Source organism: Schistocerca gregaria, unplaced genomic scaffold, assembly GCF_023897955.1.
Source record: "Schistocerca gregaria isolate iqSchGreg1 unplaced genomic scaffold, iqSchGreg1.2 ptg000174l, whole genome shotgun sequence".
Lineage (NCBI taxonomy): Eukaryota > Metazoa > Arthropoda > Insecta > Orthoptera > Acrididae > Schistocerca > Schistocerca gregaria.
In genome coordinates, this window is record NW_026061726.1 from 2,825,345 (window position 1) to 2,897,433 (window position 72,089).

Consider the following 72,089-nt stretch of genomic DNA (forward strand, 5'->3'; position numbering starts at 1 on the left):
CTAAATTAAGTGTAGGCGTGGGAGGAGGGTGCTTCCTGCGCACTAATAACAGCACGCTTGTCAATTGTGGATGCTAATCATTCGCTTGTATCTTCCTAGACACATCTGCTGGTTGTGAATTATTCCACTTGCATGGCAAGGTGCGCATGTAGGTGTTAAAAATTCTGGAAGCACTGGGTATTGATCCCAGTTCCTCTCGCATACTAAACGAGCGCTCTACCATCTGAGCTACGCCCGCCCCCCCCCCCCCCCCAAGACTAATGGTGCTACATACAGCCATATAGACGACACAGACCCTTGCACTCCCATTATTCAGCAGACAAACACTACTCTCTATGTATCCGTTAGGGTGTCTTTCAGGTTTCGTGCATTCTGTATCGAATCGTAGTTGGCCACAATGAAAGTGGCACGTATAACGTCGAAAATAGAATTCAGACACCGCTCTGAGTAAGACCAACGTGTTGTCCACCCTCTAGACTTCAATGAGGTTAAGCCGCGATACCTAAGACAGATCTGCACTCGATGACACCTCGATAACAGCCGGTCCCCACACTTACATCTTGCTCTCCTTACGTCAGTATACATCATATCAGTCTGTGACGCTGGCTTTGCAACATCTTGCGTGCCTTTAGGTTCGCCGCGACCAACACTTACCATGCACTGACAACAAAAAATGTAGGCGCCGCGGCTTGAACACTGGACCTTTCACATGCCAAGCGAACGCTCTACCAACTGAGCTACGCCCCATGCACGAGCAAACTGCGCTATTCCCCATTCTTTGCGACTCAGATGCGCACGGACACGATGGTTGGTTGGTTTGTAGCGGTGAAGGGAGCAGAGTACAAAGGCGCGGACCCGTTCATATACACAAAAGTACCAAGTAGTTTCGATGCTCTGGTATTACAAATGAAAATTCCGTCTGTTTTTAACGTCTTAAATTGAAAGAGCCGTCACAAATTGCTCCGTTTTCACTCCTTGACGACAATCATACAGCACCTGAGGTAACAAACACATCTCGAGCCCCATTGTGCACTCCATTATTCATGCCAACTCAGTGCCTCGCTCTTTACTACTGTGTACCAATCTTGTCGTCCAACTGCAAAACACTGGGCCACAATAAGTTTCCGCGTCTCCATTGCACTGCGCATACTACGAAACGCTCCCCAAACTTGGCACTCACCCTCGCAGCCGACTTTTCCGACTTTCCACGACGCTCACGCTAGTGACAGCATTATTTATAGTTCGACGTCGCGCCAAAGCGAATGAGCACATTTCGCCTACGGCTTAGGCCGCCCTCCTAGTGTGGCTGCTCGGTGTCTGCAGGCAGCGAGGGTCTGCAAGCTTCCTGTGTTCGCACCTATGTCACCTGTGCTTGCTTGTCAGAGACAGACTACCGCAAAACATACAACTCACTCCATGAATTGATTGCTACGGCATCTGTTATCAGCAGTCACAACTAGCAACACCAGTAGCAGCTGACTGCATGCAAAGAATAGGAATGTGCAGTGGAATTTACGTGAACTCAGCGCAAGGCAGATCTTTCCGACATAGGCTTGAGAATCTTACAGGAACACTTGTACTGTTTCTAAATTAAGTGTAGGCGTGGGAGGAGGGTGCTTCCTGCGCACTAATAACAGCACGCTTGTCAATTGTGGATGCTAATCATTCGCTTGTATCTTCCTAGACACATCTGCTGGTTGTGAATTATTCCACTTGCATGGCAAGGTGCGCATGTAGGTGTGTTAAAAATTCTGGAGGCACTGGGTATTAATCCCAGTTCCTCTCGCATATTAAGCGAGCGCTCTACCATCTGAGCTACGCCCGCCCCCCCGAAGACTAATGGTGCTACATACAGCCATATAGACGACACAGACCCTTGCACTCCCATTATTCAGCAGACAAACACTACTCTCTATGTATCCGTTAGGGTGTCTTTCAGGTTTCGTGCATTCTGTATCGAATCGTAGTTGGCCACAATGAAAGTGGCACGTATAACGTCGAAAATAGAATTCGGACACCGCTCTGAGTAAGACCAACGTGTTGTCCACCCTCTAGACTTCAATGAGGTTAAGCCGCGATACCTAAGACAGATCTGCACTCGATGACACCTCGATAACAGCCGGTCCCCACACTTACATCTTGCTCTCCTTACGTCAGTATACATCATATCAGTCTGTGACGCTGGCTTTGCAACATCTTGCGTGCATTTAGGTTCGCCGCGACCAACACTTACCATGCACTGACAACAAAAAATGTAGGCCCCGCGCCTTGAACACTGGACCTTTCACATGCCAAGCGAACGCTCTACCAACTGAGCTACGCCCCATGCACGAGCAAACTGCGCTATTCCCCATTCTTTGCGACTCAGATGCGCACGAACACGATGGTTGGTTGGTTTGTAGCGGTGAAGGGAGCAGAGTACAAAGGCGCGGACCCGTTCATATACACAAAAGTACCAAGTAGTTTCGATGCTCTGGTATTACAAATGAAAATTCCGTCTGTTTTTAACGTCTTAAATTGAAAGAGCCGTCACAAATTGCTCCGTTTTCACTCCTTGACGACAATCATACAGCACCTGAGGTAACAAACACATCTCGAGCCCCATTGTGCACTCCATTATTCATGCCAACTCAGTGCCTCGCTCTTTACTACTGTGTACCAATCTTGTCGTCCAACTGCAAAACACTGGGCCACAATAAGTTTCCGCGTCTCCATTGCACTGCGCATACTACGAAACGCTCCCCAAACTTGGCTCTCACCCTCGCAGCCGTCTTTTCCGACTTTCCACGACGCTCACGCTAGTGACAGCATTATTTATAGTTCGACGTCGCGCCAAAGCGAATGAGCACATTTCGCCTACGGCTTAGGCCGCCCTCCTAGTGTGGCTGCTCGGTGTCTGCAGGCAGCGAGGGTCTGCAAGCTTCCTGTGTTCGCACCTATGTCACCTGTGCTTGCTTGTCAGAGACAGACTACCGCAAAACATACAACTCACTCCATGAATTGATTGCTACGGCATCTGTTATCAGCAGTCACAACTAACAACACCAGTAGCAGCTGACTGCATGCAAAGAATAGGAATGTGCAGTGGAATTTACGTGAACTCAGCGCAAGGCAGATCTTTCCGACATAGGCTTGAGAATCTTACAGGAACACTTGTACTGTTTCTAAATTAAGTGTAGGCGTGGGAGGAGGGTGCTTCCTGCGCACTAATAACAGCACGCTTGTCAATTGTGGATGCTAATCATTCGCTTGTATCTTCCTAGACACATCTGCTGGTTGTGAATTATTCCACTTGCATGGCAAGGTGCGCATGTAGGTGTTAAAAATTCTGGAAGCACTGGGTATTGATCCCAGTTCCTCTCGCATACTAAGCGAGCGCTCTACCATCTGAGCTACGCCCGCCCCCCCGAAGACTAATGGTGCTACATACAGCCATATAGACGACACAGACCCTTGCACTCCCATTATTCAGCAGACAAACACTACTCTCTATGTATCCGTTAGGGTGTCTTTCAGGTTTCGTGCATTCTGTATCGAATCGTAGTTGGCCACAATGAAAGTGGCACGTATAACGTCGAAAATAGAATTCAGACACCGCTCTGAGTAAGACCAACGTGTTGTCCACCCTCTAGACTTCAATGAGGTTAAGCCGCGATACCTAAGACAGATCTGCACTCGATGACACCTCGATAACAGCCGGTCCCCACACTTACATCTTGCTCTCCTTACGTCAGTATACATCATATCAGTCTGTGACGCTGGCTTTGCAACATCTTGCGTGCCTTTAGGTTCGCCGCGACCAACACTTACCATGCACTGACAACAAAAAATGTAGGCGCCGCGGCTTGAACACTGGACCTTTCACATGCCAAGCGAACGCTCTACCAACTGAGCTACGCCCCATGCACGAGCAAACTGCGCTATTCCCCATTCTTTGCGACTCAGATGCGCACGGACACGATGGTTGGTTGGTTTGTAGCGGTGAAGGGAGCAGAGTACAAAGGCGCGGACCCGTTCATATACACAAAAGTACCAAGTAGTTTCGATGCTCTGGTATTACAAATGAAAATTCCGTCTGTTTTTAACGTCTTAAATTGAAAGAGCCGTCACAAATTGCTCCGTTTTCACTCCTTGACGACAATCATACAGCACCTGAGGTAACAAACACATCTCGAGCCCCATTGTGCACTCCATTATTCATGCCAACTCAGTGCCTCGCTCTTTACTACTGTGTACCAATCTTGTCGTCCAACTGCAAAACACTGGGCCACAATAAGTTTCCGCGTCTCCATTGCACTGCGCATACTACGAAACGCTCCCCAAACTTGGCACTCACCCTCGCAGCCGTCTTTTCCGACTTTCCACGACGCTCACGCTAGTGACAGCATTATTTATAGTTCGACGTCGCGCCAAAGCGAATGAGCACATTTCGCCTACGGCTTAGGCCGCCCTCCTAGTGTGGCTGCTCGGTGTCTGCAGGCAGCGAGGGTCTGCAAGCTTCCTGTGTTCGCACCTATGTCACCTGTGCTTGCTTGTCAGAGACAGACTACCGCAAAACATACAACTCACTCCATGAATTGATTGCTACGGCATCTGTTATCAGCAGTCACAACTAACAACACCAGTAGCAGCTGACTGCATGCAAAGAATAGGAATGTGCAGTGGAATTTACGTGAACTCAGCGCAAGGCAGATCTTTCCGACATAGGCTTGAGAATCTTACAGGAACACTTGTACTGTTTCTAAATTAAGTGTAGGCGTGGGAGGAGGGTGCTTCCTGCGCACTAATAACAGCACGCTTGTCAATTGTGGATGCTAATCATTCGCTTGTATCTTCCTAGACACATCTGCTGGTTGTGAATTATTCCACTTGCATGGCAAGGTGCGCATGTAGGTGTTAAAAATTCTGGAAGCACTGGGTATTGATCCCAGTTCCTCTCGCATACTAAGCGAGCGCTCTACCATCTGAGCTACGCCCGCCCCCCCGAAGACTAATGGTGCTACATACAGCCATATAGACGACACAGACCCTTGCACTCCCATTATTCAGCAGACAAACACTACTCTCTATGTATCCGTTAGGGTGTCTTTCAGGTTTCGTGCATTCTGTATCGAATCGTAGTTGGCCACAATGAAAGTGGCACGTATAACGTCGAAAATAGAATTCAGACACCGCTCTGAGTAAGACCAACGTGTTGTCCACCCTCTAGACTTCAATGAGGTTAAGCCGCGATACCTAAGACAGATCTGCACTCGATGACACCTCGATAACAGCCGGTCCCCACACTTACATCTTGCTCTCCTTACGTCAGTATACATCATATCAGTCTGTGACGCTGGCTTTGCAACATCTTGCGTGCCTTTAGGTTCGCCGCGACCAACACTTACCATGCACTGACAACAAAAAATGTAGGCGCCGCGGCTTGAACACTGGACCTTTCACATGCCAAGCGAACGCTCTACCAACTGAGCTACGCCCCATGCACGAGCAAACTGCGCTATTCCCCATTCTTTGCGACTCAGATGCGCACGGACACGATGGTTGGTTGGTTTGTAGCGGTGAAGGGAGCAGAGTACAAAGGCGCGGACCCGTTAATATACACAAAAGTACCAAGTAGTTTCGATGCTCTGGTATTACAAATGAAAATTCCGTCTGTTTTTAACGTCTTAAATTGAAAGAGCCGTCACAAATTGCTCCGTTTTCACTCCTTGACGACAATCATACAGCACCTGAGGTAACAAACACATCTCGAGCCCCATTGTGCACTCCATTATTCATGCCAACTCAGTGCCTCGCTCTTTACTACTGTGTACCAATCTTGTCGTCCAACTGCAAAACACTGGGCCACAATAAGTTTCCGCGTCTCCATTGCACTGCGCATACTACGAAACGCTCCCCAAACTTGGCACTCACCCTCGCAGCCGACTTTTCCGACTTTCCACGACGCTCACGCAACGCTCACGCTAGTGACAGCATTATTTATAGTTCGACGTCGCGCCAAAGCGAATGAGCACATTTCGCCTACGGCTTAGGCCGCCCTCCTAGTGTGGCTGCTCGGTGTCTGCAGGCAGCGAGGGTCTGCAAGCTTCCTGTGTTCGCACCTATGTCACCTGTGCTTGCTTGTCAGAGACAGACTACCGCAAAACATACAACTCACTCCATGAATTGATTGCTACGGCATCTGTTATCAGCAGTCACAACTAACAACACCAGTAGCAGCTGACTGCATGCAAAGAATAGGAATGTGCAGTGGAATTTACGTGAACTCAGCGCAAGGCAGATCTTTCCGACATAGGCTTGAGAATCTTACAGGAACACTTGTACTGTTTCTAAATTAAGTGTAGGCGTGGGAGGAGGGTGCTTCCTGCGCACTAATAACAGCACGCTTGTCAATTGTGGATGCTAATCATTCGCTTGTATCTTCCTAGACACATCTGCTGGTTGTGAATTATTCCACTTGCATGGCAAGGTGCGCATGTAGGTGTTAAAAATTCTGGAAGCACTGGGTATTGATCCCAGTTCCTCTCGCATACTAAGCGAGCGCTCTACCATCTGAGCTACGCCCGCCCCCCCGAAGACTAATGGTGCTACATACAGCCATATAGACGACACAGACCCTTGCACTCCCATTATTCAGCAGACAAACACTACTCTCTATGTATCCGTTAGGGTGTCTTTCAGGTTTCGTGCATTCTGTATCGAATCGTAGTTGGCCACAATGAAAGTGGCACGTATAACGTCGAAAATAGAATTCAGACACCGCTCTGAGTAAGACCAACGTGTTGTCCACCCTCTAGACTTCAATGAGGTTAAGCCGCGATACCTAAGACAGATCTGCACTCGATGACACCTCGATAACAGCCGGTCCCCACACTTACATCTTGCTCTCCTTACGTCAGTATACATCATATCAGTCTGTGACGCTGGCTTTGCAACATCTTGCGTGCCTTTAGGTTCGCCGCGACCAACACTTACCATGCACTGACAACAAAAAATGTAGGCGCCGCGGCTTGAACACTGGACCTTTCACATGCCAAGCGAACGCTCTACCAACTGAGCTACGCCCCATGCACGAGCAAACTGCGCTATTCCCCATTCTTTGCGACTCAGATGCGCACGGACACGATGGTTGGTTGGTTTGTAGCGGTGAAGGGAGCAGAGTACAAAGGCGCGGACCCGTTCATATACACAAAAGTACCAAGTAGTTTCGATGCTCTGGTATTACAAATGAAAATTCCGTCTGTTTTTAACGTCTTAAATTGAAAGAGCCGTCACAAATTGCTCCGTTTTCACTCCTTGACGACAATCATACAGCACCTGAGGTAACAAACACATCTCGAGCCCCATTGTGCACTCCATTATTCATGCCAACTCAGTGCCTCGCTCTTTACTACTGTGTACCAATCTTGTCGTCCAACTGCAAAACACTGGGCCACAATAAGTTTCCGCGTCTCCATTGCACTGCGCATACTACGAAACGCTCCCCAAACTTGGCACTCACCCTCGCAGCCGTCTTTTCCGACTTTCCACGACGCTCACGCTAGTGACAGCATTATTTATAGTTCGACGTCGCGCCAAAGCGAATGAGCACATTTCGCCTACGGCTTAGGCCGCCCTCCTAGTGTGGCTGCTCGGTGTCTGCAGGCAGCGAGGGTCTGCAAGCTTCCTGTGTTCGCACCTATGTCACCTGTGCTTGCTTGTCAGAGACAGACTACCGCAAAACATACAACTCACTCCATGAATTGATTGCTACGGCATCTGTTATCAGCAGTCACAACTAACAACACCAGTAGCAGCTGACTGCATGCAAAGAATAGGAATGTGCAGTGGAATTTACGTGAACTCAGCGCAAGGCAGATCTTTCCGACATAGGCTTGAGAATCTTACAGGAACACTTGTACTGTTTCTAAATTAAGTGTAGGCGTGGGAGGAGGGTGCTTCCTGCGCACTAATAACAGCACGCTTGTCAATTGTGGATGCTAATCATTCGCTTGTATCTTCCTAGACACATCTGCTGGTTGTGAATTATTCCACTTGCATGGCAAGGTGCGCATGTAGGTGTTAAAAATTCTGGAAGCACTGGGTATTGATCCCAGTTCCTCTCGCATACTAAGCGAGCGCTCTACCATCTGAGCTACGCCCGCCCCCCCGAAGACTAATGGTGCTACATACAGCCATATAGACGACACAGACCCTTGCACTCCCATTATTCAGCAGACAAACACTACTCTCTATGTATCCGTTAGGGTGTCTTTCAGGTTTCGTGCATTCTGTATCGAATCGTAGTTGGCCACAATGAAAGTGGCACGTATAACGTCGAAAATAGAATTCAGACACCGCTCTGAGTAAGACCAACGTGTTGTCCACCCTCTAGACTTCAATGAGGTTAAGCCGCGATACCTAAGACAGATCTGCACTCGATGACACCTCGATAACAGCCGGTCCCCACACTTACATCTTGCTCTCCTTACGTCAGTATACATCATATCAGTCTGTGACGCTGGCTTTGCAACATCTTGCGTGCCTTTAGGTTCGCCGCGACCAACACTTACCATGCACTGACAACAAAAAATGTAGGCGCCGCGGCTTGAACACTGGACCTTTCACATGCCAAGCGAACGCTCTACCAACTGAGCTACGCCCCATGCACGAGCAAACTGCGCTATTCCCCATTCTTTGCGACTCAGATGCGCACGGACACGATGGTTGGTTGGTTTGTAGCGGTGAAGGGAGCAGAGTACAAAGGCGCGGACCCGTTCATATACACAAAAGTACCAAGTAGTTTCGATGCTCTGGTATTACAAATGAAAATTCCGTCTGTTTTTAACGTCTTAAATTGAAAGAGCCGTCACAAATTGCTCCGTTTTCACTCCTTGACGACAATCATACAGCACCTGAGGTAACAAACACATCTCGAGCCCCATTGTGCACTCCATTATTCATGCCAACTCAGTGCCTCGCTCTTTACTACTGTGTACCAATCTTGTCGTCCAACTGCAAAACACTGGGCCACAATAAGTTTCCGCGTCTCCATTGCACTGCGCATACTACGAAACGCTCCCCAAACTTGGCACTCACCCTCGCAGCCGACTTTTCCGACTTTCCACGACGATCACGCTAGTGACAGCATTATTTATAGTTCGACGTCGCGCCAAAGCGAATGAGCACATTTCGCCTACGGCTTAGGCCGCCCTCCTAGTGTGGCTGCTCGGTGTCTGCAGGCAGCGAGGGTCTGCAAGCTTCCTGTGTTCGCACCTATGTCACCTGTGCTTGCTTGTCAGAGACAGACTACCGCAAAACATACAACTCACTCCATGAATTGATTGCTACGGCATCTGTTATCAGCAGTCACAACTAGCAACACCAGTAGCAGCTGACTGCATGCAAAGAATAGGAATGTGCAGTGGAATTTACGTGAACTCAGCGCAAGGCAGATCTTTCCGACATAGGCTTGAGAATCTTACAGGAACACTTGTACTGTTTCTAAATTAAGTGTAGGCGTGGGAGGAGGGTGCTTCCTGCGCACTAATAACAGCACGCTTGTCAATTGTGGATGCTAATCATTCGCTTGTATCTTCCTAGACACATCTGCTGGTTGTGAATTATTCCACTTGCATGGCAAGGTGCGCATGTAGGTGTGTTAAAAATTCTGGAGGCACTGGGTATTAATCCCAGTTCCTCTCGCATATTAAGCGAGCGCTCTACCATATGAGCTACGCCCGCCGCCCCGAAGACTAATGGTGCTACATACAGCCATATAGACGACACAGACCCTTGCACTCCCATTATTCAGCAGACAAAACTACTCTCTATGTATCCGTTAGGGTGTCTTTCAGGTTTCGTGCATTCTGTATCGAATCGTAGTTGGCCACAATGAAAGTGGCACGTATAACGTCGAAAATAGAATTCGGACACCGCTCTGAGTAAGACCAACGTGTTGTCCACCCTCTAGACTTCAATGAGGTTAAGCTGCGATACCTAAGACAGATCTGCACTCGATGACACCTCGATAACAGCCGGTCCCCACACTTACATCTTGCTCTCCTTACGTCACTATACATCATATCAGTCTGTGACGCTGGCTTTGCAACATCTTGCGTGCCTTTAGGTTCGCCGCGACCAACACTTACCATGCACTGACAACAAAAAATGTAGGCGCCGCGGCTTGAACACTGGACCTTTCACATGCCAAGCGAACGCTCTACCAACTGAGCTACGCCCCATGCACGAGCAAACTGCGCTATTCCCCATTCTTTGCGACTCAGATGCGCACGGACACGATGGTTGGTTGGTCTGTAGCGGTGAAGGGAGCAGAGTACAAAGGCGCGGACCCGTTCATATACACAAAAGTACCAAGTAGTTTCGATGCTCTGGTATTACAAATGAAAATTCCGTCTGTTTTTAACGTCTTAAATTGAAAGAGCCGTCACAAATTGCTCCGTTTTCACTCCTTGACGACAATCATACAGCACCTGAGGTAACAAACACATCTCGAGCCCCATTGTGCACTCCATTATTCATGCCAACTCAGTGCCTCGCTCTTTACTACTGTGTACCAATCTTGTCGTCCAACTGCAAAACACTGGGCCACAATAAGTTTCCGCGTCTCCATTGCACTGCGCATACTACGAAACGCTCCCCAAACTTGGCACTCACCCTCGCAGCCGACTTTTCCGACTTTCCACGACGCTCACGCTAGTGACAGCATTATTTATAGTTCGACGTCGCGCCAAAGCGAATGAGCACATTTCGCCTACGGCTTAGGCCGCCCTCCTAGTGTGGCTGCTCGGTGTCTGCAGGCAGCGAGGGTCTGCAAGCTTCCTGTGTTCGCACCTATGTCACCTGTGCTTGCTTGTCAGAGACAGACTACCGCAAAATATACAACTCACTCCATGAATTGATTGCTACGGCATCTGTTATCAGCAGTCACAACTAACAACACCAGTAGCAGCTGACTGCATGCAAAGAATAGGAATGTGCAGTGGAATTTACGTGAACTCAGCGCAAGGCAGATCTTTCCGACATAGGCTTGAGAATCTTACAGGAACACTTGTACTGTTTCTAAATTAAGTGTAGGCGTGGGAGGAGGGTGCTTCCTGCGCACTAATAACAGCACGCTTGTCAATTGTGGATGCTAATCATTCGCTTGTATCTTCCTAGACACATCTGCTGGTTGTGAATTATTCCACTTGCATGGCAAGGTGCGCATGTAGGTGTGTTAAAAATTCTGGAAGCACTGGGTATTGATCCCAGTTCCTCTCGCATACTAAGCGAGCGCTCTACCATCTGAGCTACGCCCGCCCCCCCGAAGACTAATGGTGCTAAATACAGCCATATAGACGACACAGACCCTTGCACTCCCATTATTCAGCAGACAAACACTACTCTCTATGTATCCGTTAGGGTGTCTTTCAGGTTTCGTGCATTCTGTATCGAATCGTAGTTGGCCACAATGAAAGTGGCACGTATAACGTCGAAAATAGAATTCGGACACAGCTCTGAGTAAGACCAACGTGTTGTCCACCCTCTAGACTTCAATGAGGTTAAGCCGCGATACCTAAGACAGATCTGCACTCGATGACACCTCGATAACAGCCGGTCCCCACACTTACATCTTGCTCTCCTTACGTCAGTATACATCATATCAGTCTGTGACGCTGGCTTTGCAACATCTTGCGTGCATTTAGGTTCGCCGCGACCAACACTTACCATGCACTGACAACAAAAAATGTAGGCCCCGCGCCTTGAACACTGGACCTTTCACATGCCAAGCGAACGCTCTACCAACTGAGCTACGCCCCATGCACGAGCAAACTGCGCTATTCCCCATTCTTTGCGACTCAGATGCGCACGAACACGATGGTTGGTTGGTTTGTAGCGGTGAAGGGAGCAGAGTACAAAGGCGCGGACCCGTTCATATACACAAAAGTACCAAGTAGTTTCGATGCTCTGGTATTACAAATGCAAATTCCGTCTGTTTTTAACGTCTTAAATTGAAAGAGCCGTCACAAATTGCTCCGTTTTCACTCCTTGACGACAATCATACAGCACCTGAGGTAACAAACACATCTCGAGCCCCATTGTGCACTCCATTATTCATGCCAACTCAGTGCCTCGCTCTTTACTACTGTGTACCAATCTTGTCGTCCAACTGCAAAACACTGGGCCACAATAAGCGTCTCCATTGCACTGCGCATACTACGAAACGCTCCCCAAACTTGGCTCTCACCCTCGCAGCCGTCTTTTCCGACTTTCCACGACGCTCACGCTAGTGACAGCATTATTTATAGTTCGACGTCGCGCCAAAGCGAAGGAGCACATTTCGCCTACGGCTTAGGCCGCCCTCCTAGTGTGGCTGCTCGGTGTCTGCAGGCAGCGAGGGTCTGCAAGCTTCCTGTGTTCGCACCTATGTCACCTGTGCTTGCTTGTCAGAGACAGACTACCGCAAAACATACAACTCACTCCATGAATTGATTGCTACGGCATCTGTTATCAGCAGTCACAACTAACAACACCAGTAGCAGCTGACTGCATGCAAAGAATAGGAATGTGCAGTGGAATTTACGTGAACTCAGCGCAAGGCAGATCTTTCCGACATAGGCTTGAGAATCTTACAGGAACACTTGTACTGTTTCTAAATTAAGTGTAGGCGTGGGAGGAGGGTGCTTCCTGCGCACTAATAACAGCACGCTTGTCAATTGTGGATGCTAATCATTCGCTTGTATCTTCCTAGACACATCTGCTGGTTGTGAATTATTCCACTTGCATGGCAAGGTGCGCATGTAGGTGTTAAAAATTCTGGAAGCACTGGGTATTGATCCCAGTTCCTCTCGCATACTAAGCGAGCGCTCTACCATCTGAGCTACGCCCGCCCCCCCGAAGACTAATGGTGCTACATACAGCCATATAGACGACACAGACTCTTGCACTCCCATTATTCAGCAGACAAACACTACTCTCTATGTATCCGTTAGGGTGTCTTTCAGGTTTCGTGCATTCTGTATCGAATCGTAGTTGGCCACAATGAAAGTGGCACGTATAACGTCGAAAATAGAATTCAGACACCGCTCTGAGTAAGACCAACGTGTTGTCCACCCTCTAGACTTCAATGAGGTTAAGCCGCGATACCTAAGACAGATCTGCACTCGATGACACCTCGATAACAGCCGGTCCCCACACTTACATCTTGCTCTCCTTACGTCAGTATACATCATATCAGTCTGTGACGCTGGCTTTGCAACATCTTGCGTGCCTTTAGGTTCGCCGCGACCAACACTTACCATGCACTGACAACAAAAAATGTAGGCGCCGCGGCTTGAACACTGGACCTTTCACATGCCAAGCGAACGCTCTACCAACTGAGCTACGCCCCATGCACGAGCAAACTGCGCTATTCCCCATTCTTTGCGACTCAGATGCGCACGGACACGATGGTTGGTTGGTTTGTAGCGGTGAAGGGAGCAGAGTACAAAGGCGCGGACCCGTTCATATACACAAAAGTACCAAGTAGTTTCGATGCTCTGGTATTACAAATGAAAATTCCGTCTGTTTTTAACGTCTTAAATTGAAAGAGCCGTCACAAATTGCTCCGTTTTCACTCCTTGACGACAATCATACAGCACCTGAGGTAACAAACACATCTCGAGCCCCATTGTGCACTCCATTATTCATGCCAACTCAGTGCCTCGCTCTTTACTACTGTGTACCAATCTTGTCGTCCAACTGCAAAACACTGGGCCACAATAAGTTTCCGCGTCTCCATTGCACTGCGCATACTACGAAACGCTCCCCAAACTTGGCACTCACCCTCGCAGCCGACTTTTCCGACTTTCCACGACGCTCACGCAACGCTCACGCTAGTGACAGCATTATTTATAGTTCGACGTCGCGCCAAAGCGAATGAGCACATTTCGCCTACGGCTTAGGCCGCCCTCCTAGTGTGGCTGCTCGGTGTCTGCAGGCAGCGAGGGTCTGCAAGCTTCCTGTGTTCGCACCTATGTCACCTGTGCTTGCTTGTCAGAGACAGACTACCGCAAAACATACAACTCACTCCATGAATTGATTGCTACGGCATCTGTTATCAGCAGTCACAACTAACAACACCAGTAGCAGCTGACTGCATGCAAAGAATAGGAATGTGCAGTGGAATTACGTGAACTCAGCGCAAGGCAGATCTTTCCGACATAGGCTTGAGAATCTTACAGGAACACTTGTACTGTTTCTAAATTAAGTGTAGGCGTGGGAGGAGGGTGCTTCCTGCGCACTAATAACAGCACGCTTGTCAATTGTGGATGCTAATCATTCGCTTGTATCTTCCTAGACACATCTGCTGGTTGTGAATTATTCCACTTGCATGGCAAGGTGCGCATGTAGGTGTGTTAAAAATTCTGGAAGCACTGGGTATTGATCCCAGTTCCTCTCGCATACTAAGCGAGCGCTCTACCATCTGAGCTACGCCCGCCCCCCCGAAGACTAATGGTGCTAAATACAGCCATATAGACGACACAGACCCTTGCACTCCCATTATTCAGCAGACAAACACTACTCTCTATGTATCCGTTAGGGTGTCTTTCAGGTTTCGTGCATTCTGTATCGAATCGTAGTTGGCCACAATGAAAGTGGCACGTATAACGTCGAAAATAGAATTCGGACACCGCTCTGAGTAAGACCAACGTGTTGTCCACCCTCTAGACTTCAATGAGGTTAAGCCGCGATACCTAAGACAGATCTGCACTCGATGACACCTCGATAACAGCCGGTCCCCACACTTACATCTTGCTCTCCTTACGTCAGTATACATCATATCAGTCTGTGACGCTGGCTTTGCAACATCTTGCGTGCATTTAGGTTCGCCGCGACCAACACTTACCATGCACTGACAACAAAAAATGTAGGCCCCGCGCCTTGAACACTGGACCTTTCACATGCCAAGCGAACGCTCTACCAACTGAGCTACGCCCCATGCACGAGCAAACTGCGCTATTCCCCATTCTTTGCGACTCAGATGCGCACGAACACGATGGTTGGTTGGTTTGTAGCGGTGAAGGGAGCAGAGTACAAAGGCGCGGACCCGTTCATATACACAAAAGTACCAAGTAGTTTCGATGCTCTGGTATTACAAATGAAAATTCCGTCTGTTTTTAACGTCTTAAATTGAAAGAGCCGTCACAAATTGCTCCGTTTTCACTCCTTGACGACAATCATACAGCACCTGAGGTAACAAACACATCTCGAGCCCCATTGTGCACTCCATTATTCATGCCAACTCAGTGCCTCGCTCTTTACTACTGTGTACCAATCTTGTCGTCCAACTGCAAAACACTGGGCCACAATAAGTTTCCGCGTCTCCATTGCACTGCGCATACTACGAAACGCTCCCCAAACTTGGCACTCACCCTCGCAGCCGTCTTTTCCGACTTTCCACGACGCTCACGCTAGTGACAGCATTATTTATAGTTAGACGTCGCGCCAAAGCGAATGAGCACATTTCGCCTACGGCTTAGGCCGCCCTCCTAGTGTGGCTGCTCGGTGTCTGCAGGCAGCGAGGGTCTGCAAGCTTCCTGTGTTCGCACCTATGTCACCTGTGCTTGCTTGTCAGAGACAGACTACCGCAAAACATACAACTCAGTCCATGAATTGATTGCTACGGCATCTGTTATCAGCAGTCACAACTAACAACACCAGTAGCAGCTGACTGCATGCAAAGAATAGGAATGTGCAGTGGAATTTACGTGAACTCAGCGCAAGGCAGATCTTTCCGACATAGGCTTGAGAATCTTACAGGAACACTTGTACTGTTTCTATATTAAGTGTAGGCGTGGGAGGAGGGTGCTTCCTGCGCACTAATAACAGCACGCTTGTCAATTGTGGATGCTAATCATTCGCTTGTATCTTCCTAGACACATCTGCTGGTTGTGAATTATTCCACTTGCATGGCAAGATGCGCATGTAGGTGTGTTAAAAATTCTGGAGGAACTGGGTATAGATCCCAGTACCTCTCGCATACTAAGCGAGCGCTCTACCATCTGAGCTACGCCCGCCCCCCCGAAGACTAATGGTGCTACATACAGCCATATAGACGACACAGACTCTTGCACTCCCATTATTCAGCAGACAAACACTACTCTCTATGTATCCGTTAGGGTGTCTTTCAGGTTTCGTGCATTCTGTATCGAATCGTAGTTGGCCACAATGAAAGTGGCACGTATAACGTCGAAAATAGAATTCGGACACCGCTCTGAGTAAGACCAACGTGTTGTCCACCCTCTAGACTTCAATGAGGTTAAGCCGCGATACCTAAGACAGATCTGCACTCGATGACACCTCGATAACAGCCGGTCCCCACACTTACATCTTGCTCTCCTTACGTCAGTATACATCATATCAGTCTGTGACGCTGGCTTTGCAACATCTTGCGTGCATTTAGGTTCGCCGCGACCAACACTTACCATGCACTGACAACAAAAAATGTAGGCCCCGCGCCTTGAACACTGGACCTTTCACATGCCAAGCGAACGCTCTACCAACTGAGCTACGCCCCATGCACGAGCAAACTGCGCTATTCCCCATTCTTTGCGACTCAGATGCGCACGAACACGATGGTTGGTTGGTTTGTAGCGGTGAAGGGAGCAGAGTACAAAGGCGCGGACCCGTTCATATACACAAAAGTACCAAGTAGTTTCGATGCTCTGGTATTACAAATGCAAATTCCGTCTGTTTTTAACGTCTTAAATTGAAAGAGCCGTCACAAATTGCTCCGTTTTCACTCCTTGACGACAATCATACAGCACCTGAGGTAACAAACACATCTCGAGCCCCATTGTGCACTCCATTATTCATGCCAACTCAGTGCCTCGCTCTTTACTACTGTGTACCAATCTTGTCGTCCAACTGCAAAACACTGGGCCACAATAAGTTTCCGCGTCTCCATTGCACTGCGCATACTACGAAACGCTCCCCAAACTTGGCTCTCACCCTCGCAGCCGTCTTTTCCGACTTTCCACGACGCTCACGCTAGTGACAGCATTATTTATAGTTCGACGTCGCGCCAAAGCGAATGAGCACATTTCGCCTACGGCTTAGGCCGCCCTCCTAGTGTGGCTGCTCGGTGTCTGCAGGCAGCGAGGGTCTGCAAGCTTCCTGTGTTCGCACCTATGTCACCTGTGCTTGCTTGTCAGAGACAGACTACCGCAAAACATACAACTCACTCCATGAATTGATTGCTACGGCATCTGTTATCAGCAGTCACAACTAACAACACCAGTAGCAGCTGACTGCATGCAAAGAATAGGAATGTGCAGTGGAATTTACGTGAACTCAGCGCAAGGCAGATCTTTCCGACATAGGCTTGAGAATCTTACAGGAACACTTGTACTGTTTCTAAATTAAGTGTAGGCGTGGGAGGAGGGTGCTTCCTGCGCACTAATAACAGCACGCTTGTCAATTGTGGATGCTAATCATTCGCTTGTATCTTCCTAGACACATCTGCTGGTTGTGAATTATTCCACTTGCATGGCAAGGTGCGCATGTAGGTGTTAAAAATTCTGGAAGCACTGGGTATTGATCCCAGTTCCTCTCGCATACTAAGCGAGCGCTCTACCATCTGAGCTACGCCCGCCCCCCCGAAGACTAATGGTGCTACATACAGCCATATAGACGACACAGACTCTTGCACTCCCATTATTCAGCAGACAAACACTACTCTCTATGTATCCGTTAGGGTGTCTTTCAGGTTTCGTGCATTCTGTATCGAATCGTAGTTGGCCACAATGAAAGTGGCACGTATAACGTCGAAAATAGAATTCAGACACCGCTCTGAGTAAGACCAACGTGTTGTCCACCCTCTAGACTTCAATGAGGTTAAGCCGCGATACCTAAGACAGATCTGCACTCGATGACACCTCGATAACAGCCGGTCCCCACACTTACATCTTGCTCTCCTTACGTCAGTATACATCATATCAGTCTGTGACGCTGGCTTTGCAACATCTTGCGTGCCTTTAGGTTCGCCGCGACCAACACTTACCATGCACTGACAACAAAAAATGTAGGCGCCGCGGCTTGAACACTGGACCTTTCACATGCCAAGCGAACGCTCTACCAACTGAGCTACGCCCCATGCACGAGCAAACTGCGCTATTCCCCATTCTTTGCGACTCAGATGCGCACGGACACGATGGTTGGTTGGTTTGTAGCGGTGAAGGGAGCAGAGTACAAAGGCGCGGACCCGTTCATATACACAAAAGTACCAAGTAGTTTCGATGCTCTGGTATTACAAATGCAAATTCCGTCTGTTTTTAACGTCTTAAATTGAAAGAGCCGTCACAAATTGCTCCGTTTTCACTCCTTGACGACAATCATACAGCACCTGAGGTAACAAACACATCTCGAGCCCCATTGTGCACTCCACTATTCATGCCAACTCAGTGCCTCGCTCTTTACTACTGTGTACCAATCTTGTCGTCCAACTGCAAAACACTGGGCCACAATAAGTTTCCGCGTCTCCATTGCACTGCGCATACTACGAAACGCTCCCCAAACTTGGCACTCACCCTCGCAGCCGACTTTTCCGACTTTCCACGACGCTCACGCAACGCTCACGCTAGTGACAGCATTATTTATAGTTCGACGTCGCGCCAAAGCGAATGAGCACATTTCGCCTACGGCTTAGGCCGCCCTCCTAGTGTGGCTGCTCGGTGTCTGCAGGCAGCGAGGGTCTGCAAGCTTCCTGTGTTCGCACCTATGTCACCTGTGCTTGCTTGTCAGAGACAGACTACCGCAAAACATACAACTCACTCCATGAATTGATTGCTACGGAATCTGTTATCAGCAGTCACAACTAACAACACCAGTAGCAGCTGACTGCATGCAAAGAATAGGAATGTGCAGTGGAATTTACGTGAACTCAGCGCAAGGCAGATCTTTCCGACATAGGCTTGAGAATCTTACAGGAACACTTGTACTGTTTCTAAATTAAGTGTAGGCGTGGGAGGAGGGTGCTTCCTGCGCACTAATAACAGCACGCTTGTCAATTGTGGATGCTAATCATTCGCTTGTATCTTCCTAGACACATCTGCTGGTTGTGAATTATTCCACTTGCATGGCAAGGTGCGCATGTAGGTGTGTTAAAAATTCTGGAAGCACTGGGTATTGGTCCCAGTTCCTCTCGCATACTAAGCGAGCGCTCTACCATCTGAGCTACGCCCGCCCCCCCGAAGACTAATGGTGCTACATACAGCCATATAGACGACACAGACCCTTGCACTCCCATTATTCAGCAGACAAACACTACTCTCTATGTATCCGTTAGGGTGTCTTTCAGGTTTCGTGCATTCTGTATCGAATCGTAGTTGGCCACAATGAAAGTGGCACGTATAACGTCGAAAATAGAATTCGGACACCGCTCTGAGTAAGACCAACGTGTTGTCCACCCTCTAGACTTCAATGAGGTTAAGCCGCGATACCTAAGACAGATCTGCACTCGATGACACCTCGATAACAGCCGGTCCCCACACTTACATCTTGCTCTCCTTACGTCAGTATACATCATATCAGTCTGTGACGCTGGCTTTGCAACATCTTGCGTGCCTTTAGGTTCGCCGCGACCAACACTTACCATGCACTGACAACAAAAAATGTAGGCGCCGCGGCTTGAACACTGGACCTTTCACATGCCAAGCGAACGCTCTACCAACTGAGCTACGCCCCATGCACGAGCAAACTGCGCTATTCCCCATTCTTTGCGACTCAGATGCGCACGGACACGATGGTTGGTTGGTTTGTAGCGGTGAAGGGAGCAGAGTACAAAGGCGCGGACCCGTTCATATACACAAAAGTACCAAGTAGTTTCGATGCTCTGGTATTACAAATGAAAAATCCGTCTGTTTTTAACGTCTTAAATTGAAAGAGCCGTCACAAATTGCTCCGTTTTCACTCCTTGACGACAATCATACAGCACCTGAGGTAACAAACACATCTCGAGCCCCATTGTGCACTCCATTATTCATGCCAACTCAGTGCCTCGCTCTTTACTACTGTGTACCAATCTTGTCGTCCAACTGCAAAACACTGGGCCACAATAAGTTTCCGCGTCTCCATTGCACTGCGCATACTACGAAACGCTCCCCAAACTTGGCACTCACCCTCGCAGCCGACTTTTCCGACTTTCCACGACGCTCACGCAACGCTCACGCTAGTGACAGCATTATTTATAGTTCGACGTCGCGCCAAAGCGAATGAGCACATTTCGCCTACGGCTTAGGCCGCCCTCCTAGTGTGGCTGCTCGGTGTCTGCAGGCAGCGAGGGTCTGCAAGCTTCCTGTGTTCGCACCTATGTCACCTGTGCTTGCTTGTCAGAGACAGACTACCGCAAAACATACAACTCACTCCATGAATTGATTGCTACGGCATCTGTTATCAGCAGTCACAACTAACAACACCAGTAGCAGCTGACTGCATGCAAAGAATAGGAATGTGCAGTGGAATTTACGTGAACTCAGCGCAAGGCAGATCTTTCCGACATAGGCTTGAGAATCTTACAGGAACACTTGTACTGTTTCTAAATTAAGTGTAGGCGTGGGAGGAGGGTGCTTCTTGCGCACTAATAACAGCACGCTTGTCAATTGTGGATGCTAATCATTCGCTTGTATCTTCCTAGACACATCTGCTGGTTGTGAATTATTCCACTTGCATGGCAAGGTGCGCATGTAGGTGTGTTAAAAATTCTGGTAGCACTGGGTATTGATCACAGTTCCTCTCGCATACTAAGGGAGCGCTCTACCATCTGAGCTACGCCCGCCCCCCCCCCCCCCCCCCCCGAAGACTAATGGTGCTACATACAGCCATATAGACGACACAGACCCTTGCACTCCCATTATTCAGCAGACAAACACTACTCTCTATGTATCCGTTAGGGTGTCTTTCAGGTTTCGTGCATTCTGTATCGAATCGTAGTTGGCCACAATGAAAGTGGCACGTATAACGTCGAAAATAGATTTCGGACACCGCTCTGAGTAAGACCAACGTGTTGTCCACCCTCTAGACTTCAATGAGGTTAAGCCGCGATACCTAAGACAGATCTGCACTCGATGACACCTCGATAACAGCCGGTCCCCACACTTACATCTTGCTCTCCTTACGTCAGTATACATCATATCAGTCTGTGACGCTGGCTTTGCAACATCTTGCGTGCCTTTAGGTTCGCCGCGACCAACACTTACCATGCACTGACAACAAAAAATGTAGGCGCCGCGGCTTGAACACTGGACCTTTCACATGCCAAGCGAACGCTCTACCAACTGAGCTACGCCCCATGCACGAGCAAACTGCGCTATTCCCCATTCTCTGCGACTCAGATGCGCACGGACACGATGGTTGGTTGGTTTGTAGCGGTGAAGGGAGCAGACTACAAAGGCGCGGACCCGTTCATATACACAAAAGTACCAAGTAGTTTCGATGCTCTGGTATTACAAATGAAAATTCCGTCTGTTTTTAACGTCTTAAATTGAAAGAGCCGTCACAAATTGCTCCGTTTTCACTCCTTGACGACAATCATACAGCACCTGAGGTAACAAACACATCTCGAGCCCCATTGTGCACTCCATTATTCATGCCAACTCAGTGCCTCGCTCTTTACTACTGTGTACCAATCTTGTCTTCCAACTGCAAAACACTGGGCCACAATAAGTTTCCGCGTCTCCATTGCACTGCGCATACTACGAAACGCTCCCCAAACTTGGCACTCACCCTCGCAGCCGACTTTTCCGACTTTCCACGACGCTCACGCAACGCTCACGCTAGTGACAGCATTATTTATAGTTCGACGTCGCGCCAAAGCGAATGAGCACATTTCGCCTACGGCTTAGGCCGCCCTCCTAGTGTGGCTGCTCGGTGTCTGCAGGCAGCGAGGGTCTGCAAGCTTCCTGTGTTCGCACCTATGTCACCTGTGCTTGCTTGTCAGAGACAGACTACCGCAAAACATACAACTCACTCCATGAATTGATTGCTACGGCATCTGTTATCAGCAGTCACAACTAACAACACCAGTAGCAGCTGACTGCATGCAAAGAATAGGAATGTGCAGTGGAATTTACGTGAACTCAGCGCAAGGCAGATCTTTCCGACATAGGCTTGAGAATCTTACAGGAACACTTGTACTGTTTCTAAATTAAGTGTAGGCGTGGGAGGAGGGTGCTTCCTGCGCACTAATAACAGCACGCTTGTCAATTGTGGATGCTAATAATTCGCTTGTATCTTCCTAGACACATCTGCTGGTTGTGAATTATTCCACTTGCATGGCAAGGTGCGCATGTAGGTGTGTTAAAAATTCTGGAAGCACTGGGTATTGATCCCAGTTCCTCTCGCATACTAAGCGAGCGCTCTACCATCTGAGCTACGCCCGCCACCCCCCCCCCCCCCCGAAGACTAATGGTGCTACATACAGCCATATAGACGACACAGACCCTTGCACTCCCATTATTCAGCAGACAAACAATACTCTCTATGTATCCGTTAGGGTGTCTTTCAGGTTTCGTGCATTATGTATCGAATCGTAGTTGGCCACAATGAAAGTGGCACGTATAACGTCGAAAATAGAATTCGGACACCGCTCTGAGTAAGACCAACGTGTTGTCCACCCTCTAGACTTCAATGAGGTTAAGCCGCGATACCTAAGACAGATCTGCACTCGATGACACCTCGATAACAGCCGGTCCCCACACTTACATCTTGCTCTCCTTACGTCAGTATACATCATATCAGTCTGTGACGCTGGCTTTGCAACATCTTGCGTGCCTTTAGGTTCGCCGCGACCAACACTTACCATGCACTGACAACAAAAAATGGAGACGCCGCGGCTTGAACACTGGACCTTTCACATGCCAAGCGAACGCTCTACCAACTGAGCTACGCCCCATGCACGAGCAAACTGCGCTATTCCCCATTCTTTGCGACTCAGATGCGCACGGACACGATGGTTGGTTGGTTTGTAGCGGTGAAGGGAGCAGAGTACAAAGGCGCGGACCCGTTCATATACACAAAAGTACCAAGTAGTTTCGATGCTCTGGTATTACAAATGCAAATTCCGTCTGTTTTTAACGTCTTAAATTGAAAGAGCCGTCACAAATTGCTCCGTTTTCACTCCTTGACGACAATCATACAGCACCTGAGGTAGCAAACACATCTCGAGCCCCATTGTGCACTCCATTATTCATGCCAACTCAGTGCCTCGCTCTTTACTACTGTGTACCAATCTTGTCGTCCAACTGCAAAACACTGGGCCACAATAAGTTTCCGCGTCTCCATTGCACTGCGCATACTACGAAACGCTCCCCAAACTTGGCACTCACCCTCGCAGCCGACTTTTCCGACTTTCCACGACGCTCACGCAACGCTCACGCTAGTGACAGCATTATTTATAGTTCGACGTCGCGCCAAAGCGAATGAGCACATTTCGCCTACGGCTTAGGCCGCCCTCCTAGTGTGGCTGCTCGGTGTCTGCAGGCAGCGAGGGTCTGCAAGCTTCCTGTGTTCGCACCTATGTCACCTGTGCTTGCTTGTCAGAGACAGACTATCGCAAAACAGACAACTCACTCCATGAATTGATTGCTACGGCATCTGTTATCAGCAGTCACAACTACCAACACCAGTAGCAGCTGACTGCATGCAAAGAATAGGAATGTGCAGTGGGATTTACGTGAACTCAGCGCAAGGCAGATCTTTCCGACATAGGCTTGAGAATCTTACGGGAACACTTGTACTGTTTCTAAATTAAGTGTAGGCGTGGGAGGAGGGTGCTTCCTGCGCACTAATAACAGCACGCTTGTCAATTGTGGATGCTAATAATTCGCTTGTATCTTCCTAGACACATCTGCTGGTTGTGAATTATTCCACTTGCATGGCAAGGTGCGCATGTAGGTGTGTTAAAAATTCTGGAGGCACTGGGTATTGATTCCAGTTCCTCTCGCATACTAAGCGAGCAGTTACAATATGAGCTACGCCCGCAGCCCCGAAGACTAATGGTGCTACATACAGCCATATAGACGACACAGACCCTTGCACTCCCATTATTCAGCAGACAAAACTACTCTCTATGTATCCGTTAGGGTGTCTTTCAGGTTTCGTGCATTATGTATCGAATCGTAGTTGGCCACAATGAAAGTGGCACGTATAACGTCGAAAATAGAATTCGGACACCGCTCTGAGTAAGACCAACGTGTTGTCCACCCTCTAGACTTCAATGAGGTTAAGCCGCGATACCTAAGACAGATCTGCACTCGATGACACCTCGATAACAGCCGGACCCCACACTTACATCTTGCTCTCCTTACGTCAGTATACATCATATCAGTCTGTGACGCTGGCTTTGCAACATCTTGCGTGCCTTTAGGTTCGCCGCGACCAACACTTACCATGCACTGACAACAAAAAATGGAGGCGCCGCGGCTTGAACACTGGACCTTTCACATGCCAAGCGAACGCTCTACCAACTGAGCTACGCCCCATGCACGAGCAAACTGCGCTATTCCCCATTCTTTGCGACTCAGATGCGCACGGACACGATGGTTGGTTGGTTTGTAGCGGTGAAGGGAGCAGAGTACAAAGGCGCGGACCCGTTCATATACACAAAAGTACCAAGTAGTTTCGATGCTCTGGTATTACAAATGCAAATTCCGTCTGTTTTTAACGTCTTAAATTGAAAGAGCCGTCACAAATTGCTCCGTTTTCACTCCTTGACGACAATCATACAGCACCTGAGGTAACAAACACATCTCGAGCCCCATTGTGCACTCCATTATTCATGCCAACTCAGTGCCTCGCTCTTTACTACTGTGTACCAATCTTGTCGTCCAACTGCAAAACACTGGGCCACAATACGTTTCCGCGTCTCCATTGCACTGCGCATACTACGAAACGCTCCCCAAACTTGGCACCCACCCTCACAGCCGACTTTTCCGACTTTCCACGACGCTCACGCAACGCTCACGCTAGTGACTGCATTATTTATAGTTCGACGTCGCGCCAAAGCGAATGAGCACATTTCGCCTACGGCTTAGGCCGCCCTCCTAGTGTGGCTGCTCGGTGTCTGCAGGCAGCGAGGGTCTGCAAGCTTCCTGTGTTCGCACCTATGTCACCTGTGCTTGCTTGTCAGAGACAGACTACCGCAAAACATACAACTCACTCCATGAATTGATTGCTACGGCATCTGTTATCAGCAGTCACAACTAACAACACCAGTAGCAGCTGACTGCATGCAAAGAATAGGAATGTGCAGTAGAATTTACGTGAACTCAGCGCAAGGCAGATCTTTCCGACATAGGCTTGAGAATCTTACGGGAACACTTGTACTGTTTCTAAATTAAGTGTAGGCGTGGGAGGAGGGTGCTTCCTGCGCACTAATAACAGCACGCTTGTCAATTGTGGATGCTAATAATTCGCTTGTATCTTCCTAGACACATCTGCTGGTTGTGAATTATTCCACTTGCATGGCAAGGTGCGCATGTAGGTGTGTTAAAAATTCTGGACGCACTGGGTATTGATCCCAGTTCCTCTCGCATATTAAGCGAGCGCTCTACCATATGAGCTACGCCCGCCGCCCCGAAGACTAATGGTGCTACATACAGCCATATAGACGACACAGACCCTTGCACTCCCATTATTCAGCAGACAAAACTACTCTCTATGTATCCGTTAGGGTGTCTTTCAGGTTTCGTGCATTATGTATCGAATCGTAGTTGGCCACAATGAAAGTGGCACGTATAACGTCGAAAATAGAATTCGGACACCGCTCTGAGTAAGACCAACGTGTTGTCCACCCTCTAGACTTCAATGAGGTTAAGCCGCGATACCTAAGACAGATCTGCACTCGATGACACCTCGATAACAGCCGGTCCCCACACTTACATCTTGCTCTCCTTACGTCAGTATACATCATATCAGTCTGTGACGCTGGCTTTGCAACATCTTGCGTGCCTTTAGGTTCGCCGCGACCAACACTTACCATGCACTGACAACAAAAAATGCAGGCGCCGCGGCTTGAACACTGGACCTTTCACATGCCAAGCGAACGCTCTACCAACTGAGCTACGCCCCATGCACGAGCAAACTGCGCTATTCCCCATTCTTTGCGACTCAGATGCGCACGGACACGATGGTTGGTTGGTTTGTAGCGGTGAAGGGAGCAGAGTACAAAGGCGCGGACCCGTTCATATACACAAAAGTACCAAGTAGTTTCGATGCTCTGGTATTACAAATGCAAATTCCGTCTGTTTTTAACGTCTTAAATTGAAAGAGCCGTCACAAATTGCTCCGTTTTCACTCCTTGACGACAATCATACAGCACCTGAGGTAACAAACACATCTCGAGCCCCATTGTGCACTCCATTATTCATGCCAACTCAGTGCCTCGCTCTTTACTACTGTGTACCAATCTTGTCGTCCAACTGCAAAACACTGGGCCACAATAAGTTTCCGCGTCTCCATTGCACTGCGCATACTACGAAACGCTCCCCAAACTTGGCACCCACCCTCACAGCCGACTTTTCCGACTTTCCACGACGCTCACGCAACGCTCACGCTAGTGACAGCATTATTTATAGTTCGACGTCGCGCCAAAGCGAATGAGCACATTTCGCCTACGGCTTAGGCCGCCCTCCTAGTGTGGCTGCTCGGTGTCTGCAGGCAGCGAGGGTCTGCAAGCTTCCTGTGTTCGCACCTATGTCACCTGTGCTTGCTTGTCAGAGACAGACTACCGCAAAACATACAACTCACTCCATGAATTGATTGCTACGGCATCTGTTATCAGCAGTCACAACTAACAACACCAGTAGCAGCTGACTGCATGCAAAGAATAGGAATGTGCAGTGGAATTTACGTGAACTCAGCGCAAGGCAGATCTTTCCGACATAGGCTTGAGAATCTTACGGGAACACTTGTACTGTTTCTAAATTAAGTGTAGGCGTGGGAGGAGGGTGCTTCCTGCGCACTAATAACAGCACGCTTGTCAATTGTGGATGCTAATAATTCGCTTGTATCTTCCTAGACACATCTGCTGGTTGTGAATTATTCCACTTGCATGGCAAGGTGCGCATGTAGGTGTGTTAAAAATTCTGGACGCACTGGGTATTGATCCCAGTTCCTCTCGCATATTAAGCGAGCGCTCTACCATATGAGCTACGGCCGCCGCCCCGAAGAATAATGGAGCTACATACAGCCATATAGACGACACAGACCCTTGCACTCCCATTATTCAGCAGACAAAACTACTCTCCATGTATCCGTTAGGGTGTCTTTCAGGTTTCGTGCATTATGTATCGAATCGTAGTTGGCCACAATGAAAGTGGCACGTATAACGTCGAAAATAGAATTCGGACACCGCTCTGAGTAAGACCAACGTGTTGTCCACCCTCTAGACTTCAATGAGGTTAAGCCGCGATACCTAAGACAGATCTGCACTCGATGACACCTCGATAACAGCCGGTCCCCACACTTACATCTTGCTCTCCTTACGTCAGTATACATCATATCAGTCTGTGACGCTGGCTTTGCAACATCTTGCGTGCCTTTAGGTTCGCCGCGACCAACACTTACCATGCACTGACAACAAAAAATGTAGGCGCCGCGGCTTGAACACTGGACCTTTCACATGCCAAGCGAACGCTCTACCAACTGAGCTACGCCCCATGCACGAGCAAACTGCGCTATTCCCCATTCTTTGCGACTCAGATGCGCACGGACACGATGGTTGGTTGGTTTGTAGCGGTGAAGGGAGCAGAGTACAAAGGCGCGGACCCGTTCATATACACAAAAGTACCAAGTAGTTTCGATGCTCTGGTATTACAAATGCAAATTCCGTCTGTTTTTAACGTCTTAAATTGAAAGAGCCGTCACAAATTGCTCCGTTTTCACTCCTTGACGACAATCATACAGCACCTGAGGTAACAAACACATCTCGAGCCCCATTGTGCACTCCATTATTCATGCCAACTCAGTGCCTCGCTCTTTACTACTGTGTACCAATCTTGTCGTCCAACTGCAAAACACTGGGCCACAATAAGTTTCCGCGTCTCCATTGCACTGCGCATACTACGAAACGCTCCCCAAACTTGGCACTCACCCTCGCAGCCGACTTTTCCGACTTTCCACGACGCTCAAGCTAGTGACAGCATTATTTATAGTTCGACGTCGCGCCAAAGCGAATGAGCACATTTCGCCTACGGCTTAGGCCGCCCTCCTAGTGTGGCTGCTCGGTGTCTGCAGGCAGCGAGGGTCTGCAAGCTTCCTGTGTTCGCACCTATGTCACCTGTGCTTGCTTGTCAGAGACAGACTACCGCAAAATATACAACTCACTCCATGAATTGATTGCTACGGCATCTGTTATCAGCAGTCACAACTAACAACACCAGTAGCAGCTGACTGCATGCAAAGAATAGGAATGTGCAGTGGAATTTACGTGAACTCAGCGCAAGGCAGATCTTTCCGACATAGGCTTGAGAATCTTACGGGAACACTTGTACTGTTTCTAAATTAAGTGTAGGCGTGGGAGGAGGGTGCTTCCTGCGCACTAATAACAGCACGCTTGTCAATTGTGGATGCTAATAATTCGCTTGTATCTTCCTAGACACATCTGCTGGTTGTGAATTATTCCACTTGCATGGCAAGGTGCGCATGTAGGTGTGTTATAAATTCTGGACGCACTGGGTATTGATCCCAGTTCCTCTCGCATATTAAGCGAGCGCTCTACCATATGAGCTACGGCCGCCGCCCCGAAGACTAATGGAGCTACATACAGCCATATAGACGACACAGACCCTTGCACTCCCATTATTCAGCAGACAAAACTACTCTCCATGTATCCGTTAGGGTGTCTTTCAGGTTTCGTGCATTATGTATCGAATCGTAGTTGGCCACAATGAAAGTGGCACGTATAACGTCGAAAATAGAATTCGGACACCGCTCTGAGTAAGACCAACGTGTTGTCCACCCTCTAGACTTCAATGAGGTTAAGCCGCGATACCTAAGACAGATCTGCACTCGATGACACCTCGATAACAGCCGGTCCCCACACTTACATCTTGCTCTCCTTACGTCAGTATACATCATATCAGTCTGTGACGCTGGCTTTGCAACATCTTGCGTGCCTTTAGGTTCGCCGCGACCAACACTTACCATGCACTGACAACAAAAAATGGAGGCGCCGCGGCTTGAACACTGGACCTTTCACATGCCAAGCGAACGCTCTACCAACTGAGCTACGCCCCATGCACGAGCAAACTGCGCTATTCCCCATTCTTTGCGACTCATATGCGCACGGACACGATGGTTGGTTGGTTTGTAGCGGTGAAGGGAGCAGAGTACAAAGGCGCGGACCCGTTCATATACACAAAAGTACCAAGTAGTTTCGATGCTCTGGTATTACAAATGCAAATTCCGTCTGTTTTTAACGTCTTAAATTGAAAGAGCCGTCACAAATTGCTCCGTTTTCACTCCTTGACGACAATCATACAGCACCTGAGGTAACAAACACATCTCGAGCCCCATTGTGCACTCCATTATTCATGCCAACTCAGTGCCTCGCTCTTTACTACTGTGTACCAATCTTGTCGTCCAACTGCAAAACACTGGGCCACAATAAGTTTCCGCGTCTCCATTGCACTGCGCATACTACGAAACGCTCCCCAAACTTGGCACTCACCCTCGCAGCCGACTTTTCCGACTTTCCACGACGCTCACGCAACGCTCACGCTAGTGACAGCATTATTTATAGTTCGACGTCGCGCCAAAGCGAATGAGCACATTTCGCCTACGGCTTAGGCCGCCCTCCTAGTGTGGCTGCTCGGTGTCTGCAGGCAGCGAGGGTCTGCAAGCTTCCTGTGTTCGCACCTATGTCACCTGTGCTTGCTTGTCAGAGACAGACTATCGCAAAACATACAACTCACTCCATAAATTGATTGCTACGGCATCTGTTATCAGCAGTCACAACTAGCAACACCAGTAGCAGCTGACTGCATGCAAAGAATAGGAATGTGCAGTGGGATTTACGTGAACTCAGCGCAAGGCAGATCTTTCCGACATAGGCTTGAGAATCTTACGGGAACACTTGTACTGTTTCTAAATTAAGTGTAGGCGTGGGAGGAGGGTGCTTCCTGCGCACTAATAACAGCACGCTTGTCAATTGTGGATGCTAATAATTCGCTTGTATCTTCCTAGACACATCTGCTGGCTGTGAATTATTCCACTTGCATGGCAAGGTGCGCATGTAGGTGTGTTAAAAATTCTGGAGGCACTGGGTATTGATTCCAGTTCCTCTCGCATACTAAGCGAGCAGTTACCATATGAGCTACGCCCGCCGCCCCGAAGACTAATGGTGCTACATACAGCCATATAGACGACACAGACCCTTGCACTCCCATTATTCAGCAGACAAAACTACTCTCTATGTATCCGTTAGGGTGTCTTTCAGGTTTCGTGCATTATGTATCGAATCGTAGTTGGCCACAATGAAAGTGGCACGTATAACGTCGAAAATAGAATTCGGACACCGCTCTGAGTAAGACCAACGTGTTGTCCACCCTCTAGACTTCAATGAGGTTAAGCCGCGATACCTAAGACAGATCTGCACTCGATGACACCTCGATAACAGCCGGTCCCCACACTTACATCTTGCTCTCCTTACGTCAGTATACATCATATCAGTCTGTGACGCTGGCTTTGCAACATCTTGCGTGCCTTTAGGTTCGCCGCGACCAACACTTACCATGCACTGACAACAAAAAAATGCAGGCGCCGCGGCTTGAACACTGGACCTTTCACATGCCAAGCGAACGCTCTACCACCTGAGCTACGCCCCATGCACGAGCAAACTGCGCTATTCCCCATTCTTTGCGACTCAGATGCGCACGGACACGATGGTTGGTTGGTTTGTAGCGGTGAAGGGAGCAGAGTACAAAGGCGCGGACCCGTTCATATACACAAAAGTACCAAGTAGTTTCGATGCTCTGGTATTACAAATGCAAATTCCGTCTGTTTTTAACGTCTTAAATTGAAAGAGCCGTCACATATTGCTCCGTTTTCACTCCTTGACGACAATCATACAGCACCTGAGGTAACAAACACATCTCGAGCCCCATTGTGCACTCCATTATTCATGCCAACTCAGTGCCTCGCTCTTTACTACTGTGTACCAATCTTGTCGTCCAACTGCAAAACACTGGGCCACAATAAGTTTCCGCGTCTCCATTGCACTGCGCATACTACGAAACGCTCCCCAAACTTGGCACTCACCCTCGCAGCCGACTTTTCCGACTTTCCACGACGCTCACGCTAGTGACAGCATTATTTATAGTTCGACGTCGCGCCAAAGCGAATGAGCACATTTCGCCTACGGCTTAGGCCGCCCTCCTAGTGTGGCTGCTCGGTGTCTGCAGGCAGCGAGGGTCTGCAAGCTTCCTGTGTTCGCACCTATGTCACCTGTGCTTGCTTGTCAGAGACAGACTACCGCAAAACATACAACTCACTCCATGAATTGATTGCTACGGCATCTGTTATCAGCAGTCACAACTAACAACACCAGTAGCAGCTGACTGCATGCAAAGAATAGGAATGTGCAGTGGAATTTACGTGAACTCAGCGCAAGGCAGATCTTTCCGACATAGGCTTGAGAATCTTACAGGAACACTTGTACTGTTTCTAAATTAAGTGTAGGCGTGGGAGGAGGGTGCTTCCTGCGCACTAATAACAGCACGCTTGTCAATTGTGGATGCTAATAATTCGCTTGTATCTTCCTAGACACATCTGCTGGTTGTGAATTATTCCACTTGCATGGCAAGGTGCGCATGTAGGTGTGTTAAAAATTCTGGACGCACTGGGTATTGATCCCAGTTCCTCTCGCATATTAAGCGAGCGCTCTACCATATGAGCTACGCCCGCCGCCCCGAAGACTATTGGTGCTACATACAGCCATATAGACGACACAGACCCTTGCACTCCCATTATTCAGCAGACAAAACTACTCTCTATGTATCCGTTAGGGTGTCTTTCAGGTTTCGTGCATTATGTATCGAATCGTAGTTGGCCACAATGAAAGTGGCACGTATAACGTCGAAAATAGAATTCGGACACCGCTCTGAGTAAGACCAACGTGTTGTCCACCCTCTAGACTTCAATGAGGTTAAGCCGCGATACCTAAGACAGATCTGCACTCGATGACACCTCGATAACAGCCGGTCCCCACACTTACATCTTGCTCTCCTTACGTCAGTATACATCATATCAGTCTGTGACGCTGGCTTTGCAACATCTTGCGTGCCTTTAGGTTCGCCGCGACCAACACTTACCATGCACTGACAACAAAAAATGCAGGCGCCGCGGCTTGAACACTGGACCTTTCACATGCCAAGCGAACGCTCTACCAACTGAGCTACGCCCCATGCACGAGCAAACTGCGCTATTCCCCATTCTTTGCGACTCATATGCGCACGGACACGATGGTTGGTTGGTTTGTAGCGGTGAAGGGAGCAGAGTACAAAGGCGCGGACCCGTTCATATACACAAAAGTACCAAGTAGTTTCGATGCTCTGGTATTACAAATGCAAATTCCGTCTGTTTTTAACGTCTTAAATTGAAAGAGCCGTCACAAATTGCTCCGTTTTCACTCCTTGACGACAATCATACAGCACCTGAGGTAACAAACACATCTCGAGCCCCATTGTGCACTCCATTATTCATGCCAACTCAGTGCCTCGCTCTTTACTACTGTGTACCAATCTTGTCGTCCAACTGCAAAACACTGGGCCACAATAAGTTTCCGCGTCTCCATTGCACTGCGCATACTACGAAACGCTCCCCAAACTTGGCACTCACCCTCGCAGCCGACTTTTCCGACTTTCCACGACGCTCACGCAACGCTCACGCTAGTGACAGCATTATTTATAGTTCGACGTCGCGCCAAAGCGAATGAGCACATTTCGCCTACGGCTTAGGCCGCCCTCCTAGTGTGGCTGCTCGGTGTCTGCAGGCAGCGAGGGTCTGCAAGCTTCCTGTGTTCGCACCTATGTCACCTGTGCTTGCTTGTCAGAGACAGACTACCGCAAAACATACAACTCACTCCATGAATTGATTGCTACGGCATCTGTTATCAGCAGTCACAACTAACAACACCAGTAGCAGCTGACTGCATGCAAAGAATAGGAATGTGCAGTGGAATTTACGTGAACTCAGCGCAAGGCAGATCTTTCCGACATAGGCTTGAGAATCTTACGGGAACACTTGTACTGTTTCTAAATTAAGTGTAGGCGTGGGAGGAGGGTGCTTCCTGCGCACTAATAACAGCACGCTTGTCAATTGTGGATGCTAATAATTCGCTTGTATCTTCCTAGACACATCTGCTGGTTGTGAATTATTCCTCTTGCATGGCAAGGTGCGCATGTAGGTGTGTTAAAAATTCTGGAGGCACTGGGTATTGATCCCAGTTCCTCTCGCATACTAAGCGAGCGCTCTACCATATGAGCTACGCCCGCCGCCCCGAAGACTAATGGTGCTACATACAGCCATATAGACGACACAGACCCTTGCACTCCCATTATTCAGCAGACAAAACTACTCTCTATGTATCCGTTAGGGTGTCTTTCAGGTTTCGTGCATTATGTATCGAATCGTAGTTGGCCACAATGAAAGTGGCACGTATAACGTCGAAAATAGAATTCGGACACCGCTCTGAGTAAGACCAACGTGTTGTCCACCCTCTAGACTTCAATGAGGTTAAGCCGCGATACCTAAGACAGATCTGCACTCGATGACACCTCGATAACAGCCGGTTCCCACACTTACATCTTGCTCTCCTTACGTCAGTATACATCATATCAGTCTGTGACGCTGGCTTTGCAACATCTTGCGTGCCTTTAGGTTCGCCGCGACCAACACTTACCATGCACTGACAACAAAAAATGTAGGCGCCGCGGCTTGAACACTGGACCTTTCACATGCCAAGCGAACGCTCTACCAACTGAGCTACGGCCCACACACGAGCAAACTGCGCTATTCCCCATTCTTTGCGACTCAGATGCGCACGGACACGATGGTTGGTTGGTTTGTAGCGGTGAAGGGAGCAGAGTACAAAGGCTCGGACCCGTTCATATACACAAAAGTACCAAGTAGTTTCGATGCTCTGGTATTACAAATGAAAATTCTGTCTGTTTTTAACGTCTTAAATTGAAAGAGCCGTCACAAATTGCTCCGTTTTCACTCCTTGACGACAATCATACAGCACCTGAGGTAACAAACACATCTCGAGCCCCATTGTGCACTCCATTATTCATGCCAACTCAGTGCCTCGCTCTTTACTACTGTGTACCAATCTTGTCGTCCAACTGCAAAACACTGGGCCACAATAAGTTTCCGCGTCTCCATTGCACTGCGCATACTACGAAACGCTCCCCAAACTTGGCACTCACCCTCGCAGCCGACTTTTCCGACTTTCCACGACGCTCACGCTAGTGACAGCATTATTTATAGTTCGACGTCGCGCCAAAGCGAATGAGCACATTTCGCCTACGGCTTAGGCCGCCCTCCTAGTGTGGCTGCTCGGTGTCTGCAGGCAGCGAGGGTCTGCAAGCTTCCTGTGTTCGCACCTATGTCACCTGTGCTTGCTTGTCAGAGACAGACTACCGCAAAACATACAACTCACTCCATGAATTGATTGCTACGGCATCTGTTATCAGCAGTCACAACTAACAACACCAGTAGCAGCTGACTGCATGCAAAGAATAGGAATGTGCAGTGGAATTTACGTGAACTCAGCGCAAGGCAGATCTTTCCGACATAGGCTTGAGAATCTTACGGGAACACTTGTACTGTTTCTAAATTAAGTGTAGGCGTGGGAGGAGGGTGCTTCCTGCGCACTAATAACAGCACGCTTGTCAATTGTGGATGCTAATAATTCGCTTGTATCTTCCTAGACACATCTGCTGGTTGTGAATTATTCCTCTTGCATGGCAAGGTGCGCATGTAGGTGTGTTAAAAATTCTGGAGGCACTGGGTATTGATCCCAGTTCCTCTCGCATACTAAGCGAGCGCTCTACCATATGAGCTACGCCCGCCGCCCCGAAGACTAATGGTGCTACATACAGCCATATAGACGACACAGACCCTTGCACTCCCATTATTCAGCAGACAAAACTACTCTCTATGTATCCGTTAGGGTGTCTTTCAGGTTTCGTGCATTATGTATCGAATCGTAGTTGGCCACAATGAAAGTGGCACGTATAACGTCGAAAATAGAATTCGGACACCGCTCTGAGTAAGACCAACGTGTTGTCCACCCTCTAGACTTCAATGAGGTTAAGCCGCGATACCTAAGACAGATCTGCACTCGATGACACCTCGATAACAGCCGGTTCCCACACTTACATCTTGCTCTCCTTACGTCAGTATACATCATATCAGTCTGTGACGCTGGCTTTGCAACATCTTGCGTGCCTTTAGGTTCGCCGCGACCAACACTTACCATGCACTGACAACAAAAAATGTAGGCGCCGCGGCTTGAACACTGGACCTTTCACATGCCAAGCGAACGCTCTACCAACTGAGCTACGGCCCACACACGAGCAAACTGCGCTATTCCCCATTCTTTGCGACTCAGATGCGCACGGACACGATGGTTGGTTGGTTTGTAGCGGTGAAGGGAGCAGAGTACAAAGGCTCGGACCCGTTCATATACACAAAAGTACCAAGTAGTTTCGATGCTCTGGTATTACAAATGAAAATTCTGTCTGTTTTTAACGTCTTAAATTGAAAGAGCCGTCACAAATTGCTCCGTTTTCACTCCTTGACGACAATCATACAGCACCTGAGGTAACAAACACATCTCGAGCCCCATTGTGCACTCCATTATTCATGCCAACTCAGTGCCTCGCTCTTTACTACTGTGTACCAATCTTGTCGTCCAACTGCAAAACACTGGGCCACAATAAGTTTCCGCGTCTCCATTGCACTGCGCATACTACGAAACGCTCCCCAAACTTGGCACTCACCCTCGCAGCCGACTTTTCCGACTTTCCACGACGCTCACGCTAGTGACAGCATTATTTATAGTTCGACGTCGCGCCAAAGCGAATGAGCACATTTCGCCTACGGCTTAGGCCGCCCTCCTAGTGTGGCTGCTCGGTGTCTGCAGGCAGCGAGGGTCTGCAAGCTTCCTGTGTTCGCACCTATGTCACCTGTGCTTGCTTGTCAGAGACAGACTATCGCAAAACATACAACTCACTCCATAAATTGATTGCTACGGCATCTGTTATCAGCAGTCACAACTAACAACACCAGTAGCAGCTGACTGCATGCAAAGAATAGGAATGTGCAGTGGAATTTACGTGAACTCAGCGCAAGGCAGATCTTTCCGACATAGGCTTGAGAATCTTACGGGAACACTTGTACTGTTTCTAAATTAAGTGTAGGCGTGGGAGGAGGGTGCTTCCTGCGCACTAATAACAGCACGCTTGTCAATTGTGGATGCTAATAATTCGCTTGTATCTTCCTAGACACATCTGCTGGTTGTGAATTATTCCACTTGCATGGCAAGGTGCGCATGTAGGTGTGTTAAAAATTCTGGACGCACTGGGTATTGATCCCAGTTCCTCTCGCATATTAAGCGAGCGCTCTACCATATGAGCTACGCCCGCCGCCCCGAAGACTATTGGTGCTACATACAGCCATAAAGACGACACAGACCCTTGCACTCCCATTATTCAGCAGACAAAACTACTCTCTATGTATCCGTTAGGGTGTCTTTCAGGTTTCGTGCACTATGTATCGACTCGTAGTTGGCCACAATGAAAGTGGCACGTATAACGTCGAAAATAGAATTCGGACACCGCTCTGAGTAAGACCAACGTGTTGTCCACCCTCTAGACTTCAATGAGGTTAAGCCGCGATACCTAAGACAGATCTGCACTCGATGACACCTCGATAACAGCCGGTTCCCACACTTACATCTTGCTCTCCTTACGTCAGTATACATCATATCAGTCTGTGACGCTGGCTTTGCAACATCTTGCGTGCCTTTAGGTTCGCCGCGACCAACACTTACCATGCACTGACAACAAAAAATGTAGGCGCCGCGGCTTGAACACTGGACCTTTCACATGCCAAGCGAACGCTCTACCAACTGAGCTACGGCCCACACACGAGCAAACTGCGCTATTCCCCATTCTTTGCGACTCAGATGCGCACGGACACGATGGTTGGTTGGTTTGTAGCGGTGAAGGGAGCAGAGTACAAAGGCTCGGACCCGTTCATATACACAAAAGTACCAAGTAGTTTCGATGCTCTGGTATTACAAATGAAAATTCTGTCTGTTTTTAACGTCTTAAATTGAAAGAGCCGTCACAAATTGCTCCGTTTTCACTCCTTGACGACAATCATACAGCACCTGAGGTAACAAACACATCTCGAGCCCCATTGTGCACTCCATTATTCATGCCAACTCAGTGCCTCGCTCTTTACTACTGTGTACCAATCTTGTCGTCCAACTGCAAAACACTGGGCCACAATAAGTTTCCGCGTCTCCATTGCACTGCGCATACTACGAAACGCTCCCCAAACTTGGCACTCACCCTCGCAGCCGACTTTTCCGACTTTCCACGACGCTCACGCAACGCTCACGCTAGTGACAGCATTATTTATAGTTCGACGTCGCGCCAAAGCGAATGAGCACATTTCGCCTACGGCTTAGGCCGCCCTCCTAGTGTGGCTGCTCGGTGTCTGCAGGCAGCGAGGGTCTGCAAGCTTCCTGTGTTCGCACCTATGTCACCTGTGCTTGCTTGTCAGAGACAGACTATCGCAAAACATACAACTCACTCCATAAATTGATTGCTACGGCATCTGTTATCAGCAGTCACAACTAACAACACCAGTAGCAGCTGACTGCATGCAAAGAATAGGAATGTGCAGTGGAATTTACGTGAACTCAGCGCAAGGCAGATCTTTCCGACATAGGCTTGAGAATCTTACGGGAACACTTGTACTGTTTCTAAATTAAGTGTAGGCGTGGGAGGAGGGTGCTTCCTGCGCACTAATAACAGCACGCTTGTCAATTGTGGATGCTAATAATTCGCTTGTATCTTCCTAGACACATCTGCTGGTTGTGAATTATTCCACTTGCATGGCAAGGTGCGCATGTAGGTGTGTTAAAAATTCTGGACGCACTGGGTATTGATCCCAGTTCCTCTCGCATATTAAGCGAGCGCTCTACCATATGAGCTACGCCCGCCGCCCCGAAGACTATTGGTGCTACATACAGCCATATAGACGACACAGACCCTTGCACTCCCATTATTCAGCAGACAAAACTACTCTCTATGTATCCGTTAGGGTGTCTTTCAGGTTTCGTGCATTATGTATCGAATCGTAGTTGGCCACAATGAAAGTGGCACGTATAACGTCGAAAATAGAATTCGGACACCGCTCTGAGTAAGACCAACGTGTTGTCCACCCTCTAGACTTCAATGAGGTTAAGCCGCGATACCTAAGACAGATCTGCACTCGATGACACCTCGATAACAGCCGGTCCCCACACTTACATCTTGCTCTCCTTACGTCAGTATACATCATATCAGTCTGTGACGCTGGCTTTGCAACATCTTGCGTGCCTTTAGGTTCGCCGCGACCAACACTTACCATGCACTGACAACAAAAAATGCAGGCGCCGCGGCTTGAACACTGGACCTTTCACATGCCAAGCGAACGCTCTACCAACTGAGCTACGCCCCATGCACGAGCAAACTGCGCTATTCCCCATTCTTTGCGACTCAGATGCGCACGGACACGATGGTTGGTTGGTTTGTAGCGGTGAAGGGAGCAGAGTACAAAGGCGCGGACCCGTTCATATACACAAAAGTACCAAGTAGTTTCGATGCTCTGGTATTACAAATGCAAATTCCGTCTGTTTTTAACGTCTTAAATTGAAAGAGCCGTCACAAATTGCTCCGTTTTCACTCCTTGACGACAATCATACAGCACCTGAGGTAACAAACACATCTCGAGCCCCATTGTGCACTCCATTATTCATGCCAACTCAGTGCCTCGCTCTTTACTACTGTGTACCAATCTTGTCGTCCAACTGCAAAACACTGGGCCACAATAAGTTTCCGCGTCTCCATTGCACTGCGCATACTACGAAACGCTCCCCAAACTTGGCACTCACCCTCGCAGCCGACTTTTCCGACTTTCCACGACGCTCACGCTAGTGACAGCATTATTTATAGTTCGACGTCGCGCCAAAGCGAATGAGCACATTTCGCCTACGGCTTAGGCCGCCCTCCTAGTGTGGCTGCTCGGTGTCTGCAGGCAGCGAGGGTCTGCAAGCTTCCTGTGTTCGCACCTATGTCACCTGTGCTTGGTTGTCAGAGACAGACTACCGCAAAACATACAACTCACTCCATGAATTGATTGCTACGGCATCTGTTATCAGCAGTCACAACTAACAACACCAGTAGCAGCTGACTGCATGCAAAGAATAGGAATGTGCAGTGGAATTTACGTGAACTCAGCGCAAGGCAGATCTTTCCGACATAGGCTTGAGAATCTTACAGGAACACTTGTACTGTTTCTAAATTAATTGTAGGCGTGGGAGGAGGGTGCTTCCTGCGCACTAATAACAGCACGCTTGTCAATTGTGGATGCTAATAATTCGCTTGTATCTTCCTAGACACATCTGCTGGTTGTGAATTATTCCTCTTGCATGGCAAGGTGCGCATGTAGGTGTGTTAAAAATTCTGGAGGCACTGGGTATTGATCCCAGTTCCTCTCGCATACTAAGCGAGCGCTCTACCATATGAGCTACGCCCGCCGCCCCGAAGACTAATGGTGCTACATACAGCCATATAGACGACACAGACCCTTGCACTCCCATTATTCAGCAGACAAAACTACTCTCTATGTATCCGTTAGGGTGTCTTTCAGGTTTCGTGCATTATGTATCGAATCGTAGTTGGCCACAATGAAAGTGGCACGTATAACGTCGAAAATAGAATTCGGACACCGCTCTGAGTAAGACCAACGTGTTGTCCACCCTCTAGACTTCAATGAGGTTAAGCCGCGATACCTAAGACAGACCTGCACTCGATGACACCTCGATAACAGCCGGTTCCCACACTTACATCTTGCTCTCCTTACGTCAGTATACATCATATCAGTCTGTGACGCTGGCTTTGCAACATCTTGCGTGCCTTTAGGTTCGCCGCGACCAACACTTACCATGCACTGACAACAAAAAATGTAGGCGCCGCGGCTTGAACACTGGACCTTTCACATGCCAAGCGAACGCTCTACCAACTGAGCTACGGCCCATACACGAGCAAACTGCGCTATTCCCCATTCTTTGCGACTCAGATGCGCACGGACACGATGGTTGGTTGGTTTGTAGCGGTGAAGGGAGCAGAGTACAAAGGCGCGGACCCGTTCATATACACAAAAGTACCAAGTAGTTTCGATGCTCTGGTATTACAAATGAAAATTCCGTCTGTTTTTAACGTCTTAAATTGAAAGAGCCGTCACAAATTGCTCCGTTTTCGCTCCTTGACGACAATCATACAGCACCTGAGGTAACAAACACATATCGAGCCCCATTGTGCACTCCATTATTCATGCCAACTCAGTGCCTCGCTCTTTACTACTGTGTACCAATCTTGTCGTCCAACTGCAAAACACTGGGCCACAATAAGTTTCCGCGTCTCCATTGCACTGCGCATACTACGAAACGCTCCCCAAACTTGGCACTCACCCTCGCAGCCGACTTTTCCGACTTTCCACGACGCTCACGCTAGTGACAGCATTATTTATAGTTCGACGTCGCGCCAAAGCGAATGAGCACATTTCGCCTACGGCTTAGGCCGCCCTCCTAGTGTGGCTGCTCGGTGTCTGCAGGCAGCGAGGGTCTGCAAGCTTCCTGTGTTCGCACCTATGTCACCTGTGCTTGCTTGTCAGAGACAGACTACCGCAAAACATACAACTCACTCCATGAATTGATTGCTACGGCATCTGTTATCAGCAGTCACAACTAACAACACCAGTAGCAGCTGACTGCATGCAAAGAATAGGAATGTGCAGTGGAATTTACGTGAACTCAGCGCAAGGCAGATCTTTCCGACATAGGCTTGAGAATCTTACAGGAACACTTGTACTGTTTCTAAATTAAGTGTAGGCGTGGGAGGAGGGTGCTTCCTGCGCACTAATAACAGCACGCTTGTCAATTGTGGATGCTAATCATTCGCTTGTATCTTCCTAGACACATCTGCTGGTTGTGAATTATTCCACTTGCATGGCAAGGTGCGCATGTAGGTGTGTTAAAAATTCTGGAGGCACTGGGTATTGATCCCAGTTCCTCTCGCATATTAAGCGAGCGCTCTACCATATGAGCTACGCCCGCCGCCCCGAAGACTATTGGTGCTACATACAGCCATATAGACGACACAGACCCTTGCACTCCCATTATTCAGCAGACAAAACTACTCTCTATGTATCCGTTAGGGTGTCTTTCAGGTTTCGTGCATTATGTATCGAATCGTAGTTGGCCACAATGAAAGTGGCACGTATAACGTCGAAAATAGAATTCGGACACCGCTCTGAGTAAGACCAACGTGTTGTCCACCCTCTAGACTTCAATGAGGTTAAGCCGCGATACCTAAGACAGATCTGCACTCGATGACACCTCGATAACAGCCGGTCCCCACACTTACATCTTGCTCTCCTTACGTCAGTATACATCATATCAGTCTGTGACGCTGGCTTTGCAACATCTTGCGTGCCTTTAGGTTCGCCGCGACCAACACTTACCATGCACTGACAACAAAAAATGCAGGCGCCGCGGCTTGAACACTGGACCTTTCACATGCCAAGCGAACGCTCTACCAACTGAGCTACGCCCCATGCACGAGCAGACTGCGCTATTCCCCATTCTTTGCGACTCAGATGCGCACGGACACGATGGTTGGTTGGTCTGTAGCGGTGAAGGGAGCAGAGTACAAAGGCGCGGACCCGTTCATATACACAAAAGTACCAAGTATTTTCGATGCTCTGGTATTACAAATGAAAATTCCGTCTGTTTTTAACGTCTTAAATTGAAAGAGCCGTCACAAATTGCTCCGTTTTCACTCCTTGACGACAATCATACAGCACCTGAGGTAACAAACACATCTCGAGCCCCATTGTGCACTCCATTATTCATGCCAACTCAGTGCCTCGCTCTTTACTACTGTGTACCAATCTTGTCGTCCAACTGCAAAACACTGGGCCACAATAAGTTTCCGCGTCTCCATTGCACTGCGCATACTACGAAACGCTCCCCAAACTTGGCACTCACCCTCACAGCCGACTTTTCCGACTTTCCACGACGATCACGCAACGCTCACGCTAGTGACAGCATTATTTATAGTTCGACGTCGCGCCAAAGCGAATGAGCACATTTCGCCTACGGCTTAGGCCGCCCTCCTAGTGTGGCTGCTCGGTGTCTGCAGGCAGCGAGGGTCTGCAAGCTTCCTGTGTTCGCACCTATGTCACCTGTGCTTGCTTGTCAGAGACAGACTACCGCAAAACATACAACTCACTCCATGAATTGATTGCTACGGCATCTGTTATCAGCAGTCACAACTAACAACACCAGTAGCAGCTGACTGCATGCAAAGAATAGGAATGTGCAGTGGAATTTACGTGAACTCAGCGCAAGGCAGATCTTTCCGACATAGGCTTGAGAATCTTACAGGAACACTTGTACTGTTTCTAAATTAAGTGTAGGCGTGGGAGGAGGGTGCTTCCTGCGCACTAATAACAGCACGCTTGTCAATTGTGGATGCTAATCATTCGCTTGTATCTTCCTAGACACATCTGCTGGTTGTGAATTATTCCTCTTGCATGGCAAGGTGCGCATGTAGGTGTGTTAAAAATTCTGGAGGCACTGGGTATTGATCCCAGTTCTTCTCGCATACTAAGCGAGCGCTCTACCATATGAGCTACGCCCGCCGCCCCGAAGACTAATGGTGCTACATACAGCCATATAGACGACACAGACCCTTGCACTCCCATTATTCAGCAGACAAAACTACTCTCTATGTATCCGTTAGGGTGTCTTTCAGGTTTCGTGCATTATGTATCGAATCGTAGTTGGCCACAATGAAAGTGGCACGTATAACTTCGAAAATAGAATTCGGACACCGCTCTGAGTAAGACCAACGTGTTGTCCACCCTCTAGACTTCAATGAGGTTAAGCCGCGATACCTAAGACAGATCTGCACTCGATGACACCTCGATAACAGCCGGTTCCCACACTTACATCTTGCTCACCTTACGTCAGTATACATCATATCAGTCTGTGACGCTGGCTTTGCAACATCTTGCGTGCCTTTAGGTTCGCCGCGACCAACACTTACCATGCACTGACAACAAAAAATGTAGGCGCCGCGGCTTGAACACTGGACCTTTCACATGCCAAGCGAACGCTCTACCAACTGAGCTACGGCCCATACACGAGCAAACTGCGCTATTCCCCATTCTTTGCGACTCAGATGCGCACGGACACGATGGTTGGTTGGTTTGTAGCGGTGAAGGGAGCAGAGTACAAAGGCGCGGACCCGTTCATATACACAAAAGTACCAAGTAGTTTCGATGCTCTGGTATTACAAATGAAAATTCCGTCTGTTTTTAACGTCTTAAATTGAAAGAGCCGTCACAAATTGCTCCGTTTTCACTCCTTGACGACAATCATACAGCACCTGAGGTAACAAACACATCTCGAGCCCCATTGTGCACTCCATTATTCATGCCAACTCAGTGCCTCGCTCTTTACTATTGTGTACCAATCTTGTCGTCCAACTGCAAAACACTGGGCCACAATAAGTTTCCGCGTCTCCATTGCACTGCGCATACTACGAAACGCTCCCCAAACTTGGCACTCACCCTCGCAGCCGACTTTTCCGACTTTCCACGACGCTCACGCAACGCTCACGCTAGTGACAGCATTATTTATAGTTCGACGTCGCGCCAAAGCGAATGAGCACATTTCGCCTACGGCTTAGGCCGCCCTCCTAGTGTGGCTGCTCGGTGTCTGCAGGCAGCGAGGGTCTGCAAGCTTCCTGTGTTCGCACCTATGTCACCTGTGCTTGCTTGTCAGAGACAGACTACCGCAAAACATACAACTCACTCCATGAATTGATTGCTACGGCATCTGTTATCAGCAGTCACAACTAACAACACCAGTAGCAGCTGACTGCATGCAAAGAATAGGAATGTGCAGTGGAATTTACGTGAACTCAGCGCAAGGCAGATCTTTCCGACATAGGCTTGAGAATCTTACAGGAACACTTGTACTGTTTCTAAATTAAGTGTAGGCGTGGGAGGAGGGTGCTTCCTGCGCACTAATAACAGCACGCTTGTCAATTGTGGATGCTAATCATTCGCTTGTATCTTCCTAGACACATCTGCTGGTTGTGAATTATTCCTCTTGCATGGCAAGGTGCGCATGTAGGTGTGTTAAAAATTCTGGAGGCACTGGGTATTGATCCCAGTTCCTCTCGCATACTAAGCGAGCGCTCTACCATATGAGCTACGCCCGCCGCCCCGAAGACTAATGGTGCTACATACAGCCATATAGACGACACAGACCCTTGCACTCCCATTATTCAGCAGACAAAACTACTCTCTATGTATCCGTTAGGGTGTCTTTCAGGTTTCGTGCATTATGTATCGAATCGTAGTTGGCCACAATGAAAGTGGCACGTATAACTTCGAAAATAGAATTCGGACACCGCTCTGAGTAAGACCAACGTGTTGTCCACCCTCTAGACTTCAATGAGGTTAAGCCGCGATACCTAAGACAGATCTGCACTCGATGACACCTCGATAACAGCCGGTTCCCACACTTACATCTTGCTCACCTTACGTCAGTATACATCATATCAGTCTGTGACGCTGGCTTTGCAACATCTTGCGTGCCTTTAGGTTCGCCGCGACCAACACTTACCATGCACTGACAACAAAAAATGTAGGCGCCGCGGCTTGAACACTGGACCTTTCACATGCCAAGCGAACGCTCTACCAACTGAGCTACGGCCCATACACGAGCAAACTGCGCTATTCCCCATTCTTTGCGACTCAGATGCGCACGGACACGATGGTTGGTTGGTTTGTAGCGGTGAAGGGAGCAGAGTACAAAGGCGCGGACCCGTTCATATACACAAAAGTACCAAGTAGTTTCGATGCTCTGGTATTACAAATGAAAATTCCGTCTGTTTTTAACGTCTTAAATTGAAAGAGCCGTCACAAATTGCTCCGTTTTCACTCCTTGACGACAATCATACAGCACCTGAGGTAACAAACACATCTCGAGCCCCATTGTGCACTCCATTATTCATGCCAACTCAGTGCCTCGCTCTTTACTATTGTGTACCAATCTTGTCGTCCAACTGCAAAACACTGGGCCACAATAAGTTTCCGCGTCTCCATTGCACTGCGCATACTACGAAACGCTCCCCAAACTTGGCACTCACCCTCGCAGCCGACTTTTCCGACTTTCCACGACGCTCACGCAACGCTCACGCTAGTGACAGCATTATTTATAGTTCGACGTCGCGCCAAAGCGAATGAGCACATTTCGCCTACGGCTTAGGCCGCCCTCCTAGTGTGGCTGCTCGGTGTCTGCAGGCAGCGAGGGTCTGCAAGCTTCCTGTGTTCGCACCTATGTCACCTGTGCTTGCTTGTCAGAGACAGACTACCGCAAAACATACAACTCACTCCATGAATTGATTGCTACGGCATCTGTTATCAGCAGTCACAACTAACAACACCAGTAGCAGCTGACTGCATGCAAAGAATAGGAATGTGCAGTGGAATTTACGTGAACTCAGCGCAAGGCAGATCTTTCCGACATAGGCTTGAGAATCTTACAGGAACACTTGTACTGTTTCTAAATTAAGTGTAGGCGTGGGAGGAGGGTGCTTCCTGCGCACTAATAACAGCACGCTTGTCAATTGTGGATGCTAATAATTCGCTTGTATCTTCCTAGACACATCTGCTGGTTGTGAATTATTCCACTTGCATGGCAAGGTGCGCATGTAGGTGTGTTAAAAATTCTGGAGGCACTGGGTATTGATCCCAGTTCCTCTCGCATATTAAGCGAGCGCTCTACCATATGAGCTACGCCCGCCGCCCCGAAGACTATTGGTGCTACATACAGCCATATAGACGACACAGACCCTTGCACTCCCATTATTCAGCAGACAAAACTACTCTCTATGTATCCGTTAGGGTGTCTTTCAGGTTTCGTGCATTATGTATCGAATCGTAGTTGGCCACAATGAAAGTGGCACGTATAACGTCGAAAATAGAATTCGGACACCGCTCTGAGTAAGACCAACGTGTTGTCCACCCTCTAGACTTCAATGAGGTTAAGCCGCGATACCTAAGACAGATCTGCACTCGATGACACCTCGATAACAGCCGGTCCCCACACTTACATCTTGCTCTCCTTACGTCAGTATACATCATATCAGTCTGTGACGCTGGCTTTGCAACATCTTGCGTGCCTTTAGGTTCGCCGCGACCAACACTTACCATGCACTGACAACAAAAAATGCAGGCGCCGCGGCTTGAACACTGGACCTTTCACATGCCAAGCGAACGCTCTACCAACTGAGCTACGCCCCATGCACGAGCAAACTGCGCTATTCCCCATTCTTTGCGACTCAGATGCGCACGGACACGATGGTTGGTTGGTTTGTAGCGGTGAAGGGAGCAGAGTACAAAGGCGCGGACCCGTTCATATACACAAAAGTACCAAGTAGTTTCGATGCTCTGGTATTACAAATGCAAATTCCGTCTGTTTTTGACGTCTTAAATTGAAAGAGCCGTCACAAATTGCTCCGTTTTCACTCCTTGACGACAATCATACAGCACCTGAGGTAACAAACACATCTCGAGCCCCATTGTGCACTCCATTATTCATGCCAACTCAGTGCCTCGCTCTTTACTACTGTGTACCAATCTTGTCGTCCAACTGCAAAACACTGGGCCACAATAAGTTTCCGCGTCTCCATTGCACTACGCATACTACGAAACGCTCCCCAAACTTGGCACTCACCCTCGCAGCCGACTTTTCCGACTTTCCACGACGCTCACGCAACGCTCACGCTAGTGACTGCATTATTTATAGTTCGACGTCGCGCCAAAGCGAATGAGCACATTTCGCCTACGGCTTAGGCCGCCCTCCTAGTGTGGCTGCTCGGTGTCTGCAGGCAGCGAGGGTCTGCAAGCTTCCTGTGTTCGCACCTATGTCACCTGTGCTTGCTTGTCAGAGACAGACTACCGCAAAACATACAACTCACTCCATGAATTGATTGCTACGGCATCTGTTATCAGCAGTCACAACTAACAACACCAGTAGCAGCTGACTGCATGCAAAGAATAGGAATGTGCAGTGGAATTTACGTGAACTCAGCGCAAGGCAGATCTTTCCGACATAGGCTTGAGAATCTTACAGGAACACTTGTACTGTTTCTAAATTAAGTGTAGGCGTGGGAGGAGGGTGCTTCCTGCGCACTAATAACAGCACGCTTGTCAATTGTGGATGCTAATAATTCGCTTGTATCTTCCTAGACACATCTGCTGGTTGTGAATTATTCCACTTGCATGGCAAGGTGCGCATGTAGGTGTGTTAAAAATTCTGGAGGCACTGGGTATTGATCCCAGTTCCTCTCGCATATTAAGCGAGCGCTCTACCATATGAGCTACGCCCGCCGCCCCGAAGACTATTGGTGCTACATACAGCCATATAGACGACACAGACCCTTGCACTCCCATTATTCAGCAGACAAAACTACTCTCTATGTATCCGTTAGGGTGTCTTTCAGGTTTCGTGCATTATGTATCGAATCGTAGTTGGCCACAATGAAAGTGGCACGTATAACGTCGAAAATAGAATTCGGACACCGCTCTGAGTAAGACCAACGTGTTGTCCACCCTCTAGACTTCAATGAGGTTAAGCCGCGATACCTAAGACAGATCTGCACTCGATGACACCTCGATAACAGCCGGTCCCCACACTTACATCTTGCTCTCCTTACGTCAGTATACATCATATCAGTCTGTGACGCTGGCTTTGCAACATCTTGCGTGCCTTTAGGTTCGCCGCGACCAACACTTACCATGCACTGACAACAAAAAATGCAGGCGCCGCGGCTTGAACACTGGACCTTTCACATGACAAGCGAACGCTCTACCAACAGAGCTACGCCCCATGCACGAGCAAACTGCGCTATTCCCCATTCTTTGCGACTCAGATGCGCACGGACACGATGGTTGGTTGGTTTGTAGTGGTGAAGGGAGCAGAGTACAAAGGCGCGGACCCGTTCATATACACAAAAGTACCAAGTAGTTTCGATGCTCTGGTATTACAAATGCAAATTCCGTCTGTTTTTAACGTCTTAAATTGAAAGAGCCGTCACAAATTGCTCCGTTTTCACTCCTTGACGACAATCATACAGCACCTGAGGTAACAAACACATCTCGAGCCCCATTGTGCACTCCCTTATTCATGCCAACTCAGTGCCTCGCTCTTTACTACTGTGTACCAATCTTGTCGTCCAACTGCAAAACACTGGGCCACAATAAGTTTCTGCGTCTCCATTGCACTGCGCATACTACGAAACGCTCCCCAAACTTGGCACTCACCCTCGCAGCCGACTTTTCCGACTTTCCACGACGATCACGCAACGCTCACGCTAGTGACAGCATTATTTATAGTTCGACGTCGCGCCAAAGCGAATGAGCACATTTCGCCTACGGCTTAGGCCGCCCTCCTAGTGTGGCTGCTCGGTGTCTGCAGGCAGCGAGGGTCTGCAAGCTTCCTGTGTTCGCACCTATGTCACCTGTGCTTGCTTGTCAGAGACAGACTACCGCAAAACATACAACTCACTCCATGAATTGATTGCTACGGCATCTGTTATCAGCAGTCACAACTAACAACACCAGTAGCAGCTGACTGCATGCAAAGAATAGGAATGTGCAGTGGAATTTACGTGAACTCAGCGCAAGGCAGATGTTTCCGACATAGGCTTGAGAATCTTACAGGAACACTTGTACTGTTTCTAAATTAAGTGTAGGCGTGGGAGGAGGGTGCTTCCTGCGCACTAATAACAGCACGCTTGTCAATTGTGGATGCTAATCATTCGCTTGTATCTTCCTAGACACATCTGCTGGTTGTGAATTATTCCTCTTGCATGGCAAGGTGCGCATGTAGGTGTGTTAAAAATTCTGGAGGCACTGGGTATTGATCCCAGTCCCTCTCGCATACTAAGCGAGCGCTCTACCATATGAGCTACGCCCGCCCCCCCGAAGACTAATGGTGCTACATACAGCCATATAGACGACACAGACCCTTGCACTCCCATTATTCAGCAGACAAACACTACTCTCTATGTATCCGTTAGGGTGTCTTTCAGGTTTCGTGCATTCTGTATCGAATCGTAGTTGGCCACAATGAAAGTGGCACGTATAACGTCGAAAATAGAATTCGGACACCGCTCTGAGTAAGACCAACGTGTTGTCCACCCTCTAGACTTCAATGAGGTTAAGCCGCGATACCTAAGACAGATCTGCACTCGATGACACCTCGATAACAGCCGGTCCCCACACTTACATCTTGCTATCCTTACGTCAGTATACATCATATCAGTCTGTGACGCTGGCTTTGCAACATCTTGCGTGCCTTTAGGTTCGCCGCGACCAACACTTACCATGCACTGACAACAAAAAATGCAGGCGCCGCGGCTTCAACATTGGACCTTTCACATGCCAAGCGAACGCTCTACCAACTGAGCTACGCCCCATGCACGAGCAAACTGCGCTATTCCCCATTCTTTGCGACTCAGATGCGCACGGACACGATGGTTGGTTGGTTTGTAGCGGTGAAGGGAGCAGAGTACAAAGGCGCGGACGCGTTCATATACACAAAAGTACCAAGTAGTTTCGATGCTCTGGTATTACAAATGCAAATTCCGTCTGTTTTTAACGTCTTAAATTCAAAGAGCCGTCACAAATTGCTCCGTTTTCACTCCTTGACGACAATCATACAGCACCTGAGGTAACAAACACATCTCGAGCCCCATTGTGCACTCCATTATTCATGCCAACTCAGTGCCTCGCTCTTTACTACTGTGTACCAATCTTGTCGTCCAACTGCAAAACACTGGGCCACAATAAGTTTCCGCGTCTCCATTGCACTGCGCATACCACGAAACGCTCCCCAAACTTGGCACTCACCCTCGCAGCCGACTTTTCCGACTTTCCACGACGCTCACGCAACGCTCACGCTAGTGACAGCATTATTTATAGTTCGACGTCGCGCCAAAGCGAATGAGCACATTTCGCCTACGGCTTAGGCCGCCCTCCTAGTGTGGCTGCTCGGTGTCTGCAGGCAGCGAGGGTCTGCAAGCTTCCTGTGTTCGCACCTATGTCACCTGTGCTTGCTTGTCAGAGACAGACTACCGCAAAACATACAACTCACTCCATGAATTGATTGCTACGGCATCTGTTATCAGCAGTCACAACTAACAACACCAGTAGCAGCTGACTGCATGCAAAGAATAGGAATGTGCAGTGGAATTTACGTGAACTCAGCGCAAGGCAGATCTTTCCGACATAGGCTTGAGAATCTTACAGGAACACTTGTACTGTTTCTAAATTAAGTGTAGGCGTGGGAGGAGGGTGCTTCCTGCGCACTAATAACAGCACGCTTGTCAATTGTGGATGCTAATCATTCGCTTGTATCTTCCTAGACACATCTGCTGGTTGTGAATTATTCCTCTTGCATGGCAAGGTGCGCATGTAGGTGTGTTAAAAATTCTGGAGGCACTGGGTATTGATCCCAGTTCCTCTCGCATACTAAGCGAGCGCTCTACCATATGAGCTACGCCCGCCGCCCCGAAGACTAATGGTGCTACATACAGCCATATAGACGACACAGACCCTTGCACTCCCATTATTCAGCAGACAAAACTACTCTCTATGTATCCGTTAGGGTGTCTTTCAGGTTTCGTGCATTATGTATCGAATCGTAGTTGGCCACAATGAAAGTGGCACGTATAACGTCGAAAATAGAATTCGGACACCGCTCTGAGTAAGACCAACGTGTTGTCCACCCTCTAGACTTCAATGAGGTTAAGCCGCGATACATAAGACAGATCTGCACTCGATGACACCTCGATAACAGCCGGTTCCCACACTTACATCTTGCTCTCCTTACGTCAGTATACATCATATCAGTCTGTGACGCTGGCTTTGCAACATCTTGCGTGCCTTTAGGTTCGCCGCGACCAACACTTACCATGCACTGACAACAAAAAATGTAGGCGCCGCGGCTTGAACACTGGACCTTTCACATGCCAAGCGAACGCTCTACCAACTGAGCTACGGCCCATACACGAGCAAACTGCGCTATTCCCCATTCTTTGCGACTCAGATGCGCACGGACACGATGGTTGGTTGGTTTGTAGCGGTGAAGGGAGCAGAGTACAAAGGCGCGGACCCGTTCATATACACAAAAGTACCAAGTAGTTTCGATGCTCTGGTATTACAAATGAAAATTCCGTCTGTTTTTAACGTCTTAAATTGAAAGAGCCGTCACAAATTGCTCCGTTTTCACTCCTTGACGACAATCATACAGCACCTGAGGTAACAAACACATCTCGAGCCCCATTGTGCACTCCATTATTCATGCCAACTCAGTGCCTCGCTCTTTACTACTGTGTACCAATCTTGTCGTCCAACTGCAAAACACTGGGCCACAATAAGTTTCCGCGTCTCCATTGCACTGCGCATACTACGAAACGCTCCCCAAACTTGGCACTCACCCTCGCAGCCGACTTTTCCGACTTTCCACGACGCTCACGCTAGTGACAGCATTATTTATAGTTCGACGTCGCGCCAAAGCGAATGAGCACATTTCGCCTACGGCTTAGGCCGCCCTCCTAGTGTGGCTGCTCGGTGTCTGCAGGCAGCGAGGGTCTGCAAGCTTCCTGTGTTCGCACCTATGTCACCTGTGCTTGCTTGTCAGAGACAGACTACCGCAAAACATACAACTCACTCCATGAATTGATTGCTACGGCATCTGTTATCAGCAGTCACAACTAACAACACCAGTAGCAGCTGACTGCATGCAAAGAATAGGAATGTGCAGTGGAATTTACGTGAACTCAGCGCAAGGCAGATCTTTCCGACATAGGCTTGAGAATCTTACAGGAACACTTGTACTGTTTCTAAATTAAGTGTAGGCGTGGGAGGAGGGTGCTTCCTGCGCACTAATAACAGCACGCTTGTCAATTGTGGATGCTAATCATTCGCTTGTATCTTCCTAGACACATCTGCTGGTTGTGAATTATTCCTCTTGCATGGCAAGGTGCGCATGTAGGTGTGTTAAAAATTCTGGAGGCACTGGGTATTGATCCCAGTTCCTCTCGCATACTAAGCGAGCGCTCTACCATATGAGCTACGCCCGCCGCCCCGAAGACTAATGGTGCTACATACAGCCATATAGACGACACAGACCCTTGCACTCCCATTATTCAGCAGACAAAACTACTCTCTATGTATCCGTTAGGGTGTCTTTCAGGTTTCGTGCATTATGTATCGAATCGTAGTTGGCCACAATGAAAGTGGCACGTATAACGTCGAAAATAGAATTCGGACACCGCTCTGAGTAAGACCAACGTGTTGTCCACCCTCTAGACTTCAATGAGGTTAAGCCGCGATACCTAAGACAGATCTGCACTCGATGACACCTCGATAACAGCCGGTTCCCACACTTACATCTTGCTCTCCTTACGTCAGTATACATCATATCAGTCTGTGACGCTGGCTTTGCAACATCTTGCGTGCCTTTAGGTTCGCCGCGACCAACACTTACCATGCACTGACAACAAAAAATGTAGGCGCCGCGGCTTGAACACTGGACATTTCACTTGCCAAGCGAACGCTCTACCAACTGAGCTACGCCCCATACACGAGCAAACTGCGCTATTCCCCATTCTTTGCGACTCAGATGCGCACGGACACGATGGTTGGTTGGTTTGTAGCGGTGAAGGGAGCAGAGTACAAAGGCGCGGACCCGTTCATATACACAAAAGTACCAAGTAGTTTCGATGCTCTGGTATTACAAATGCAAATTCCGTCTGTTTTTAACGTCTTAAATTGAAAGAGCCGTCACAAATTGCTCCGTTTTCACTCCTTGACGAAAATCATACAGCACCTGAGGTAACAAACACACCTCTAGCCCCATTGTGCACTCCATTATTCATGCCAACTCAGTGCCTCGCTCTTTACTACTGTGTACCAATCTTGTCGTCCAACTGCAAAACACTGGGCCACAATAAGTTTCCGCGTCTCCATTGCACTGCGCATACTACGAAACGCTCCCCAAACTTGGCACTCACCCTCGCAGCCGACTTTTCCGACTTTCCACGACGCTCACGCTAGTGACAGCATTATTTATAGTTCGACGTCGCGCCAAAGCGAATGAGCACATTTCGCCTACGGCTTAGGCCGCCCTCCTAGTGTGGCTGCTCGGTGTCTGCAGGCAGCGAGGGTCTGCAAGCTTCCTGTGTTCGCACCTATGTCACCTGTGCTTGCTTGTCAGAGACAGACTACCGCAAAACATACAACTCACTCCATGAATTGATTGCTACGTCATCTGTTATCAGCAGTCACAACTAACAACACCAGTAGCAGCTGACTGCATGCAAAGAATAGGAATGTGCAGTGGAATTTACGTGAACTCAGCGCAAGGCAGATCTTTCCGACATAGGCTTGAGAATCTTACAGGAACACTTGTACTGTTTCTAAATTAAGTGTAGGCGTGGGAGGAGGGTGCTTCCTGCGCACTAATAACAGCACGCTTGTCAATTGTGGATGCTAATCATTCGCTTGTATCTTCCTAGACACATCTGCTGGTTGTGAATTATTCCACTTGCATGGCAAGGTGCGCATGTAGGTGTGTTAAAAATTCTGGAAGCACTGGGTATTGAACCCAGTTCCTCTCGCATACTAAGCGAGCGCTCTACCATCTGAGCTACGCCCGCCGCCCCGAAGACTAATGGTGCTACATACAGCCATATAGACGACACAGACCCTTGCACTCCCATTATTCAGCAGACAAACACTACTCTCTATGTATCCGTTAGGGTGTCTTTCAGGTTTCGTGCATTCTGTATCGAATCGTAGTTGGCCACAATGAAAGTGGCACGTATAACGTCGAAAATAGAATTCGGACACCGCTCTGAGTAAGACCAACGTGTTGTCCACCCTCTAGACTTCAATGAGGTTAAGCCGCGATACCTAAGACAGATCTGCACTCGATGACACCTCGATAACAGCCGGTTCCCACACTTACATCTTGCTCTCCTTACGTCAGTATACATCATATCAGTCTGTGACGCTGGCTTTGCAACATCTTGCGTGCCTTTAGGTTCGCCGCGACCAACACTTACCATGCACTGACAACAAAAAATGTAGGCGCCGCGGCTTGAACACTGGACCTTTCACATGCCAAGCGAACGCTCTACCAACTGAGCTACGCCCCATACACGAGCAAACTGCGCTATTCCCCATTCTTTGCGACTCAGATGCGCACGGACACGATGGTTGGTTGGTTTGTAGCGGTGAAGGGAGCAGAGTACAAAGGCGCGGACCCGTTCATATACACAAAAGTACCAAGTAGTTTCGATGCTCTGGTATTACAAATGAAAATTCCGTCTGTTTTTAACGTCTTAAATTGAAAGAGCCGTCACAAATTGCTCCGTTTTCACTCCTTGACGACAATCATACAGCACCTGAGGTAACAAACACATCTCGAGCCCCATTGTGCACTCCATTATTCATGCCAACTCAGTGCCTCGCTCTTTACTACTGTGTACCAATCTTGTCGTCCAACTGCAAAACACTGGGCCACAATAAGTTTCCGCGTCTCCATTGCACTGCGCATACTACGAAACGCTCCCCAAACTTGGCACTCACCCTCGCAGCCGACTTTTCCGACTTTCCACGACGCTCACGCTAGTGACAGCATTATTTATAGTTCGACGTCGCGCCAAAGCGAATGAGCACATTTCGCCTACGGCTTAGGCCGCCCTCCTAGTGTGGCTGCTCGGTGTCTGCAGGCAGCGAGGGTCTGCAAGCTTCCTGTGTTCGCACCTATGTCACCTGTGCTTGCTTGTCAGAGACAGACTACCGCAAAACATACAACTCACTCCATGAATTGATTGCTACGTCATCTGTTATCAGCAGTCACAACTAACAACACCAGTAGCAGCTGACTGCATGCAAAGAATAGGAATGTGCAGTGGAATTTACGTGAACTCAGCGCAACGCAGATCTTTCCGACATAGGCTTGAGAATCTTACAGGAACACTTGTACTGTTTCTAAATTAAGTGTAGGCGTGGGAGGAGGGTGCTTCCTGCGCACTAATAACAGCACGCTTGTCAATTGTGGATGCTAATCATTCGCTTGTATCTTCCTAGACACATCTGCTGGTTGTGAATTATTCCACTTGCATGGCAAGGTGCGCATGTAGGTGTGTTAAAAATTCTGGAAGCACTGGGTATTGAACCTAGTTCCTCTCGCATACTAAGCGAGCGCTCTACCATCTGAGCTACGCCCGCCCCCCCGAAGACTAATGGTGCTACATACAGCCATATAGACGACACAGACCCTTGCACTCCCATTATTCAGCAGACAAGCACTACTCTCTATGTATCCGTTAGGGTGTCTTTCAGGTTTCGTGCATTCTGTATCGAATCGTAGTTGGCCACAATGAAAGTGGCACGTATAACGTCGAAAATAGAATTCGGACACCGCTCTGAGTAAGACCAACGTGTTGTCCACCCTCTAGACTTCAATGAGGTTAAGCCGCGATACCTAAGACAGATCTGCACTCGATGACACCTCGATAACAGCCGGTTCCCACACTTACATCTTGCTCTCCTTACGTCAGTATACATCATATCAGTCTGTGACGCTGGCTTTGCAACATCTTGCGTGCCATTAGGTTCGCCGCGACCAACACTTACCATGCACTGACAACAAAAAATGTAGGCGCCGCGGCTTGAACACTGGACCTTTCACATGCCAAGCGAACGCTCTACCAACTGAGCTACGCCCCATACACGAGCAAACTGCGCTATTCCCCATTCTTTGCGACTCAGATGCGCACGGACACGATGGTTGGTTGGTTTGTAGCGGTGAAGGGAGCAGAGTACAAAGGCGCGGACCCGTTCATATACACAAAAGTACCAAGTAGTTTCGATGCTCTGGTATTACAAATGAAAATTCCATCTGTTTTTAACGTCTTAAATTGAAAGAGCCGTCACAAATTGCTCCGTTTTCACTCCTTGACGACAATCATACAGCACCTGAGGTAACAAACACATCTCGAGCCCCATTGTGCACTCCATTATTCATGCCAACTCAGTGCCTCGCTCTTTACTACTGTGTACCAATCTTGTCGTCCAACTGCAAAACACTGGGCCACAATAAGTTTCCGCGTCTCCATTGCACTGCGCATACTACGAAACGCTCCCCAAACTTGGCACTCACCCTCGCAGCCGACTTTTCCGACTTTCCACGACGCTCACGCAACGCTCACGCTAGTGACAGCATTATTTATAGTTCGACGTCGCGCCAAAGCGAATGAGCACATTTCGCCTACGGCTTAGGCCGCCCTCCTAGTGTGGCTGCTCGGTGTCTGCAGGCAGCGAGGGTCTGCAAGCTTCCTGTGTTCGCACCTATGTCACCTGTGCTTGCTTGTCAGAGACAGACTACCGCAAAACATACAACTCACTCCATGAATTGATTGCTACGGCATCTGTTATCAGCAGTCACAACTAACAACACCAGTAGCAGCTGACTGCATGCAAAGAATAGGAATGTGCAGTGGAATTTACGTGAACTCAGCGCAAGGCAGATCTTTCCGACATAGGCTTGAGAATCTTACAGGAACACTTGTACTGTTTCTAAATTAAGTGTAGGCGTGGGAGGAGGGTGCTTCCTGCGCACTAATAACAGCACGCTTGTCAATTGTGGATGCTAATCATTCGCTTGTATCTTCCTAGACACATCTGCTGGTTGTGAATTATTCCACTTGCATGGCAAGGTGCGCATGTAGGTGTGTTAAAAGTTCTGGAGGCACTGGGTATTGATCCCAGTTCCTCTCGCATACTAAGCGAGCGCACTACCATATGAGCTACGCCCGCCGCCCCGAAGACTAATGGTGCTACATACAGCCATATAGACGACACAGACCCTTGCACTCCCATTATTCAGCAGACATAACTACTCTCTATGTATCCGTTATGGTGTCTTTCAGGTTTCGTGCATTATGTATCGAATCGTAGTTGGCCACAATGAAAGTGGCACGTATAACGTCGAAAATAGAATTCGGACACCGCTCTGAGTAAGACCAACGTGTTGTCCACCCTCTAGACTTCAATGAGGTTAAGCCGCGATACCTAAGACAGATCTGCACTCGATGACACCTCGATAACAGCCGGTCCCCACACTTACATCTTGCTCTCCTTACGTCAGTATACATCATATCAGTCTGTGACGCTGGCTTTGCAACATCTTGCGTGCCTTTAGGTTCGCCGCGACCAACACTTACCATGCACTGACAACAAAAAATGCAGGCGCCGCGGCTTGAACACTGGACCTTTCACATGCCAAGCGAACGCTCTACCAACTGAGCTACGTCCCATACACGAGCAAACTGCGCTATTCCCCATTCTTTGCGACTCAGATGCGCACGGACACGATGGTTGGTTGGTTTGTAGCGGTGAAGGGAGCAGAGTACAAAGGCGCGGACCCGTTCATATACACAAAAGTACCAAGTAGTTTCGATGCTCTGGTATTACAAATGAAAATTCTGTCTGTTTTTAACGTCTTAAATTGAAAGAGCCGTCACAAATTGCTCCGTTTTCACTCCTTGACGACAATCATACAGCACCTGAGGTAACAAACACATCTCGAGCCCCATTGTGCACTCGATTATTCATGCCAACTCAGTGCCTCGCTCTTTACTACTGTGTACCAATCTTGTCGTCCAACTGCAAAACACTGGGCCACAATAAGTTTCCGCGTCTCCATTGCACTGCGCATACTACGAAACGCTCCCCAAACTTGGCACCCACCCTCACAGCCGACTTTTCCGACTTTCCACGACGCTCACGCTAGTGACAGCATTATTCATAGTTCGACGTCGCGCCAAAGCGAATGAGCACATTTCGCCTACGGCTTAGGCCGCCCTCCTAGTGTGGCTGCTCGGTGTCTGCAGGCAGCGAGGGTCTGCAGGCTTCCTGTGTTCGCACCTATGTCACCTGTGCTTGCTTGTCAGAGACAGACTACCGCAAAACATACAACTCACTCCATGAATTGATTGCTACGGCATCTGTTATCAGCAGTCACAACTAACAACACCAGTAGCAGCTGACTGCATGCAAAGAATAGGAATGTGCAGTGGAATTTACGTGAACTCAGCGCAAGGCAGATCTTTCCGACATAGGCTTGAGAATCTTACAGGAACACTTGTACTGTTTCTAAATTAAGTGTAGGCGTGGGAGGAGGGTGCTTCCTGCGCACTAATAACAGCACGCTTGTCAATTGTGGATGCTAATCATTCGCTTGTATCTTCCTAGACACATCTGCTGGTTGTGAATTATTCCACTTGCATGGCAAGGTGCGCATGTAGGTGTGTTAAAAATTCTGGAAGCACTGGGTATTGAACCCAGTTCCTCTCGCATACTAAGCGAGCGCACTACCATCTGAGCTACGCCCGCCCCCTTGAAGACTAATGGTGCTACATACAGCCATATAGACGACACAGACCCTTGCACTCCCATTATTCAGCAGACAAACACTACTCTCTATGTATCCGTTAGGGTGTCTTTCAGGTTTCGTGCATTCTGTATCGAATCGTAGTTGGCCACAATGAAAGTGGCACGTATAACGTCGAAAATAGAATTCGGACACCGCTCTGAGTAAGACCAACGTGTTGTCCACCCTCTAGACTTCAATGAGGTTAAGCCGCGATACCTAAGACAGATCTGCACTCGATGACACCTCGATAACAGCCGGTTCCCACACTTACATCTTGCTCTCCTTACGTCAGTATACATCATATCAGTCTGTGACGCTGGCTTTGCAACATCTTGCGTGCCTTTAGGTTCGCCGCGACCAACACTTACCATGCACTGACAACAAAAAATGTAGGCGCCGCGGCTTGAACACTGGACCTTTCACATGCCAAGCGAACGCTCTACCAACTGAGCTACGCCCCATACACGAGCAAACTGCGCTATTCCCCATTCTTTGCGACTCATATGCGCACGGACACGATGGTTGGTTGGTTTGTAGCGGTGAAGGGAGCAGAGTACAAAGGCGCGGACCCGTTCATATACACAAAAGTACCAAGTAGTTTCGATGCTCTGGTATTACAAATGAAAATTCCATCTGTTTTTAACGTCTTAAATTGAAAGAGCCGTCACAAATTGCTCCGTTTTCACTCCTTGACGACAATCATACAGCACCTGAGGTAACAAACACATCTCGAGCCCCATTGTGCACTCCATTATTCATGCCAACTCAGTGCCTCGCTCTTTACTACTGTGTACCAATCTTGTCGTCCAACTGCAAAACACTGGGCCACAATAAGTTTCCGCGTCTCCATTGCACTGCGCATACTACGAAACGCTCCCCAAACTTGGCACTCACCCTCGCAGCCGACTTTTCCGACTTTCCACGACGCTCACGCAACGCTCACGCTAGTGACAGCATTATTTATAGTTCGACGTCGCGCCAAAGCGAATGAGCACATTTCGCCTACGGCTTAGGCCGCCCTCCTAGTGTGGCTGCTCGGTGTCTGCAGGCAGCGAGGGTCTGCAAGCTTCCTGTGTTCGCACCTATGTCACCTGTGCTTGCTTGTCAGAGACAGACTACCGCAAAACATACAACTCACTCCATGAATTGATTGCTACGGCATCTGTTATCAGCAGTCACAACTAACAACACCAGTAGCAGCTGACTGCATGCAAAGAATAGGAATGTGCAGTGGAATTTACGTGAACTCAGCGCAAGGCAGATCTTTCCGACATAGGCTTGAGAATCTTACAGGAACACTTGTACTGTTTCTAAATTAAGTGTAGGCGTGGGAGGAGGGTGCTTCCTGCGCACTAATAACAGCACGCTTGTCAATTGTGGATGCTAATCATTCGCTTGTATCTTCCTAGACACATCTGCTGGTTGTGAATTATTCCACTTGCATGGCAAGGTGCGCATGTAGGTGTGTTAAAAGTTCTGGAGGCACTGGGTATTGATCCCAGTTCCTCTCGCATACTAAGCGAGCGCACTACCATATGAGCTACGCCCGCCGCCCCGAAGACTAATGGTGCTACATACAGCCATATAGACGACACAGACCCTTGCACTCCCATTATTCAGCAGACATAACTACTCTCTATGTATCCGTTATGGTGTCTTTCAGGTTTCGTGCATTATGTATCGAATCGTAGTTGGCCACAATGAAAGTGGCACGTATAACGTCGAAAATAGAATTCGGACACCGCTCTGAGTAAGACCAACGTGTTGTCCACCCTCTAGACTTCAATGAGGTTAAGCCGCGATACCTAAGACAGATCTGCACTCGATGACACCTCGATAACAGCCGGTCCCCACACTTACATCTTGCTCTCCTTACGTCAGTATACATCATATCAGTCTGTGACGCTGGCTTTGCAACATCTTGCGTGCCTTTAGGTTCGCCGCGACCAACACTTACCATGCACTGACAACAAAAAATGCAGGCGCCGCGGCTTGAACACTGGACCTTTCACATGCCAAGCGAACGCTCTACCAACTGAGCTACGTCCCATACACGAGCAAACTGCGCTATTCCCCATTCTTTGCGACTCAGATGCGCACGGACACGATGGTTGGTTGGTTTGTAGCGGTGAAGGGAGCAGAGTACAAAGGCGCGGACCCGTTCATATACACAAAAGTACCAAGTAGTTTCGATGCTCTGGTATTACAAATGAAAATTCTGTCTGTTTTTAACGTCTTAAATTGAAAGAGCCGTCACAAATTGCTCCGTTTTCACTCCTTGACGACAATCATACAGCACCTGAGGTAACAAACACATCTCGAGCCCCATTGTGCACTCGATTATTCATGCCAACTCAGTGCCTCGCTCTTTACTACTGTGTACCAATCTTGTCGTCCAACTGCAAAACACTGGGCCACAATAAGTTTCCGCGTCTCCATTGCACTGCGCATACTACGAAACGCTCCCCAAACTTGGCACCCACCCTCACAGCCGACTTTTCCGACTTTCCACGACGCTCACGCTAGTGACAGCATTATTCATAGTTCGACGTCGCGCCAAAGCGAATGAGCACATTTCGCCTACGGCTTAGGCCGCCCTCCTAGTGTGGCTGCTCGGTGTCTGCAGGCAGCGAGGGTCTGCAGGCTTCCTGTGTTCGCACCTATGTCACCTGTGCTTGCTTGTCAGAGACAGACTACCGCAAAACATACAACTCACTCCATGAATTGATTGCTACGGCATCTGTTATCAGCAGTCACAACTAACAACACCAGTAGCAGCTGACTGCATGCAAAGAATAGGAATGTGCAGTGGAATTTACGTGAACTCAGCGCAAGGCAGATCTTTCCGACATAGGCTTGAGAATCTTACAGGAACACTTGTACTGTTTCTAAATTAAGTGTAGGCGTGGGAGGAGGGTGCTTCCTGCGCACTAATAACAGCACGCTTGTCAATTGTGGATGCTAATCATTCGCTTGTATCTTCCTAGACACATCTGCTGGTTGTGAATTATTCCACTTGCATGGCAAGGTGCGCATGTAGGTGTGTTAAAAATTCTGGAAGCACTGGGTATTGAACCCAGTTCCTCTCGCATACTAAGCGAGCGCACTACCATCTGAGCTACGCCCGCCCCCTTGAAGACTAATGGTGCTACATACAGCCATATAGACGACACAGACCCTTGCACTCCCATTATTCAGCAGACAAACACTACTCTCTATGTATCCGTTAGGGTGTCTTTCAGGTTTCGTGCATTCTGTATCGAATCGTAGTTGGCCACAATGAAAGTGGCACGTATAACGTCGAAAATAGAATTCGGACACCGCTCTGAGTAAGACCAACGTGTTGTCCACCCTCTAGACTTCAATGAGGTTAAGCCGCGATACCTAAGACAGATCTGCACTCGATGACACCTCGATAACAGCCGGTTCCCACACTTACATCTTGCTCTCCTTACGTCAGTATACATCATATCAGTCTGTGACGCTGGCTTTGCAACATCTTGCGTGCCTTTAGGTTCGCCGCGACCAACACTTACCATGCACTGACAACAAAAAATGTAGGCGCCGCGGCTTGAACACTGGACCTTTCACATGCCAAGCGAACGCTCTACCAACTGAGCTACGCCCCATACACGAGCAAACAGCGCTATTCCCCATTCTTTGCGACTCAGATGCGCACGGACACGATGGTTGGTTGGTTTGTAGCGGTGAAGGGAGCAGAGTACAAAGGCGCGGACCCGTTCATATACACAAAAGTACCAAGTAGTTTCGATGCTCTGGTACTACAAATGAAAATTCCGTCTGTTTTTAACGTCTTAAATTGAAAGAGCCGTCACAAATTGCTCCGTTTTCACTCCTTGACGACAATCATACAGCACCTGAGGTAACAAACACATCTCGAGCCCCATTGTGCACTCCATTATTCATGCCAACTCAGTGCCTCGCTCTTTACTACTGTGTACCAATCTTGTCGTCCAACTGCAAAACACTGGGCCACAATAAGTTTCCGCGTCTCCATTGCACTGCGCATACTACGAAACGCTCCCCAAACTTGGCACTCACCCTCGCAGCCGACTTTTCCGACTTTCCACGACGCTCACGCAACGCTCACGCTAGTGACAGCATTATTTATAGTTCGACGTCGCGCCAAAGCGAATGAGCACATTTCGCCTACGGCTTAGGCCGCCCTCCTAGTGTGGCTGCTCGGTGTCTGCAGGCAGCGAGGGTCTGCAAGCTTCCTGTGTTCGCACCTATGTCACCTGTGCTTGCTTGTCAGAGACAGACTACCGCAAAACATACAACTCACTCCATGAATTGATTGCTACGGCATCTGTTATCAGCAGTCACAACTAACAACACCAGTAGCAGCTGACTGCATGCAAAGAATAGGAATGTGCAGTGGAATTTACGTGAACTCAGCGCAAGGCAGATCTTTCCGACATAGGCTTGAGAATCTTACAGGAACACTTGTACTGTTTCTAAATTAAGTGTAGGCGTGGGAGGAGGGTGCTTCCTGCGCACTAATAACAGCACGCTTGTCAATTGTGGATGCTAATCATTCGCTTGTATCTTCCTAGACACATCTGCTGGTTGTGAATTATTCCACTTGCATGGCAAGGTGCGCATGTAGGTGTGTTAAAAATTCTGGAAGCACTGGGTATTGAACCCAGTTCCTCTCGCATACTAAGCGAGCGCACTACCATCTGAGCTACGCCCGCCCCCCCGAAGACTAATGGTGATACATACAGCCATATAGACGACACAGACCCTTGCACTCCCATTATTCAGCAGACAAAACTATTCTCTATGTATCCGTTAGGGTGTCTTTCAGGTTTCGTGCATTCTGTATCGAATCGTAGTTGGCCACAATGAAAGTGGCACGTATAACGTCGAAAATAGAATTCGGACACCGCTCTGAGTAAGACCAACGTGTTGTCCACCCTCTAGACTTCAATGAGGTTAAGCCGCGATACCTAAGACAGATCTGCACTCGATGACACCTCGATAACAGCCGGTTCCCACACTTACATCTTGCTCTCCTTACGTCAGTATACATCATATCAGTCTGTGACGCTGGCTTTGCAACATCTTGCGTGCCTTTAGGTTCGCCGCGACCAACACTTACCATGCACTGACAACAAAAAATGTAGGCGCCGCGGCTTGAACACTGGACCTTTCACATGCCAAGCGAACGCTCTACCAACTGAGCTACGCCCCATACACGAGCAAACAGCGCTATTCCCCATTCTTTGCGACTCAGATGCGCACGGACACGATGGTTGGTTGGTTTGTAGCGGTGAAGGGATCAGAGTACAAAGGCGCGGACCCGTTCATATACACAAAAGTACCAAGTAGTTTCGATGCTCTGGTATTACAAATGAAAATTCCGTCTGTTTTTAACGTCTTAAATTGAAAGAGCCGTCACAAATTGCTCCGTTTTCACTCCTTGACGACAATCATACAGCACCTGAGGTAACAAACACATCTCGAGCCCCATTGTGCACTCCATTATTCATGCCAACTCAGTGCCTCGCTCTTTACTACTGTGTACCAATCTTGTCGTCCAACTGCAAAACACTGGGCCACAATAAGTTTCCGCGTCTCCATTGCACTGCGCATACTACGAAACGCTCCCCAAACTTGGCACTCACCCTCGCAGCCGACTTTTCCGACTTTCCACGACGCTCACGCTAGTGACAGCATTATTTATAGTTCGACGTCGCGCCAAAGCGAATGAGCACATTTCGCCTACGGCTTAGGCCGCCCTCCTAGTGTGGCTGCTCGGTGTCTGCAGGCAGCGAGGGTCTGCAAGCTTCCTGTGTTCGCACCTATGTCACCTGTGCTTGCTTGTCAGAGACAGACTACCGCAAAACATACAACTCACTCCATGAATTGATTGCTACGGCATCTGTTATCAGCAGTCACAACTAACAACACCAGTAGCAGCTGACTGCATGCAAAGAATAGGAATGTGCAGTGGAATTTACGTGAACTCAGCGCAAGGCAGATCTTTCCGACATAGGCTTGAGAATCTTACAGGAACACTTGTACTGTTTCTAAATTAAGTGTAGGCGTGGGAGGAGGGTGCTTCCTGCGCACTAATAACAGCACGCTTGTCAATTGTGGATGCTAATCATTCGCTTGTATCTTCCTAGACACATCTGCTGGTTGTGAATTATTCCACTTGCATGGCAAGGTGCGCATGTAGGTGTGTTAAAAATTCTGGAAGCACTGGGTATTGAACCCAGTTCCTCTCGCGTACTAAGCGAGCGCACTACCATCTGAGCTACGCCCGCCCCCCCGAAGACTAATGGTGCTACATACAGCCATATAGACGACACAGACCCTTGCACTCCCATTATTCAGCAGACAAAACTATTCTCTATGTATCCGTTAGGGTGTCTTTCAGGTTTCGTGCATTCTGTATCGAATCGTAGTTGGCCACAATGAAAGTGGCACGTATAACGTCGAAAATAGAATTCGGACACCGCTCTGAGTAAGACCAACGTGTTGTCCACCCTCTAGACTTCAATGAGGTTAAGCCGCGATACCTAAGACAGATCTGCACTCGATGACACCTCGATAACAGCCGGTTCCCACACTTACATCTTGCTCTCCTTACGTCAGTATACATCATATCAGTCTGTGACGCTGGCTTTGCAACATCTTGCGTGCCTTTAGGTTCGCCGCGACCAACACTTACCATGCACTGACAACAAAAAATGTAGGCGCCGCGGCTTGAACACTGGACCTTTCACATGCCAAGCGAACGCTCTACCAACTGAGCTACGCCCCATACACGAGCAAACAGCGCTATTCCCCATTCTTTGCGACTCAGATGCGCACGGACACGATGGTTGGTTGGTTTGTAGCGGTGAAGGGATCAGAGTACAAAGGCGCGGACCCGTTCATATACACAAAAGTACCAAGTAGTTTCGATGCTCTGGTATTACAAATGAAAATTCCTTCTGTTTTTAACGTCTTAAATTGAAAGAGCCGTCACAAATTGCTCCGTTTTCACTCCTTGACGACAATCATACAGCACCTGAGGTAACAAACACATCTCGAGCTCCATTGTGCACTCCATTATTCATGCCAACTCAGTGCCTCGCTCTTTACTACTGTGTACCAATCTTGTCGTCCAACTGCAAAACACTGGGCCACAATAAGTTTCCGCGTCTCCATTGCACTGCGCATACTACGAAACGCTCCCAAACTTGGCACTCACCCTCGCAGCCGACTTTTCCGACTTTCCACGACGCTCACGCTAGTGACAGCATTATTTATAGTTCGACGTCGCGCCAAAGCGAATGAGCACATTTCGCCTACGGCTTAGGCCGCCCTCCTAGTGTGGCTGCTCGGTGTCTGCAGGCAGCGAGGGTCTGCAAGCTTCCTGTGTTCGCACCTATGTCACCTGTGCTTGCTTGTCAGAGACAGACTACCGCAAAACATACAACTCACTCCATGAATTGATTGCTACGGCATCTGTTATCAGCAGTCACAACTAACAACACCAGTAGCAGCTGACTGCATGCAAAGAATAGGAATGTGCAGTGGAATTTACGTGAACTCAGCGCAAGGCAGATCTTTCCGACATAGGCTTGAGAATCTTACAGGAACACTTGTACTGTTTCTAAATTAAGTGTAGGCGTGGGAGGAGGGTGCTTCCTGCGCACTAATAACAGCACGCTTGTCAATTGTGGATGCTAATCATTCGCTTGTATCTTCCTAGACACATCTGCTGGTTGTGAATTATTCCACTTGCATGGCAAGGTGCGCATGTAGGTGTGTTAAAAATTCTGGAAGCACTGGGTATTGAACCCAGTTCCTCTCGCATACTAAGCGAGCGCACTACCATCTGAGCTACGCCCGCCCCCCCGAAGACTAATGGTGCTACATACAGCCATATAGACGACACAGACCCTTGCACTCCCATTATTCAGCAGACAAAACTACTCTCTATGTATCCGTTAGGGTGTCTTTCAGGTTTCGTGCATTCTGAATCGAATCGTAGTTGGCCACAATGAAAGTGGCACGTATAACGTCGAAAATAGAATTCGGACACCGCTCTGAGTAAGACCAACGTGTTGTCCACCCTCTAGACTTCAATGAGGTTAAGCCGCGATACCTAAGACAGATCTGCACTCGATGACACCTCGATAACAGCCGGTTCCCACACTTACATCTTGCTCTCCTTACGTCAGTATACATCATATCAGTCTGTGACGCTGGCTTTGCAACATCTTGCGTGCCTTTAGGTTCGCCGCGACCAACACTTACCATGCACTGACAACAAAAAATGTAGGCGCCGCGGCTTGAACACTGGACCTTTCACATGCCAAGCGAACGCTCTACCAACTGAGCTACGCCCCATACACGAGCAAACAGCGCTATTCCCCATTCTTTGCGACTCAGATGCGCACGGACACGATGGTTGGTTGGTTTGTAGCGGTGAAGGGAGCAGAGTACAAAGGCGCGGACCCGTTCATATACACAAAAGTACCAAGTAGTTTCGATGCTCTGGTATTACAAATGAAAATTCCGTCTGTTTTTAACGTCTTAAATTGAAAGAGCCGTCACAAATTGCTCCGTTTTCACTCCTTGACGACAATCATACAGCACCTGAGGTAACAAACACATCTCGAGCCCCATTGTGCACTCCATTATTCATGCCAACTCAGTGCCTCGCTCTTTACTACTGTGTACCAATCTTGTCGTCCAACTGCAAAACACTGGGCCACAATAAGTTTCCGCGTCTCCATTGCACTGCGCATACTACGAAACGCTCCCCAAACTTGGCACTCACCCTCGCAGCCGACTTTTCCGACTTTCCACGACGCTCACGCAACGCTCACGCTAGTGACAGCATTATTTATAGTTCGACGCCGCGCCAAAGCGAATGAGCACATTTCGCCTACGGCTTAGGCCGCCCTCCTAGTGTGGCTGCTCGGTGTCTGCAGGCAGCGAGGGTCTGAAAGCTTCCTGTGTTCGCACCTATGTCACCTGTGCTTGCTTGTCAGAGACAGACTACCGCAAAACATACAACTCACTCCATGAATTGATTGCTACGGCATCTGTTATCAGCAGTCACAACTAACAACACCAGTAGCAGCTGACTGCATGCAAAGAATAGGAATGTGCAGTGGAATTTACGTGAACTCAGCGCAAGGCAGATCCTTCCGACATAGGCTTGAGAATCTTACAGGAACACTTGTACTGTTTCTAAATTAAGTGTAGGCGTGGGAGGAGGGTGCTTCCTGCGCACTAATAACAGCACGCTTGTCAATTGTGGATGCTAATCATTCGCTTGTATCTTCCTAGACACATCTGCTGGTTGTGAATTATTCCACTTGCATGGCAAGGTGCGCATGTAGGTGTGTTAAAAATTCTGGAAGCACTGGGTATTGAACCCAGTTCCTCTCGCATACTAAGCGAGCGCACTACCATCTGAGCTACGCCCGCCCCCCCGAAGACTAATGGTGCTACATACAGCCATATAGACGACACAGACCCTTGCACTCCCATTATTCAGCAGACAAAACTACTCTCTATGTATCCGTTAGGGTGTCTTTCAGGTTTCGTGCATTCTGAATCGAATCGTAGTTGGCCACAATGAAAGTGGCACGTATAACGTCGAAAATAGAATTCGGACACCGCTCTGAGTAAGACCAACGTGTTGTCCACCCTCTAGACTTCAATGAGGTTAAGCCGCGATACCTAAGACAGATCTGCACTCGATGACACCTCGATAACAGCCGGTTCCCACACTTACATCTTGCTCTCCTTACGTCAGTATACATCATATCAGTCTGTGACGCTGGCTTTGCAACATCTTGCGTGCCTTTAGGTTCGCCGCGACCAACACTTACCATGCACTGACAACAAAAAATGTAGGCGCCGCGGCTTGAACACTGGACCTTTCACATGCCAAGCGAACGCTCTACCAACTGAGCTACGCCCCATACACGAGCAAACAGCGCTATTCCCCATTCTTTGCGACTCAGATGCGCACGGACACGATGGTTGGTTGGTTTGTAGCGGTGAAGGGAGCAGAGTACAAAGGCGCGGACCCGTTCATATACACAAAAGTACCAAGTAGTTTCGATGCTCTGGTATTACAAATGAAAATTCCGTCTGTTTTTAACGTCTTAAATTGAAAGAGCCGTCACAAATTGCTCCGTTTTCACTCCTTGACGACAATCATACAGCACCTGAGGTAACAAACACATCTCGAGCCCCATTGTGCACTCCATTATTCATGCCAACTCAGTGCCTCGCTCTTTACTACTGTGTACCAATCTTGTCGTCCAACTGCAAAACACTGGGCCACAATAAGTTTCCGCGTCTCCATTGCACTGCGCATACTACGAAACGCTCCCCAAACTTGGCACTCACCCTCGCAGCCGACTTTTCCGACTTTCCACGACGCTCACGCTAGTGACAGCATTATTTATAGTTCGACGTCGCGCCAAAGCGAATGAGCACATTTCGCCTACGGCTTAGGCCGCCCTCCTAGTGTGGCTGCTCGGTGTCTGCAGGCAGCGAGGGTCTGCAAGCTTCCTGTGTTCGCACCTATGTCACCTGTGCTTGCTTGTCAGAGACAGACTACCGCAAAACATACAACTCACTCCATGAATTGATTGCTACGGCATCTGTTATCAGCAGTCACAACTAACAACACCAGTAGCAGCTGACTGCATGCAAAGAATAGGAATGTGCAGTGGAATTTACGTGAACTCAGCGCAAGGCAGATCTTTCCGACATAGGCTTGAGAATCTTACAGGAACACTTGTACTGTTTCTAAATTAAGTGTAGGCGTGGGAGGAGGGTGCTTCCTGCGCACTAATAACAGCACGCTTGTCAATTGTGGATGCTAATCATTCGCTTGTATCTTCCTAGACACATCTGCTGGTTGTGAATTATTCCACTTGCATGGCAAGGTGCGCATGTAGGTGTGTTAAAAATTCTGGAAGCACTGGGTATTGAACCCAGTTCCTCTCGCATACTAAGCGAGCGCTCTACCATCTGAGCTACGCCCGCCCCCCCGAAGACTAATGGTGCTACATACAGCCATATAGACGACAGAGACCCTTGCACTCCCATTATTCAGCAGACAAACACTACTCTCTATGTATCCGTTAGGGTGTCTTTCAGGTTTCGTGCATTCTGAATCGAATCGTAGTTGGCCACAATGAAAGTGGCACGTATAACGTCGAAAATAGAATTCGGACACCGCTCTGAGTAAGACCAACGTGTTGTCCACCCTCTAGACTTCAATGAGGTTAAGCCGCGATACCTAAGACAGATCTGCACTCGATGACACCTCGATAACAGCCGGTTCCCACACTTACATCTTGCTCTCCTTACGTCAGTATACATCATATCAGTCTGTGACGCTGGCTTTGCAACATCTTGCGTGCCTTTAGGTTCGCCGCGACCAACACTTACCATGCACTGACAACAAAAAATGTAGGCGCCGCGGCTTGAACACTGGACCTTTCACATGCCAAGCGAACGCTCTACCAACTGAGCTACGCCCCATACACGAGCAAACAGCGCTATTCCCCATTCTTTGCGACTCAGATGCGCACGGACACGATGGTTGGTTGGTTTGTAGCGGTGAAGGGAGCAGAGTACAAAGGCGCGGACCCGTTCATATACACAAAAGTACCAAGTAGTTTCGATGCTCTGGTATTACAAATGAAAATTCCGTCTGTTTTTAACGTCTTAAATTGAAAGAGCCGTCACAAATTGCTCCGTTTTCACTCCTTGACGACAATCATACAGCACCTGAGGTAACAAACACATCTCGAGCCCCATTGTGCACTCCATTATTCATGCCAACTCAGTGCCTCGCTCTTTACTACTGTGTACCAATCTTGTCGTCCAACTGCAAAACACTGGGCCACAATAAGTTTCCGCGTCTCCATTGCACTGCGCATACTACGAAACGCTCCCCAAACTTGGCACTCACCCTCGCAGCCGACTTTTCCGACTTTCCACGACGCTCACGCTAGTGACAGCATTATTTATAGTTCGACGTCGCGCCAAAGCGAATGAGCACATTTCGCCTACGGCTTAGGCCGCCCTCCTAGTGTGGCTGCTCGGTGTCTGCAGGCAGCGAGGGTCTGCAAGCTTCCTGTGTTCGCACCTATGTCACCTGTGCTTGCTTGTCAGAGACAGACTACCGCAAAACATACAACTCACTCCATGAATTGATTGCTACGGCATCTGTTATCAGCAGTCACAACTAACAACACCAGTAGCAGCTGACTGCATGCAAAGAATAGGAATGTGCAGTGGAATTTACGTGAACTCAGCGCAAGGCAGATCTTTCCGACATAGGCTTGAGAATCTTACAGGAACACTTGTACTGTTTCTAAATTAAGTGTAGGCGTGGGAGGAGGGTGCTTCCTGCGCACTAATAACAGCACGCTTGTCAATTGTGGATGCTAATCATTCGCTTGTATCTTCCTAGACACATCTGCTGGTTGTGAATTATTCCACTTGCATGGCAAGGTGCGCATGTAGGTGTGTTAAAAATTCTGGAAGCACTGGGTATTGAACCCAGTTCCTCTCGCATACTAAGCGAGCGCTCTACCATCTGAGCTACGCCCGCCCCCCCGAAGACTAATGGTGCTACATACAGCCATATAGACGACAGAGACCCTTGCACTCCCATTATTCAGCAGACAAACACTACTCTCTATGTATCCGTTAGGGTGTCTTTCAGGTTTCGTGCATTCTGAATCGAATCGTAGTTGGCCACAATGAAAGTGGCACGTATAACGTCGAAAATAGAATTCGGACACCGCTCTGAGTAAGACCAACGTGTTGTCCACCCTCTAGACTTCAATGAGGTTAAGCCGCGATACCTAAGACAGATCTGCACTCGATGACACCTCGATAACAGCCGGTTCCCACACTTACATCTTGCTCTCCTTACGTCAGTATACATCATATCAGTCTGTGACGCTGGCTTTGCAACATCTTGCGTGCCTTTAGGTTCGCCGCGACCAACACTTACCATGCACTGACAACAAAAAATGTAGGCGCCGCGGCTTGAACACTGGACCTTTCACATGCCAAGCGAACGCTCTACCAACTGAGCTACGCCCCATACACGAGCAAACAGCGCTATTCCCCATTCTTTGCGACTCAGATGCGCACGGACACGATGGTTGGTTGGTTTGTAGCG

The 72,089-nt window shown here is 48.7% G+C and overlaps 8 non-coding genes across 8 annotated transcripts; all 8 read right to left on the reverse strand.

Moving 5' to 3' along the window:
- Positions 1-26,016: 26,016 nt before the first annotated feature.
- On the reverse strand, positions 26,017-26,092 carry Trnaa-ggc (transfer RNA alanine (anticodon GGC)). Its single transcript has one exon. It is a non-coding gene; the product is annotated as a tRNA-Ala (tRNA).
- A 6,258-nt stretch (positions 26,093-32,350) lies between these two features.
- Positions 32,351-32,426, reverse strand: Trnaa-ggc (transfer RNA alanine (anticodon GGC)). Its single transcript has one exon. It is a non-coding gene; the product is annotated as a tRNA-Ala (tRNA).
- A 1,513-nt stretch (positions 32,427-33,939) lies between these two features.
- Positions 33,940-34,013, reverse strand: Trnaa-ggc (transfer RNA alanine (anticodon GGC)). The gene has a single exon. It is a non-coding gene; the product is annotated as a tRNA-Ala (tRNA).
- A 1,504-nt stretch (positions 34,014-35,517) lies between these two features.
- Positions 35,518-35,591, reverse strand: Trnaa-ggc (transfer RNA alanine (anticodon GGC)). The gene has a single exon. It is a non-coding gene; the product is annotated as a tRNA-Ala (tRNA).
- A 1,504-nt stretch (positions 35,592-37,095) lies between these two features.
- Positions 37,096-37,169, reverse strand: Trnaa-ggc (transfer RNA alanine (anticodon GGC)). The gene has a single exon. It is a non-coding gene; the product is annotated as a tRNA-Ala (tRNA).
- A 1,515-nt stretch (positions 37,170-38,684) lies between these two features.
- On the reverse strand, positions 38,685-38,760 carry Trnaa-ggc (transfer RNA alanine (anticodon GGC)). Its single transcript has one exon. It is a non-coding gene; the product is annotated as a tRNA-Ala (tRNA).
- A 3,080-nt stretch (positions 38,761-41,840) lies between these two features.
- Trnaa-ggc (transfer RNA alanine (anticodon GGC)) lies at positions 41,841-41,916 on the reverse strand. The gene has a single exon. It is a non-coding gene; the product is annotated as a tRNA-Ala (tRNA).
- A 4,691-nt stretch (positions 41,917-46,607) lies between these two features.
- Positions 46,608-46,683, reverse strand: Trnaa-ggc (transfer RNA alanine (anticodon GGC)). The gene has a single exon. It is a non-coding gene; the product is annotated as a tRNA-Ala (tRNA).
- Between the last annotated feature and the right edge of the window lie 25,406 nt (positions 46,684-72,089).